The following is a 72,089-nucleotide window of genomic DNA, read 5'->3' as shown; positions in this document are numbered from 1 at the left end:
ACGTAGCCAGCGGTGCATGTGAGCAGAGATGAACATCAGTGGAAGCCAAGTCCGGCCTGTATGGTTGGTGATCAAACACGTCCCATCGAAAACGCTGCAGCAGCATCCTCATTGCTCCTGCAGAGTGCGGCCGAGAATTGTCCCGAAGAAGGAAATGCATGACCGGTACTTTGTATGGGTTGTATGTAATCAGGTGAACTCTGTCACAGGTACTCACACTTGGCGGGAGACAATTTTTTGTAGGCATCTTTACGTGCCCTCTGAGTGCCCAGAACTGGAAACAGCGACGTGACGCGACAGTTGGGCGTACTAGAGAAATCGTCCAACACATCTATGCGAAGTTTTATTGGATTTTCATTGTGTTTTCCATTTCATAATCGATCCAACCTTATTTCCTCAATATCCGTCGTATACCATATTTTAAAATGGAACGTATCAGATTTAAGGATTATATTGACTGCTTAATAATTATCTCCATATAATAAATATGACAATAATGAATAACTCAACAGATAGAGGACAATGTTCTATCTAAGTAACACAAGTATGGTGGGCACATAATCAAAATTTGCGGAAGTGTGGCAGATGTTCTAGAACTGTCTGCACATTGATTTTCAGTCTTGAAAACTAACTTTTACGTTCAAAGTGAAGTTTCTAATGGAAAAACAAATTGCGGCCAACTATTTCTCAACAATGACAGCATAACAACAGCAGGAACATTTATGACAGGTATGGTTTTCTTATGAACAGACGGAGAGTTTCATTTTCCAAAGCGTTTTGACTGTAGAGTAGAGTGGGGTAAGATTGCGCGGCGGGTAAGACTGCGCAAGGCTTGTATCTCAGTTTTAGTAATGCAGCAGTTGGCTATTCTGCAGGGCAGTAAATAGCCTCTGTGGCTGACCCTTTATTGCCGTAGTTTGATTGTTGTCCTGGAGTTAACGGCTGCGCAATGCGGCAAAAACTGTTTTACGTTATTTTCATATAACATTTCATGTTCCGGAAATAAGCTATAACTCAGGCAAAAATGGGATTATCAATTTGAACTTTATTCCATTGTGTACTACGATGCATTGTCAGTCTTGTGGTATATTAACACATCTGTATTCCTACAAAGCGTTTCCATGTGCAGTCAAAAGCTGCAGTGTCGTAGTGCGGGGCAATTTACCCGTTGCAGGTGGGGCAAAACTGCGCAGTGCGTAATCTTACCCCATGCATTATGATTATCAGCTTTTTCATAGACCTAGAAATATTTATGAACGTTGAGGTGGATATTATACATCGACAGTAGTCCTCTAAGAATCCTTTTTTTATATTTTAGCGTCTACAAAAGGAAAACCGAACGGAAACCATGCACTCCAGAATTGCTGAAGCTGCAAAAGTGGGCTTTAAAAATGGCAAGTCTAAACGACAAATAGCGAGGGAGCTTGGAACAAGTGAAGCTGCCCTCATAAATCGCCTTAAAGAGGTACGAGGCTCTTGCAAGTATACTTTTATCTCTATATTTTTTATTTTGGAAACTTTCGCCTACGTAGGGATAAGCTTAAAATCAATACTCCCACCCCCACTTTTTCAAGGTTTTGGGGTAAACAAACTGGGAAGATTAGGAAGAACTTTTAATGAAGAACAGGAACTGGAACTCGCCGAACACTGCAGATCTTTGGACAAATGTTATTACGGTACGACACTGAAAGGTTTCAGAAGATTAGCTCATGACTACTCTGAGAGGAACAACATAAAAACAAAATTTGACAAAAACACTAAGATGGCCGGAAAGGACTGGGCTTATGATTTCCTGCAGAGACGAAATATTAGCCTTCGGATCCCACAGAAAATTAGTCTCAGACGTGTGATGGGTTCAACAAATAGCAAACGAGCATCTTCTTTCATAATCTTCCGTCGCTGATGGAGAGATATAAATTTGAACCTCATCGCATATATAACATGGATGAGCCAGGAATTACAACTGTTCCTAACAAAGTTCCGAAAGTGATTGCAACATGCGGCAAGAAGCACATAGACAAAATAGCATCTGCAGAAAGAGGTCAGCTGATAATGGTTGTATGTTTTGTGGGAGCTGGGGGGGGGGGGGGGGGGGGGAGTTACATCCCTCCAGGAATAATATTTCCTCGGAAAAGGATGAAGGAGAGTTTGAAGAACGGTGCCCCTCCTGGGTCACTAATGATGTGTTCGGACACTGGATACATCAACTCAGATTTGTATCTCAGATGACTACAACATTTTGAAAAACATACACAGCCAGCAGAAGATAATCCAGTCTTGTTAATTTTGGACAATCACTCGTCACATTTGAGTCTGAACGCCGTTCTTTACTGCAGGGACCATAACATTCAGGTGCTTACCATTCCTCCACACACCAGCCACAAAATGCAGCCACTTGATCGCTGCTTTTTCAAGTCACTGAAGGACTTTTATTCACAGCAATGTGATCAGTGGTTCATTAACCACCCTGAATATGTAATTAAGCAAGAATGTATCGCTGACTTGTTTGGAAACGCTTATCAAAGGATGGCCACAATGACGAAGGCAACAAAGGCGTTCAACATACAGTATGTGGCATTTATCCAATCGATCGTCACATATTCACCGAAGAAGATTTCTTGCCTTCGACCGTTACAGACCAAAGTGACAAATTTAATGATGCATCCACAGTTGAAACTGGATCTCTCCAGACCAAAAGTTCAGAGACATCTACAACCACAACCAGGTCCAAGTACCTACGTTTCCCCAAAAGAAATAATTCCTTTGCCAAGAAGAAAAGACTGCCAAAAAAGACAGATGAAAGGGAAGAAGTCAGAAATAGTATCTGGGACCCCATTCAAGAAGCAACTGGAATCCCAATCAACAGAACAAGAAATAAAGAAACCAAAGAGGAAACTGTTTGATTCTGATCAAGCAAACAAAAAGAAAGCAAAGCAAAACTTAAATACGTCTAGGGAAAATTCACAAACTCTTCACTGTCCAGGTTGTACTGGAAAATACAATAATCCACCAACAGAAGACTGGATTCAATGTCTCAAGTGCGAGAAGAGGTGGCACGAATCCTGCTCTTGTTATAAAGGTTCTGGAAACTTCATTTGTGGTTGTTATTGTGCTCTTCAGTCCTGAGACTGGTTTGATGCAGCTCTCCATGCTACCCTATCCTGTGCAAGCTTCTTCATCTCCCAGTACTTGCTGCAACCTACATCCTTTCGAATCTGGTTAGTGCATTCATCTCTTGGTCACCCTCTACGATTTTTACCCTCCACGCTGCCCTCCAATGCTAAATTTGTGATCCCTTAATGCCTCAGAACATGTCCTACTAACCGGTCCTTTCTTTTTGTCAAGTTGTGCCACAAACTCCTCTTCTCCCCAATTCTATTCAATACTTCATCTTTAGTTATGTGATCTACCCATCTAATCTTCAGCATTCTTCTGTAGCACCATATTTCGAAAGCTTCTTATCGTCCATGTTTCAGTTCCTTACATGGCTACACTCCATACAAATACTTACAGAAACGACTTCCTTACACTTAAATCTATACTCGATGTTAACAAATTTCTCTTCTTCAGAAACGCTTTCCTTGCCATTGCCAGTCTACATTTTATATCCTCTCTACTTTGACGATCATCAGTTATTTTGCTCCCCAAATAGGAAAAACTCCTTTACTACTTTCAGTGTCTCATTTCCTAATCTAATTCCCTCAGCATCACCCGACTAAATTCGACTACATTCCATTATCCTCGTTTTGCTTTTGTTGATGTTCATCTTATATCCTTCTTTCAAGACACTGTCCATTCCGTTCAACTGCTTTTCAAAGTCCTTTGCTGTCTCTGATAGAATTACAATGTCATCGGCGAACCTCAAGGTTTTTATTTCTTCTCCATGGATTTTAATACCTACTACGAACTTTTCTTTTGTTTCCTTTACTGCTTGCTCAATACACAGATTGAATAACATCGGAGAGAGGCTACAACCCTGTCTCACTCCCTTCCCAACCACTGCTTCCCTTTCATGTCCCTCTATAACTGCCATCTGGTTTCTGTACAAATTGTAAATAGCCTTTCGCTCCCTGTATTTTAGCCCTGCCACCTTTAGAATTTGAAAGAGAGTATTCCAGTCAACATTGTCAAAAGCTTTCTCTAAGTCTACAAATGATAGAAACGTAGGTTTACCTTTCCTTAATCTTTCTTCTAAGATAAGTCGTAAGGTCAGTATTGCCTCACGTGTTCCAATATTTATACGGAATCCAAACTGATCTTCCCCGAGGTCGGCTTTTACCCGTTTTTCCATTCGTCTGTAAGGAATTCGCGTTAGTATTTTGCAGCTCTGTGATTTATTAAACTCATTGTTCGGTAATATTCAGATCTGTCAACACCTGCTTTGTTTGGGATTGGAATTATTATATTCTTCTTGAAGTCTAAGGGTATTTCGCCTGTCTCATACATCTTGCTCACCAGATGGTAGAGCTTTGTCGGGACTGGCTCTCCCAAGGCCGTCAGTAGTTCTAATGGAATGTTGTCTACTCCTGGGACCTTGTTTCGACACAGGTCTTTCAGTGCTCTCTCAAACTCTTTACGCAGTATCGTATCTCCCATTTCATCTTCATCTACTTCCTCTTCCATTTCCATAATGTTGTCCTCAAGTAGATTGCCCTTGTATAGACCCTCTATATACTCCTTCCACCTTTCTGCTTTCCCTTCTTTGCTTAGAACTGGGTTTCCATCTGAGCTCTTGATATTCATACAAGTAGTTCTCTTTTCTCCAAAGGTCTCTTTAATTTTCCTGTAGGCAGTATCTATCTTACCCCTAGTGAGATAGGCCTCTACATCCTTACATTTGTCCTCTAGCCATCCCTGCTTAGCCATTTTGCACTTCCTGTCGATCTCATTTTTGAGACGTTTGTATTCCTTTTGTCTGTTTCACTTACTGCATTTTTGTATTTTCTCCTTTCATCAATTAAATTCAATATTTCTTCTGTTACCCAAGGATTTCTATTAGCCCTCGTCTTTTTACCTACTTGATCGTCTGCTGCTTTCACTACTTCATCCCTCAGAGCTACCCATTCTTCTTCTACTGTATTTCTTTCCCCCATTCCTGTCAATTGTTCCCTTATGCTCTCCCTGAAACACTGTACAACCTCTGGTTTAGTCAGTTTATCCAGGGCCCATCTCCTTAAATTCCCACCTTTTTGGCGTTTCTTCAGCTTTAATCTACAGTTCATAACCAATAGATTGTGGTCAGAGTCCACATCTGCCCCTGGAAATGTCTTACAATCTAAATCTGGTTCCTAAATCTCTGTCTAACCATTATAGAATCTATCTGATACCTTCTAGTATCTCCAGGATTCTTCCATGTATACAACCTTCTTTCATGATTCTTGAACCAAGTGTTAGCTATGATTAAGTTACGCTCTGTGCAAAACTCTACCAGGCGGCTTCCTCTTTCATTTCTTAGCCCCAATCCATATTCACCTACTATATTTCCTTCTCTCCCTTTTCCTACTCTCGAATTCCACTCACCTATGACTATTAAATTTTCGTCTCCCTTCACTACCTGAATAATTTCTTTTTATCTCATCATACATTTCATCAATTTCTTCATCTGCAGAGCTAGCTGGCATATAAACTTGTACTACTGTAGTAGGCATGGGCTTCGTGTCTATCTTGGCCACAATAATGCGTTCACTATGCTGTTTGTAGTAGCTTACCCGCACTCCTATTTTTTTATTCATTATTAAACCTACTCCTGCATTACCCCTATTTGATTTTGTATTTATAACACTGTATTCACCTGACCAAAAGTCTTGTTCCTACTGCCACCGAACTTCACTAATTCCCACTATATGTAACTTTAACCTATCCATTTCCCTTTTTAAATTTTCTAACCTACCTGCCCGATTAAGGGATTTGACATTCCACGCTCAGATCCGTAGAACGCCAGTTTTCTTTCACCTGATAACGACGTCCTCTTGAGTAGTCCCCGCCCGGAGATCCGAATGGGGGACTATTTTACCTCTGGAATATTTTACCCACGAGGACGCCATCATCATTTAACCATACAGTAAAGCTTCATGCCCTCGGGAAAAATTACAGCTGTAGTTTCCCCTTGCTTTCAGCACTTCGCAGTACAAGCACAGCAAGGCTGTTTTGATTAGTGTTACATGGCCAGATCAGTCAATCATCCAGACTGTTGCCCCTGCAACTACTGAAAAGGCTGCTGCCCCTCTTCAGGAACCACACGTTTGTCTGGCGTCTCAACAGATACCGCTCCGTTGTGGTTGCAGCTACGGTACGGCCATCTGTATCGCTGAGGCACGTAAGCCTCCCCACCAACGCCAAGGTCCATGGTTCATGGGGGGTCATTTGTGGTATCTGTTAAAAATATTTTCGTACGACAGGAATATTTTTGCATGTTTCTGACGACAGGCCCGGATTTGTTCATTAGGTCAAATATTGTATCAACAGTAACTGTTATGTGCTGAGAAACAAGGTATATTACGTTTATGTACGTTATAAATTAAATAAGAGACGAAGAACCAAATGACGCATATGTTTTTCTCATTTGATAATAATGTGCGCATTTACCCCACTAGAAACCCACTCTTACCCCACGTCGGGTAAGACTGCGTATTTGCATTACTTTTTTTACTAAGTGCGAATTACAGTTTAAATTGTTTCTGTGACTTTCGGACTCTGTCATATTGAAAGGGTACAGTACCGCCCAACATTGAGAATAGGTACGAAATTCTTGTCAGAACAACACATTTTGTGTGTAAAAGTAACTCAATTTCAATTAATACAGCGAAGCCGGATACCAGTGTGGGAAAGAATGACAATTTATTTATTTAATTGATCACATGTGCACTACCTCAAAATAAATCCCTACATCCAGTTTGGTGAGATCTGTGAACTGAATGAATGTATGGTCGTCTGCTAACCACAGATAGTGAATCGGAATATATGATCATCTTTGAGTCGATCCTTTGGCTACCTTTGGTGAGATCAAAGAGATGGAAGTTACCAGAGCTTTGGAGCGTCTGAAATGTGGCTGACCAATAAGGTAGCAAGGTGCTTCTCCCACTTCGACAGAGGTGCGAGAGAACCGGAATACGGCCATGTTTCGGCACTCTGGCGCTGGACCTACTGCTGTAATGACCTGTTTTTTTGTTGTGCTCCGTAATGAAAGTGTGGAGGCATGGTATGGATGTGGAATATTTAAGAGTAGTTAGAATTAATAATTTCTCTTTCTCAGGACCTTTTGTGGGGAAAATTACAAAGTGAGGCAGGTAATTTTAAGGGGATTGTAGTAAACCAACGGTCACAAAGAGCCCACGTGTAGTTATAAGTTGAGATACTAGCGTGTGTACAATAAGCTGAAATATTTAAGAATTAATAGCGTATGTACAATAAGCTGAAATATTTAAGAATTAATATCGTGTGTACCATAAGCTGAAATATTTGAGAATTAATAGCGTGTGTACAATAAGCTGAAATATTTAAGAATTGCGTGTGTATCATAAGTTGAAGTATATAGGAAATATCATTCCGTGTGACGCTAAATTTAAACTCTGAGAGAAAATCAAGGTGAGTCGGCCGTTTTTCCAGCAACGCCACTTGGCTTGCATTGCACAGGAAGACGTGCGTTTATCTCCAGAGTTCACAGTAGGAAAGTAAAATTACAAAGTGGGGCAGTGTCGTGTGAAACTGGGATAGATATTGATTGAAGTGGGAAAGCGGAAAGTGATGAAGTTGTAACCGTTCGTTGTGTAATATTTCATATTGTTGTGTTGTGTATGTCTTGTAATTTGGGTATGTGTGTTTTGCATGGGAGTAGCAAGGTAGTTTCGAAAGATTTGTGGGTTATGCTTGTTCCTTCTGTATCGCTCGATCTGGAGGAAAGTTTCGTGAGGATGAATGTGGGAGACGAAGTGTGAGGTATAATAAAAGATCCACCATCCGATCCAGGGAGTGCACTGTTGGGGCAAATAGATTACGAGACCATAGTATAGAGATTCACTAGCGTAAAGCCATGCCCACTGGGCGGAATTTCTCTTGTGATTTTGTTGTAGGTTGTAGAATTTGTGTGTTTAGGAATAAATCAAATAGTGAATAGAAAGAGATTGGTGGCCTTTTTCATTAAATTGTATGTTATCATAATGTCCCGAATTTATATAAAAGCCGTTAAATCAAAGACAAAAAGTAAGTGTGGTATTGCCAGTGCGTAGTGTGCAGTCAGAGTTCTATAAATCACTGATAGTCAGATGCGTGTTTCCGTTGCGTATTATTCATGCAGGAGGATAATTTGTAACTAAATAGTAAGATACGAGAATTCATGTTGCTCAATAAATTAAGGAAGAATCCACTCGCTTGGCAAACCACCCATCTTGCAGGCCTGACTGCTTGATGCCACAGTATGAGAAAGGCAAGTGGGTGCCTCTCAATATAACAGGCAAAATTCAGATGAAATGCCAGTTAAAATACAATTTGCGACGTTTCTTTTAGTTTATCGCTATTTAAACCTTAAGTGCACAAGCTTGCCCCACTTTACTCTATTAGTCAACGCAATATTTTTTTCAAAAAACCTTCATGTTTGTCATTTCACAGTATCTCCACATACGCAGACACGAGTAAGCGTCCGCAGTGTGGCTACTCCGCGGTAGGTAATCCGTCGAGTCATGCCAGTGCCCGTGGTCGACCGCCGCGCTGACCAAAGCAGCTGCTGCAGGGGTGGCGGGTGTTTGACCGTGTCACCGGCCGGTGCGGGGCTAAATGTTTCCCCGGCTGGCCGCAGCGCACACAAAGGGCTGGCGAGCCAGCGCCGCGTCGCTGTTATTACATTACCGCCGCACACAAGCCGGTCTGCCGGCTCCCGCTAATGGGCCAGCCCAGTAGATCCGGCTGCGTCGGGCTGTTGGGCCCCAGCCACATAGGCCGCGCCGGCAGAAGTAAATAAACACCTCAGGACGAGCCTCTCAGCTGCCGTGTAGCTCTGTCCACACGACTGTTGGGCAAACAGTTTAGTTGCTTTTGAGCAGTTCTCCTTTGAGCTCGTAATGCCCCACCAGGTCTCTCTACCTTAATATTTAAGCGTTCAATAACATCCACTCACTTTGACCTTACATTACTAAATCCTCGCAATATGTAGAATTGCTGTAGTGTATGAAACAGGACATTCAGTGCTTAATTTGATATGTAACATACCATTAGACATATAATAACTGTAGCTAACTAGTGGGTAACCTATAAATTACGTCTTCCTCTGAATAAAACTGTATAAAATTAGGAGTAGTAATTTTTACGAAGGCTTGGTAGGAATGTACATTTCACCCACTTTTGTGTCCTAGGGTAAAAAACTAAAGAACAGTAGTGTCTGGAATGAAAACGCTGTACAGGAAAAGTGTATCATCTTTCTTGGCAAACTGACACTTTTATGACACAACGACCTCAAACACTACTAAAATAAGCAGTTCTCTCAGCAGACCAAGTCAGAGTATTAAATATTTGGAAAGTGATTGTTTGGGGAAGGAGGAGGAGATTGGTGTTTAACGTCCCGTCGACAACTAGGTCATTACAGACGGAGGAGAAGCTCCGATTAGGGAAGAATGGGGAAGGAAATCGACCATGCCCTTTAAAAGAACCATCCCGGCATTTGCCTAAAGTGATCTAGGGAAATCACGGAACACACAAATCAGAATGGCCGGACGCAGGTTTGAACCGTGTCCTCCCGAACGCGAGTCCAGTGTGTTAAACACTGATCTAACCTCGCTCGGTGCGACTGCCCAAATTGTACTTATAATCCATGAAAGCTAACAGTACTGAATATTTCATAATCACATTAATGATGACATTATTTTAACCCTAAACTCTACGATACATTCCAACTCTATTCACTACAATGAAAATTTCGCTGTAATTATATGAGGGTTGCATAGTACCTGCTTATGCAGCGCGTAGGATTCTCATTCCTCTCTCTTGCTTTCATTATTTCGCAAACTTTCCATCTGGATAGCTACTGAAATTCGATATCTTCGCATATTTACATATAAATCTGCAGGTAAACGGAAAACTGTTCGTGAGCATAAGAGACTATGAAGACTAAATATGTGGACAAATAGTTATTTAGCTTTTAGAAACAGCTGAGAGAGAGAGAGAGAGAGAGAGAGAGAGAGAGAGAGAGAGAGAGAGAGAGAGAGAGATCACAAAAGATATATAAAACGTAAAATAATAGTTGTATATATATATGGTGGTGCATTGATCGTGACCAGGCCAAATATATCACGAAATAAGCGTAAAACGAAAAAACTACGAAGAACGAAACTTGTCTATCTTGAAGGGGGAAACCAGATGGCGTTATTGTTGGCCCGCTAGATGGCGCTGCCATAGGTCAAACGGATATCAACAGCGTTTTTTTTAAAATAGGAACCCCCATTTTTTATTACATATTCGCGTAGTACGTAAAGAAATATGAACGTTGTAGTTGGACCACTTTTTCGCTTTGTGATAGATGGCGCTGTAATAGTCACAAACAAATGGCTCACAATTTAGACGAACAGTTGGTAACAGGTAGGTTTTTTAAATTAAAATACAGAACGTAGGTACGTTTGAACATTTTATTTCGGTTGTTCCAATGTGATACATGTACCTTTGTGAACTTACCATTTCTGAAAACGCATGTTGTTACAGCGTGATTACCTGTAAATACCGCATTAATGCAATAAATGCTCAAAACGATGTCCGTCAACCTCAATGCATTTGGCAATACGTGTAACGACATTCCTCTTAACAGCGAGTAGTTCGCCTTCCGTAATGTTCGCACATGCATTGACAATGCGCTGACGCATGTTGTCAGGCGTTGTCAGTAAACGGTCCATTTTAACACGGGTAATGTATCACGAAGCAAATACCGTCCGCACTGGCGGAATGTTACGTGATACCACGTACATATACGTTTGTGACGATTACAGCGCCATCTATCACAAAGCGAAAAAGTGGTCCAACTAAAACATTCATATTTCTTTACGTACTACACGAATATGTAATAGAAAATGGGGGTTCCTATTTTTAAAAAACGCAGTTGATATCCGTTTGACCTATGGCAGCGCCATCTAGTGGGCCAACCATAGCGCCATTTGGTTTCCCCCTTGAAACTAGACAAGTTTCGTTCTTTGTAGTTTAACGCTTATTTCGTGAAATATTTGTCCCGGTCTTGATCAATGGACCACCCTGTATATATGGGATCAAGACATAACGCAGTACGTTTTCACTGATGAAGAGTGGTACCACGTATATCGAAATAGAGACTTTCTAAGTATCTGGCGCTTAGGAGACAGTATTGTAATGGATATATGACGTGACAATATATTATTCTTTTTTTCAGACATCTGCCTTCTGACTGATTTGATGTGGTCTGCCACTGAGAAGACATTCTGATTCCGATCTCTCTTCGAAGAGTAACGATAGCATGTACGATGTCGAACCATTTGGAGAATCCACACAAAATCCTATTGTAATGAAAGATCCAGCACATGTAGAGAGCACGCCCGCGTCATCAGTGATGCAGTACAAACACCTCCTGCTGACAAAAAATTCTAAGTCACCAAAGCAGCGTTACTCCACCAGCTCGTCAAGATAACCAGAGCAAGAGAACCTCAAGTACTTTACAATGAAAGATGAACTAGACTCCATCTCAGCTTTGATGATGTTTTCATACATTAAGCAATTTGACTTTAATGGCGGGACAACGCGCTATGGACTCTATGGTTCATCAAAGTAACTCAGATACAGTCGGCACGGATCTCACAAGGAAATTAATCAGAGGTACGCATTTTAGTTCTGGTTGACAGACCTTCTGCTATTCTACAGCATCGGCAATACATACAGGTACCGGACAAGAATAATCTCTATCAGTACATTCCGGAAGTACGACATTGCCCATACCCTTGAGCAGCCCACGCAATCCGAGCGGTTCCGTACACTCACGGGAATAACGTCACTATACCCCACCGCGCGGGCGGCGACCTTCGGCTGACCACGACAGTCATACCCCCAGCAGACAAAATATTTTGCTAACAGGGAAGCCGACACGACTCTGGCTATGTTAGTACCACACTCGCTTCAGCGGCAAAGCACAAAATTGCTCCAGGCATGCAATCTCTCAAACACAAATCGCAGTCTATAATAGCGTTCTGCATTACTGCACTCAACTCTTGGGCCAACCTAGTTTCGTCCAAGTTCTGAATGACAGTGTTGGAATCTATAGGTTACACATTCAACAAGTCAATACTTCCTGATCGGGAGCAACTGGGCAATGAGCGTCATTCCCAGGGAGACTTCACCAATTTAGTTTACCACAGAGGCCGTTCAACTACGCACTGCTAACGATTCTCATATCAGACTTTATGGAACTGTCACACACTGTGGACCTTGGTCTGCATGAGAAGTTCCAATGGCAGTTTATAGTGGCAGATGTTCGAGAAACAATCTTCAGTGCGGATTTTCTCTGTTGCTTTCATCTCTTCCCTAATCTGACACGCAGAATCCTTAGCAAACCAGTAGTGGAGAATCGGTACTCAGCATCACCGGAAGTATGCCACACCATAATGTCTACAGCCCGCCTCGGTTGAGATTAGTTTGCGAGTGTCTCCACCATGTTCAATATAAGAAAACCATCTGCAACTGCTCAGTGACTGTCGGACACTGAAACAGGAAATTCAGGACGTCACAAGGAATTATGGAGAGGTGAGGAAAGAGAAACTCAGGCTACGCAAAGAGAATCGCGAGTTACAACGTAAAATTTTTTTTTTAATATTTTTGAGTCATCAATCTTCTGACTGATTTTATCCCACCCACCACCAATTCCTCCCCTGTGCCGACTATTTCATCATAGAGTAGCACTTTGCATCCTTTGTCCTCAATTATTTGTTGGATGTATCCCAATCTCTGTCTTCCTCTACAGTTTTCACCCTCTCACAGTTCCCTCTAGAACTATGGAAGTTATTCGATGACATCTTAACAGATGTCCTACCATCCTTTCCCTTCTCCTCGTCAGTGTTTTTCATATATTCTTTTCCTCGCCAATTCCTCGGAGAACTTCCTCAATCTTTATCTAAAAAAAATGGTTGAAATGGCTCTGAGCTTTATGGGACTTAACTTCTGAGGTCATCAGTCCCCTAGAACTTAGAATAATTTAAACCTAACTAACCTAAGGACATCACACACATCCATGCCCAAGGCAGGATTCGAACCTGCGACCGCAGCGGTCGCGCGGCTCCAGACTGTAGCGCCTAGAACCGCTCGGCCATTCCGGCCGACCTTTACCTCATCAGACCATCTTATTTTCAACATTATTCTGTGGGTCCACATCTCCAACGCTTCTGTTCTCTTCTGTTCCTGTTTTCCTCCCAGTCCATGTCTCACTGCCATACAGTTCCGTGCTTCCAAACGTTCTTTCTCAGAAACTTCTTCCTCATATTAAGACCTACGTTTGATACTAATGAGTTTCTCTTGGCCAGGAATGACTTTTTCTAGTGCTAGTCTGCTTTTTATGCCCTCCTTGCTTCGTCAGTCATGAGTTACTTTCCTACATAAGAAGCAGAATTCCCTAACATCATCTACTTCATGATCACCAATTGTGATGTTAAGTTCCTCGCTATTCTCATTTCTTTTACTTCTCATCACCTTCTTCTTTCTTCGAATTACTCTCTGGCCATATTTTATACTTATTAGGCTGTTCATTCCGTTCCATAGATTTTGTAACTCTTCTGCACTTTCACCGAGGATAGCAAAGCCATTGGCGAATCTTATAATTGATATCCTTTCACCCTTAATTTTAATCCCATACTTACATTTCTTTTATTTACGTCTTTGCGTCTTCGGCATACATATTGAACTGCACTGGCGAAAGACTACATCCCTGTCTTACACCATTTTTAATATGTGCATTTAGTTCGTGGTCTTCCACTCTTATATTCCCTCTTGATTCTTGTACATTTTATATATTACCCGCCTTTCCCTACAGCTTACCCAATTTTTCTCAGAATTTCGAATATCTTTGACCATTTTACGTTATCGAACTCTGTTTCGAGGCCGACAGATATTACGAACATATTTTGATTTTTCTTCAGCCTTGCTTCCATCATCAACCTCAACCTCAGAAATGCCTCTCTCGTGCCTTTACCTTTCGTAAAGCCAAACTGATCGTCATGTAACAGATCCTCAATTCTTTTCCATTCTTCTGTGTATCATTCTTGTCAGTAACTTGGATAGATGAGCTGTTAGGCTGATTGTGCGATAATTCTCGCACTTGTCAAGTCTTGCAATCTTGGGAATTGTGTAGATGATGTTTCTTCCGAAAGTCTGATGGTAAATCCCCAGGCTCATACATTCTAGACACCAACATGAATAATCGTGTTGATGCTACTTCCACAAATGATTTCAGTAATTCCGACGGAATGTTATCTATCCCTTCTGCTTTATTTGATTTAAAGTCTTCCTAAACTAGACTAAATTCTGATTCTAATACTGGATCTGCTATCTTTTCCCTTCTATCACGTAAGCCCTCCTCCTCTTAGAGGCCCTCAATGTACTTTCCATTTCTGGATTCTCTCCTCTGCGCTTAACTATGGAATTCTCATTTCAGTGTTACTGTTACTGCCCTTGCTTTTAATTTCACCGAAGATTGTTTTGACTTTTGTGTATACTGAGTCAGTCTTTCCTACCATCATTTCTTTTTCGATTTCTTCACTTTTTCATGTTACCATTTCGCCTTACTTTCCCTGCGCGTTCTGTTTGCTTCATTCCTAAGTCAATTGCATTTCTGCATTCCTGAATTTCCGTGAACATTTTTGAACTTCCTTCCTTCAACAATCAACTCTATCTCTCGGCCTTTTCCAGGTATACGTCCTCCTCTTGTGATTCTCGAAAAGAGTATTCGTTATTACATCGTTCAACCCCGTCACCTGTGGCCGGTGGTACACAACAGGCGCCTCGGCGCAGGTTTAGTATTACGTCATTTTGCCATACACGGAATACTTTATCACGGCGGCACGCGACCAGTTTACAAGCATAGCTTCGGAAATACGTACACCCTTGGCTCGAAAGCCAATGATAATGCTCTTTTGGTTGTCACATAAATCGCTCCGCTTCCGCTTTACGACGACTGTAGTATTGTTTTTCACGTATCCCCGACACGCTTTGTATACCATCCACTGCTAGTGCTGCCACATGTCATCTATGAGAAGTTATTGCAGATTGACGTCGAAAGTAGGTGGTTGTCACATTGACGTGATTGGACAGCGTACTACAGCTCTTAAGTGATTTGCATTAAACATGTACTTCAAAATGTATTGTTTTCATTTTGCTAAGGCAATATACTGATGACGATACGTTATTATTTCTATTATTATTGCTATTATTATCATTGGTATTCCCAATTTTAAACATGGCTGATAGCGGCAACCAGATGGCTGTATACTTCATTTACTGGAAAAATAATATTATTATCATTATCATTTCCACCCGGAAAGAATTCAACACCGACTGAACGTTCAAGGTTATGCTTTCCTTAGCTTTATCAGCCACCATTCTGCTTTTTTCGACAGTTTTGATAAATGTGTCTTTAATTAAATAGCAGCTTTAAATTGAGTTTTAACAGAATCTAATTTTTTGTTTTATTCCCCTGTTATGAAAATAACTTTTTTACTTTTACTTTTTTATACGCATGCCTGAAAAGAAAGCACGTTTTGGCACCAGATTCTCATATACTTCCGAATAAAGATATTCTAAGCTGATTAGCTGCTCTGAAGAGCACACATAATATGAAATTCTGCTGAAATACAGAGCGTTAATTTGCCTCACGTTTAGCTTTAGGCATGTAACCTCTGGCATCTCCCTGACTGGTAACTGAGTTACTTTGGGCTCGTTTTACGTTGCGTATTGCTGGAAGCAAGGTAAAATAAACCTTCCTTCCGTAAAATACTGGCACTCTCTGAATTACACCGAAATCAAGCACGACTAGGTTTTAGGTTTCGAAAGTTCGCTCTCGACGTCATAATTACTAAATTAGCCCACTTGCGAATGAGCCTGGTAACAGCTCATGCGTAAAAACTTTTAGGGTCGTATTTCGCCAGAGCAGGGAGTCATACAAAACTGGTTTTCATCCAACTTCGCAAATATCTGCAGCTTATGAGACAAAAAATAAATGATGAAGCTTGTAATTAGTGTCACCCACCAGTAGTGTCGTCTTTAATCAGTAGTTTGAATAAAGTGATACAATCCAGTAAAAATAGCATTATGCCTTCATGAATTAAGCCAAAATTAATTTTTTAAATTTTTTGTCAGAATTAACTGAAAAATAATTACAGCTATTTGGGAAGGCAGGTTTTCTCGGAGAAAAATGATGTTTAAAACTTCTTGTGCTATCAGTCGTGAGACATTGTTCTCATGGTGCTGAAAGTTTCGTACACATTGTGAACTGCTCTGAGACGTTATGTGAACAAAATGATCTGAGATTCAAATTTGAAATCATGTTCCTATTCACAATGGTGCCGCTACAAGGCTCTATCACACTGAGAGGCTCATTTCGGCAAAGTCAAAGTTAAAGTGCTTTGATAAGCATTAACCTCCATTATTCTTCTTGTGAGATAGCAAGTTCTACAGACACACAATGCGCTCGCCCTAGCCTCCTACAGTCGCAATTTTAAACATGGCTGACAGCAGCAACCGTATATATATATATTTTCAATACATGAAGTTTACACCCAACCAGTTGCGTAAGTTTAACGTAAAGACCTTAACCAGTTTTCGATGCCACTAAGGGTATCTTCTTCAGAAAGATGTCACATAAATTACACAACGCTAATAATGTAAACATACACCATCAGCTAAGGACTTCAAGTCAAAGAGCAGAAAATATGAAATAAAATCCTCCATGCGAACAGTAAAAATTTGTTAAAAGACCATGTACTATGCCACATACAATTATTTCGTTAGAGACATCTAAATACGTATCATACAACAAAGCTTCCCCCCCCCCCCCTTTGAACCATGGACCTTGCCGTTGGTGGGGAGGCTTGCGTGCCTCAACGACACAGATAGCCGTACCGTAGGTGCAACCACAGCGGAGGGGTATCTGTTGAGAGGCCAAACAAACGTGTGGTTCCTGAAGAGGGGCAGCAGCCTTTTAGGCCGGTTCCCACTAGAGCGCGGCAGCGCGGCGTGCGGCAACGGCAGCGGCAAGCGTTTTCCGCGTTGACGCGGCGGCTCGCGGAATTGGCGTTCCCACCTGGAAGCGGCAGACGCTAGCGGTAGCCAATGACGGACAGCCACTGAGGTACGGGCTGGGTCCCACCGAAACGACCGGTGTGTTTGAATAACTATATTTTACACCTACATGAAGGAAAGACGAAGTTGGGTGAAGACATACCAATTTTTCATTTTCTGTACAATGTACTCTTTCACGTATTTCATTATTCATGTTTTCTCATTTCAACATAAACAGATTTCATGACTACCGTTCATGATTGTTCACTATCCCCTAACACATTGAAACAATGTACGATAAAAGAGATTATTCAGACAGTTAAGCGAGACAAAAATTTAAAATGTGATACGGTAGCAGGTACACGAAAACAGTAAGAACACAAAGGCTAGGTGGAAGAGATGAAAGTGGAAGCCACCTGATAGAATTTCCCACAGAGCATAATGTAATCATCGCCAGCACCTTGCTTAAGAATCACGAAAGAATAATATAAATTTGGAACAGAGTTTTCGAAACCAGATTTTAAATTGTATGGTATTTCCTGGTGCAGACGCAAACCTGACTGAAGACTGTCGATAGCAAGAAAAGCGTTCTGAAAAAGAAAATTTGTTCACATCGAATATAAATTCTAATGGTTGGATACTATTTTACAAAGGTATTTGTGTTGAGTGCAGCCTTGTATGTAAGTGAAATGTGGACGATGAACAGTTCTGTCAAGAAGACAATGGACGCTTTCAAAACGTGGTGATCAATAAGAATGCTGAAGATTAGATACGAGGATCGTGTGACTAAAGAAGAAGTACGGAATTAAATAGAGGAGGAAGAGGAAATTACGGCACAACATTGACAACAATAGGGGTTAGTTGACAGGACGTATTATGGGGCGTCAAAGAGTGAGGACAAAGGGGTTGGGTGATAGTATTCTGATAATAATCATCTGTTGAAATGCTATTCTACTATTTTATCTATTACTGTAAGCAGTGAATTTACTCTTCCATGCACTCCTCCACAAAACATTTAAACCAAAACTGAAATCAGCTGAACACCAAATCTTTCAACCACTGTCTGACAACTACTGGATTTACTTTCAACTTTCTATAATTATCACTGGCTAGCCACACATACATACAGATATAAAGGGAACAAAAATAAACACATTAGTTTTCAGCATATAATTCTGCAGATTGGCAACATGTACATAAACAAACCAGACAGGAAGGGACATGAGGTGAACATACTGTAGTTACGACTTCAAATCAGAGTTTTCGGTAAAACGTCTACAGCTAGTGACAGAAGAAAAAAGAGCGAACATGAAAATGTGCTTATGTTCCATAATCTAAGTTTTAGTTCAGCCTCCAGCATGTGACCAGGTGAGGCGAAACGTATATGTCCACCAAAAACTCGATTCACTGTAAGTAATCAGTCATTCACGTAAAAAAAGATGTGAACTGTTTTATAATCTGCAAGTATCACATATCAAAACAAAACTGAATCATTCTAGATTCCACCGAAGATGCCTTAAAGTAAAAGGCGAAACGCGTGTTGAATCAGTAAAGTTCACTGGATAAAGAAAAAAAAGTGTTACTTACCAAAGGAAATAATCAATAGCTGTAGATATTTAGTAAATTACATTTTATGACATACCAGCAAATTAGTTTCGGTTTAACTTCTCATTCCACATGCTATTAAATGCTGTTTAAAACAATTCCTCTATCCCTTCTGAAAAACTGTTTTACTTTCATATCTCGGTAGATAAACAGATTAAGATATTTATCATGCGACGAAATACATGACTTTTCACAAGTTATCGTTTGCAAAAAAAAACACGTTTCGATTTCTTGAACCGTTTACGAAATTTGCGGTTGATACAACCACACGGTTTACTACGAGCAGGACGAAGTACCGGTCGCGCCGCGTGCAACCCGCGCGCGGTCACGGCATAGCCCGTCCGCCGACATGTCATGCAATATCTCGAGAACGGTGATAGCTATCGATCTGCTCTCACCTTTAAAAACAATTTCGATATGTTGACTAAATTTCATACGCAATAATGTATTACCTAAAATGAACTGTACGCAAAGTCCACGCAATGCGTTTTTACCTCTGCACACTCATTCAAATTTCGTGTAAAGGTTTACGTAAATGCGATACAGCAAGTAACCACGACGAATAACGAAAAGAAATTCGGCCCTTTATCGAGAGAAGATATCAGGCTGTAACATGCCCAAGAATCAAATTTTTCTACCGAATAGTTTCCTTGGAATCGGATGATAAGTATTTCATAGCTGCCGCCGCGTCCGCGCCAGCGGTTCGGCGAAAGTTCTTGTGGCTCGGGGTTGCGTACCTGACGTCACGCTCAGCGCGTTCTGTGATTGGCGGCGCGCACCTGGAGCGCGTCACGCGGCAGCGGAAGCGGTTCGACATGGGCAAACCGCGACGCAGAGCCCGCCGCGCCTTGCCGCTGACGCCGTTTCCATGGCAACCACGCCGCTGACGCGCGGTTTTGACGCGCGGCAGCCCTAGTGGGAACCGGCCTTTTCAGTAGTTGCAGGGGCAACAGTCTGGATGATTGACTGATCTGGCCCTGTAACATTAACCAAAACGGCCTTGCTGTTGTGGTACTGCGAACGGCTGAAAGCAAGGGGAAACTACAGCCGTAATTTTTCCCGAGGACATGCAACTTTACTGTATGATTAAATGATAACGGCGTCCACTTGGGTAAAATATTCCGGAGGTAAAATAGTCACCCATTCGCATCTCCGGGCGGGGACTAATCAGGAGGACGTCGTTATCAGAAGAAATAAAACTGGCGTTCTACGGATCGAAGCGTGGAATGTCAGATACCTTAATCGGGCAGGTAGGTTAGAAAATTTAAAAAAGGGAAATGGATAGGTTAAAGTTATATATAGTGGGAATTAGTGAAGTTCGGTGGCAGTAGGAACAAGACTTTTGGTCAGGTGAATACAGTGTTATAAATACAAAATCAAATAGGGGTAATGCAGGAGTAGGTTTAATAATGAATAAAAAAATAGGAGTGCGGGTAAGCTACTACAAACAGCATAGTGAACGCATTATTGTGGCCAAGATAGACACGAAGCCCACACCTACTACAGTATTACAAGTTTATATGCCAACTAGCTCTGCAGATGGTGAAGAAATTGATGAAATGTATGATGAGATAAAAGAAATTATTCAAGTAGTGAAGGAAGAGAAGGAAACGTACTAGGTGAATATGAAATGGGAGTAAGGAATGAAAGAGGAAGCCGCCTGGTAGAATCTTGCACAGAGCATAACTTAATCATAGCTAACACTTGGTTTAAGGATCATGAAAGAAGTTTGCATACGTGGAAGAATCCTGGAGATACTAGAAGGTTTCAGATAGATTCTATAATGGTTAGACAGAGATTTAGGAACCAGGTTTTAAATTGTAAGACATTTCCAGGGGCAGATGTGGGCTCTGACCACAATCTATTGGTTATGAACTGTAGATTAAAACTGAAGAAACTGCAAAAAGGTAGGAATTTAAGGAGCTGAGACCTGGATAAACTGAAAGAACCAGAGGTTGTACAGAGTTTCACGGAGAGCATAAGGGAACTATTGACAGGAATGGGGGAAAGAAATACAGTAGAAGAAGAATGGGTAGCTTTGAGGAATGAAATAGTGAAGAGAGCAGAGGATCAAGTAGGTAAAAAGACAAGGGCTAGTAGAAATCCTCGGGTAACAGAAGAGCTACTGAATTTAACTGATGAAAGGAGAAAATACAAAAATGCAGTAAGTGAAACGGGCAAAAAGGAATACAAACGTCTCAAAAATGAGATCGACAGGAAGTGCAAAATGGCTAAGCAGGGATGGCTAGAGGACAAATGTAAGGATGTAGAGGCTTATCTCACTAGGGTTAAGATAGATACTGCCTACAGGATAATTAAAGAGACCTTTGGAGAAAAGAGAACTACTTGCATGAATATCAAGATCTCAGATGGAACCCAGTTCAAAGCAAAGAAGGGAAATCAGAAAGGTTGAAGGCGTATATAGAGGGTCTATACAGGGGCGATGTTCTTGTGGACAGATTAGATTAGATTAGATTAATACTTGTTCCATAGATCATGAATAAGACACTTTGTAATGATGTGGAACGTGTCAGGTTAATAAAAGATGTCTGTACAAGATATTACATTACACAAAATATTGCATGACACTAATGTTTAAGTTTTTTTTCCCTTAATTTATATCTAAAAATTCAGCCAATAAGTAGAAGGAGTTGTCATCTAGAAATTCTTTTAATTTATTTTTAAATGTTAGTTGGCTGTCAGGCTTTTGATGCTGTTTGGTAGGTGACCAAAGACTTTTGTGGCCGCATAATTTACCCCTTTCTGTGCCAAAGTCAGATTTAACCCTGCGTAGTGAAGATCATCCTTTCTCCTGATCTTGTAGCTATGCACACTTCTATTACTTTTGAACTGGGTTGGATTATTAACAACAAATTTCATAAGTGAATATATATACTGTGAGGTTACTGTGAGGATCCCTAGATCCTTAAATAGATGTCTGCAGGATGACCGTGGGTGGGCTCCAGCAATTATTCTGACTACACGTTTTTGAGCAATGAATACTTTTCTACTCAACGATGAATTACCCCAGAATATGATACCATACGAAAGCAGTGATTGAAAGTAGGCATAGTAAGCTAATTTACTGAGATTCTTATCACCAAAATTTGCAATAATCCTAATAGCATACGTAGCTGAACTCAGACGTTTCAGCAGACCATCAATGTGTTGCTTCCAGTTTAACCTCTCATCAATGAACACACCTAAAAATTTTGAAAATTCTACCTTAGCTACAGACTTCTGTTCAAAGTCTATATTTATTACTGGAGTTGTGCCATTTATTGTACAGACCTGTATACACTGTGTTTTATCAAAATTTAAAGAGTCCGTTTGCTGAGAACCACTTAATAATTTTGTGAAAAACATCATTTACAATTACATCACTTAGTTCTTGGTTTTTGGATGTTATTATTATACTTGTATCATCAGCAAAAAGAACTTAGCATCTTCATCAATGTGGAATAGTAAGTCATTAATGTATATCAAGGACAGTAAAGGACCAAGACCGAACCCTGTGGGACGCCGTACTTGATAGCCCCACAGTTGAGGAATCAGCTGTTTTAACATTACATGAACCATTTATTTCAAATTTCTGCATTCTTCCAGTTAAGTACGAATTAAACCATTTGTGCACTGCCCCACTCAAACCATAATGATTTAGCTTATCTAAAAGAATTCCATGATTTATACAATCAAAGGCCTTTGAGAAATCACAAAATATACCTATGGATGATGTCTGGTTATTCAGAGAATTTAATATTTCATCAGTGAAAGCATATATAGCATTTTCTGTTGAAAAGCCTTTCTGAAAACCAAACTGACATTTTGTTAGTACTTTATTTTTACAAATATGGGTGGCTACTCTTGAATACATTACTTTCTCATAAATTTTTGATAAAGCTGTCAGAAGAGAGACTGGGCGGTAGTTGTTGACATCTGACGTATCCCCCGTTTTATGCAATGGTTTTACAATGGCATATTTCAGTCTATCGGGGAAAACACCCTTCTCCAAAGAGCTATTACACACGTGGCTGAGAATCCCACTTATCTGTGGGGAACAAGCTTTAAGTACCTTGCTGGAAATGCCATCAATTCCGTAAGAGCTTGTAAGACGTATGCTTTGCTGGCGATGGGCGAGGCATGACAGAATCTCTGACCAGAGAGTAGTTTATCGTTAGTTGTTGCTTGTCGCGAGTCTGCGCTTGACTGCGCGAGTGGACAGTAGTAGTCGGTCGGCTTTAGTAGCGAGTGGACATTAGTAGTCTGGTGGAGTCGGCATGCGTCGGCGGTGTGCTCTGCTCGCGACTTTGGTCAGGATTCTGGAGGATGAGTATTGTTGTAGAAGGTAAAGAAGCAGCCTTGCGCATAATTAATAATGTATGTTAATTGTAATTTAATTTGTTCAAAAAATGCCCCAATAATAATTTTTGTAATATAAAGCAACTATTTTAAAGAAAAGCATTCATTTCAATTTAAAGAATTTCTAATGCATTATCATTGCATCCAAGAATTAAAAAAAATATACGCTAGCATTGCACGAAGCTGTTTCGAAAAATGGCTAATTAAGAGCAGATACAATTGCAGTTTTATTGAGGTAAGAATTTTTGCTTGTTTTATTCAGAATACAGGGCCGAAGGTCAGCGCTGCTGTCATAAATTTAACAGGTTACAAAACTTTTTTTATATTTTTGGTGTTTAGGAATTTTTCTGTTTCGAACTTGACATTAAATGAGGATAGAATTTTTGATGGTAACATTAAATGTGAATGCATTTCTGCGCACAGACTATAAATCAGAGCCAATTTCGTTCAGATGTTACAATATTAGAAAAATTCATTTAATTATTATTTTTTGTGGCGAGGCTACGCCTGGCTCATTTCCATTTTTATTTAACATTTTCTGTTGGGAGGTTACATTTCGTTCATGGTTCATTATCTAATTAATATTATTGTGTGGTTTATGGTCAATTATCAGTCATTAATTTTTGTGGGGAGGTTACACTTGGCTCCATTTACATTTCCATTTATCAATATTTCTGCAGGGAGGTTACACTTGGCGACATCCGGCCAGGATCGTATTTCTTTGTGAATCTTCTGACAAGTAGTCATATATCTGCTCTTATTTACTTAAATGTAGTTTGCATCTGGCGCAATGCATTTACTAATTTGTCACTCTTTCTTTCACAGATCATCGGCAATTTGTTGCTCTTTCTTGTAATTGTGTTTGTTGCTTTTTGCATTGTCCTTGTTTCATTTGTGAATAATTTTGATTTGTGAAAAATGCCGCGAAAAACTGTTAACAGTACATCGCGATGTGTAATGAGTGAAATAGCCGACTTAAATAACTTGACTGATAGTACTTGCGACACGCAGTGTAATGATGACAATCCTCCATTTACAGACAATCAGTGCGTACCGACCGCTAATAATGATTTTTATCCTAATGATGAACAAACGAAATCAATTGTGTCCTTTGTTAATTTAACGACAATTGATGACGCGGGACGTTCTGTTACAATGAACGCTGCCCAGCTTGACACACCCGGTTTGCAAAATTTAAGTAATGAACAGACAAATTTTTCTAATGAAAATGAACAGTGTAATCAGAGTACGACAAATTTATTTAATTCCGGTGTAGTGACCAACAGTGCACATCCGATTGGCAAACCTTTTCAAAAATTACAGAATGACCAAATGGTTACAGAAAACATGACAATTGCAGATACACCATCAAACAGCACAGAGAATAGAGTAGGTAATGTTACTTTGGATCAAATTATGGCATTTTTACTACAAATGAATGAACATAATAAAAAACAAGACGAAAATTTCAAACAACTTAATGAAAGTTTCAGACAGCGGAATGAAATGCTAGATAACCATTACAAACAACTTAATGAAAGTTTCGACAACCATTTCAAACGACTTAATGAATCGTACAAACAACGGAATGAAAGTTTTGACAACCTTTTCAAACAGTCAAATGAAAAACACCACAACCTTAACGAACAGAACAAACAACTTAGTGAACGGATTACAGCCGTTACCGTGCAACAAATGATACTAAAGAACAATTACGTGACGAAATTAAGGATTGTGCTAGTAACAGTAGTGAAGAAACTGGATCTGTTGCACACAAATTAGGTAATAGACATGCAGGCACAACAGAATCTCTTAGAGATGAAAGTAATGCAGTCACTGAACAATGTTCAGAAAACGCAACACAGATACGCGACGAGTTTAATTTAAAGTCACCAGAACTTCCACACACTCTGGATACGGAAGTCGATAAGAAATGTGAACAACAGAACAAGCAAATTGACGAACGTATTAAAGCGACAGAAATGAAAAATGTTTCAGTCACTAACACGTCACAGCATACGGCACATTCCGATCATTTGTCACACTTACACAGCAAGTATAACTTAAGTAATTTACAGAGACAACGCGACTTAAAATCTGAAAAGACACAGACAAACAGATTCTTATGCAATTCTGAACCTGTTCACACATTCAGTGACGATAACGTTGATTACGAGCAATTTTCATCCGTAAGAAAATCTAAGGGATTTGAAAATGACAGAGCACAGGTACACGCTTTGAACCGTATACAACAATTTGTTTTTGTATTTTCAATAGCATTGCCTGTAATGCAGAAACTACAATTAGCATGGATACAGCAATTTGTTTTTGAATTTTCACCGGCATTGCCTGTAATGCAGAAGCTAAAATTTATTTGCAGCGCGTAATTGACCTCAGGGGATTCATTACGCTTTAATGAATATGTGCCGTAGCGTGCACAGGGCCCCGAGCTGTAGTAGTGCTGTTTCATCTTTAGTTTTCTGCACTGCTGCCTTCTCTTCTACTATCCTTTATATCTATCAAAACAGCTCTTCAACTATTGCTCTATCTAGGATTAAGAATGACTAAAGAAAACCCGATAAGACAAGTTTTACCGAAAGTGACAGTTATCATTAGAGGCCCCAGAAATGACAACCACGATAATCTTAATAACAGAAAAAATTTTAATTATCAGTATCGTCAAAATTATTAGCAACAGGAACCACATTTTAGTAACAATAGAGGTTTGTCTCCGCAATAGCAACAAAACCAGCCGGTTAACATACCTAACCAACAATGTAATGCACAATTTGCCTTATGATATCTCAACATCGTGACTACTTTCCTTTTTTTTGCTGCTACATTGTGGTACACTGTGTGCATTTTTGCTTCTGAACACTGTTGATGTTTTTGACATATTACGTTTTCTGTCATGCTATGATGTATGCTCAATTATGTTACTATAAACCAGTTTTTATTTAATGGGTATATGAATTAAATGCAAGACATTAATCTTTGTTCATCATTTTCAGAAAGAAATAACGTGTAAACGAAATAAATTAAACAGAATTGGGAATTTCACCTTCGGAATGAACGAAAGAAGATGCAATACTTCGTGACGAAGAGTAAATGGATCGGAATTAACAAGCATTAACAAGAATATACTATACACATCGTATGATAGCAGTCTTAACTAATTTTTTCTTTCAGAATACGAGGCGATTGATGCAGGCTGTCAGACAGAACTACACATCTTACTTTTAGTGATGAAATATGCTAGAAATAAGGAATAGTTGTATAATGAATAATGAAGTGACTTTTTTGCAGATGATAATGAATGATGATGAATAATGATGAAGAATATGCTACTATGGATAATGAAGTTTTTCTTTACAGGTGATGATAATAATGGAGTTATGATAATATGGATAATGAAGTTTTTTTTCCTTTGCAGATGAGGATAATGTTGAAGTTTATGTATTTATGCTATGTAGTTATTTAAGTATTTGTTGCAGTTCGCTTTGACAGTATGTCTTATATCGCATGTTATGATGACTGAAGGTTTTGGAAAGGACAGCTAGAGAACATATATTTCTTACACACATTTCACTACCTGTTAATTCGAAGTTCATTACTTTTCAGCATAATATGCGTTTCTTCTTTCAGTTTAATAATCAATTTTGTATATTTTGCAGGAGACATTATTCATGAAATTAATGTGCTATATGCAGTTGTTCATTAAACCTATGTCATTTATGAATGTGATTACATATACTCTACTTGTTTCATAACCTTGCTACAGCTGACTCATGACGAATGACGTTACACATCTTCATTTGCAGCAATAACTCAAAAGCAAATATTGTTATCCCCCAGTAATCAATTATCGATCCCAATGCAATGCCTTGCTAGCACAAAAAAAAAAAAATGCTTTGTAACTGGCCAATGAATGCCACTGATTATTGTAATGAGATGACCTATGATGCCAATGATTACTATAATTAGATTAATTATGTATAAATGCTATGCCAATAATTAACTCATTTTGAATGATGACTTCTGAATAATGCATAAAACAATGCTTTGTATCTGGTCAATGAGTGCCAATAATTACTATATTCAGATAATTTATGAACATTATTCTGTAATACTACATACATGGTACAGAAATGTTCAGTAACTGGGCGATGAGTGCCACCAATTACTTAAATCAGTTGTTAGACTAGTGTAATTCTCAATGAAGGCTACTATGTGACTTAATGTCCTTCACCTTCTGACCTAATTACCAGAAATTACTGCAATATCCGTTTGTCCTGTCTATCCTCATGATCATGGAGCACTATATTTGGTTTTTGCACTAATTCTACGTTGGTGTACTTTACAAGAACATGGTGTTGACACGACATGCTGTCCACCACCTTGAGCGACGGAGATGTTATTATGGTCCCACTGTTTGGTGTACCTAGTGTACTACCAAAATGATAGCATTGAATATTATTACGACATTTCAGTGTCTTGGCTACACTGATTAATACTTCAAGGAAAAGAGCTTCAGATTGTCTCACTTGGTGTTGTGCTTCTATAGAAAGATATGGACTTTCAGTGCAACTGTGTGCAACCTAAAGTGCTACAACCATGACGCAATCCTTCCCATTCCTTTCCTAATTCTTGTAAAAATGCTAAATGCTTATACAGTGCGTGTGCACTTTATTTCACTCCTTGATATGTTTATTTGTTGTAAAAATGTTAGTGAGTTTTACAGTGCGTGTGCACTTTATGCCATTTGTACTCATTACGTATACATTTTATGATTCCCAGATATGTTCTGTTTTACAATGCGTGTGCAATTTCGTCATTTTGTTAACATGATTTGTATTCATTGCATATACATTTTTGTGATTTGCTGATATGTTCTGAACTACAGTGCATGTGCACTTTTGTCATTTGTCAATATGATTTGTACTCATTATGTTTATTTGTTGTAAAAAAATGCTCAAGAGTTTTACAGGGCGTGTGCACTTTTGCCATTTGTTAATATGTTTTGTCGTCATTGTATATATTTTGTCATTGCCTGATATGTTCTGTACGCAGTGCATGTGCACTACGTTTTATTTCATGTTCTGCACCTATATATATGTATATATTCTGTAATTGTAAAATTAGTTAATTAAGAAAAATTTGTTGCTCATGGCAAGTCCAATTGACTCACTATAGCTGCCAAAAGTTTTGCCTCCCCCTCCCCCCCCCCCCCCCAGTGGAGGGTTATGTAAGACGTATGCTTTGCCGGCGATGGGCGAGGCATGACAGAATCTCTGACCAGAGAGTAGTTTATCGTTAGTTGTTGCTTGTCGCGAGTCTGCGCTTGACTGCGCGAGTGGACAGTAGTAGTCGGTCGGCTTTAGTAGCGAGTGGACATTAGTAGTCTGGTGGAGTCGGCATGTGTCGGCGGTGTGCTCTGCTCGCGACTTTGGTCAGGATTCTGGAGGATGAGTATTGTTGTAGAAGGTAAAAAAACAACCTTGCACATAATTAATAATGTATGTTAATTGTAATTTAATTTGTTCAAAAAATGCCCCAATAATAATTTTTATAATATAAAGCAACTCTTTTAAAGAAAAGCATTCATTTCAATTTAAAGAATTTTTAATGCATTATCATAGCATCCAAGAATAAAAAAAAAAATATACGCCAGCATTGCACGAAGCTGTTTCGAAAAATGACTAATTAAGAGCAGATACAATTGCAGTTTTATTGAGGTAAGAATTTTTGCTTGTTTTATTCAGAATACAGGGCCGAAGGTCATCGCTGCCGTCCTTATAAATTTAACAGGTTACAAAAGTTTTTTTATATTTTTGGTGTTTAGGAATTTTTCTGTTTCGAATTTGACATTAAATGAGAATAGAATTTTTGATGGTAACATTAAATATGAATGCATTTCTGCGCACAGACTATAAATCAGAGCCAATTTTGTTCAGATGTTACAATATTAGAAAAATTCATTTAATTATTATTTTTTGTGGCGAGGCTACGCTTGGCTCATTTCCATTTTTATTTAACATTTTCTGTTGGGAGGTTACATTTCGTTCATGGTTCATTATTTAATTAATATTATTGTGTGGTTTATGGTCAGTTATCATTCATTAATTTCTGCGGGGAGGTTACAAGCGTTTAGTTTTCAGTGAGTTTATTATTTTACTGATTTCAGAGGGAGAGGTTGGTGGAATTACAGTTGTTTCAAACTGCACAGGTATGGCCTCTTCTATTAGTAGCCTTGCCTCTTATAGTGAAGATCTAGATCCTATTTTCTCCACAATATTTAAAAAGTGATTATCGAAAATATTTTCAATTTCTGATTGTTTGTTAGTACACTTGTCATTCAGTTTTATGGCACTAAAGTCTTCCTGTTCTCTTGGTTGCCCTGTTTCCCTTTCAATAATAATCCAAATTGATTTAATTTTATTATCAGAGTTACTGATCTCAGATATGATACACATGCTTCTGGACTTTTTAATAACTTTTTTTAGTACCACACAATAGTTTTTATAATATTGAACAATTTCGGGGTCAGTACTCCCTCTTGCTATTAGATACAGTTCTCTTTTATGGTTGCAAGATATTCTTATTCCTTTAGTTAGTCAAGGTTTTTTATATGTTTTCTTGGAGTTATGTTTAACTAATTTCTTGGGAAAACAATTTTAAAATACCTTTAAAAATGTATCGTGAAATAAGTTATATTTCAAGTTTGCGCCAGGTTCCTTATACACTGCTGTAGGCTTTCCCTAAGGTTTGAAATATTTATATTGTTAATCGAATGCACAGCTTTGAAAGTCTGATTTGATATACTGCATGGAGCTATGTCATGTACTGTAACTAGCTGTGCACCATGATCTGAAAGACAATTCTCAACAGGATAAGCATTTATGTCCTTAAACTTATCTTGGTCTATAAAAAAGTTATCTATCAATGTACTGCTGTTCTTTGTTATCCGAGTAGGAAAATCAATGACGGAGCTCAAATTGAAAGAACTGAGTAATACTACAAGGTCATTCTTACTATTACACTCTTTCAGGGAATCAACATTGAAATCTCCACAAATGATAATTTGCTTCCCCCAGTCTGACAGATAACACAACAAAGCATCCAAGTTTTCTAGAAATAGCTGGAAATTCCCTGAGGGGGACCTATACACTGTTACAATTATGAAAGTGCCATCATTTAGTTTAAGTTCAGTGGCACATGCTTCCATATGTTGCTCTGCACAAAATTTTTTAGTTTCTAAATTTTTTACACTCTGGAAGCTTTTGACAAATATGGCAAGTCCTCCTCTCATCATATTATCTCTACTTACATGTGCAATATTATGGAACTGGAAGACGATGTAGATGAAGATGAAATGGGAGATATGATACTGCGTGAAGAGTTTGACAGAGCACTGAAAGACCTAAGTCGAAACAAGGCCCCGGGAGTAGAAAACATTCCATTAGAACTGCTGACAGCCTTGGGAGAGCCAGTCCTGACAAAACTCTACCATCTGGTGAGAAAGATGTATGAGACAGGCGAAATTCCCTCAGACTTCAAGAAGAATATAATAATTCCAATCCCAAAGAAAGCAGACAGATGTGACAATTACCAAACTATCAGTTTTATGTCACAGCTGCAAAATACTAACGCGAATTCTTTTCAAACGAATGGAAAAACTGGTGGAAGCCGACCTCGGGGAAGATCAGTTTGGATTCCGTAGAAATGTTGGAACACGTGAGGCAATACTGACCCTACTACTTATCTTAGACGATAGATTAAGGAAAGGCAAACCTACGTTTCTAGCATTTGTAGACTTAGAGAAAGCTTTTGACAATGTTGACTGGAATACTCTCTTTCAAATTCTAAAGATGGCAGGGGTAAAATACAGGGAGCGAAAGGTTATTTACAATTTGTACAGAAAGCAGATGGCAGTTGTAAGAGTTGAGGGGCATGAAATGGAAGTAGTGGTTGGGAAGGGAGTGAGACAGGGTTGTAGCCTCTCCCTGATGCTATCCAATCTGTATATTGAGCAAGCAGTAAAGGAAACAAAAGAAAAGTTCGGAGTAGGTATTAAAATCCATGGAGAAGAAATAAAAACTTTGAGGTTCGCCGATGACATTGTAATTCTGTCAGAGACAGCAAAGGACTTGGAAGAGCAGTTGAACGGAATGGACAGTGTCTTGAAAGGAGGATATAAGATGAACATCAACAAAAGCAAAACGAGGATAATGGAATGTAGTCGAATTAAGTCGGGTGATGCTGAGGGAATTAGAGTAGGAAATGAGACAAAGTAGTAAAGGAGTTTTGCTATTTGGGGACCAAAATAAGTGATGATGGTCGAGGTAGAGAGGATATAAAATGTAGACTGGCAATGGCAAGGAAAGTGTTTCTGAAGAAGAGAAATTTGTTAACATCGAGTATTGATTTAAGTGTCAGGAAGTCGTTTCTCAATGTATTTGTATGGAGTGTAGCCACGTATGGAAGTAAAACATGGACGATAAATAGTTTGGACAAGAAGAGAATAGAAGCTTTCGAAATGTGGTGCTACAGAAGAATGCTGAAGATTATATGGGTAGATCACGTAATTAATGAGGAGGTACTGAATAGGATTGGGGAGAAGAGGAATTTGTGGCACAACTTGACTAGAAGAAGGGATCGGTTGGTAGGACATGTTCTGAGGCATCAAGGGATCACAAATTTAGTACTGGAGGGCAGCATGAAGGGTAAAAATCGTAGAGGGAGACCAAGAGATGAATACACTAAGCAGATTCAGAAGGATGTAGGCTGCAGTAGGTACTGGGAGATGAAGAAGCTTGCACAGGATAGAGTAGCATGGAGAGCTGCATCAAACCAGTCTCAGGACTGAAGACCACAACAACAACAACAACAACAACAAAGTCACTCTAATGTCTGCTCTTTCAACAAGCTGAACCTATTGTAACATTGTTTACTCTTCCCATGGAGGATTTTATTTCATACTTTTTTCTGTTTTACTTCATCTCCTTAGCTCATTTATACTCACATTTTTATCGTTCCGCATTGTATATGCCTTACTTCGGAAGAAGATACCCTCAGTGGTATCGAAACCTGATTAAGGTTTTCACACTAAACTTATGGAACCGGTTGGCTGCAATCTTAGTGTATTGAAGACTCCTGGAATCAGTCCAAAACGTGTGAAATATTTTGAAAAAAAAAAAATCTTTCGAAATCGTTTTCCCAAGTAGAATCTTTCTTTGCGTATTTATACAACGGTTTAGTTACCGAGGGCGGTAGCGCACTGATTAGCACACTGGCCTCGCATTTTGGAGGACGACGGTTCAAACCCGCGTCCGGCCATTCTGATTTAGGTTTTCGGTGTTTTCCGTAAATCGCTTAAGGCAAATGCTGGGATGGTTCCTTCGAAAGGACACTGTCACTTTTCTTCTCCATCCTTCCCTAATCTGAGCTTGTGCTCCGTTTCTAATGATCCAGTTGTCGACGGACGTTAAACACTAATTTCCTCCTCCACGTCCACAGTTTAGTTGTTTCCACATTGTAGAAAATTTTATGCAATTCATGGTATAGTTAAACAACTTCAACACATAACTGGAAGTAAATGAATGTCTAGCGTAGATGGACATTTTGATGAAGAATCGTCCCTATTAGACAGTGGGTCATTCAGTCTAAAGACTAACTCACTAACACACATGATCCTTCACTCAAATTGCTGGAGTTGCTAACCTAGCATGGAGTAAATTTATTTCCTTAGCAGTAATTTATTGGATTGAACTTTTAAATCGAGACGAAGGTCCATATCTACATGTACCACGCTCCATGTTTCACATGAAGTGCTATCTGTCACGCTCTTTGAAGGGACTGAAAGAGTATACATATAGATTTCTTGGTATTGGCTGACAACTTACGGCGATTTATATTGAAATTATAGGTAACACATGTTATGGGAAGTGTGAAGCTCAAATGTTTTCCGTTAAGATTTCTTTGCGGTTGCACGCAATTACGTATGCCAAATTGTCATGACCACTCTAATTTGGGCTTAAATGAGACACTAAAACCGCAGTTAATGCTGATTCCTGTGATGTCGTTGAGCGAAAGTATGAAAACTGAATACACTCTAAGAAAAAAAAAAAAAAAAAAAAAAAAAAAAACGAAGTACCAGGAAAGGGTTATCCGAATTAAACGAAATCGATAGATGTTATGTAAATGTACACACTAACGAATGGTTACTGTTTCAGAAAAAAACAGGATGATTTACTCAAGAAAAATCTATTCAAAGGCAAATATCTGCTTGCTTAATGGCCAGAGTTGGACAAACGCCACTTTGCAGTTTGTGAAACTCTTTCTCTTGAGTAAATCATCCGATTTTTCTGAAACGGAAATTAGAATTAGAGTTATTTGTCTGAGCCACATAAACAGTGGGGGGGGGGGGGGGAAACTGTAGTGTGACTTTCACAGAAGGCCGGCCGGTGTGACCGAGCGGTTCTAGGCGCTATAGTCTGGAACCGCGCAACCGCCGCGGTCGCAGATTCGAATCCTGCCTCGGGCATGGATATGTGTGACGTCCTTAGGTTAGTTAGGTTTGAGTAGTTCTGAGTTCTATGGGACTGAAGACCTCAGAAGTTAAGTCCCATAGTGCTCAGAGCCATTTGAACCATTTTTTTTTTCACAGAAGGAATGCCGAAAACATCAATAATGACAAGTATTCAATTGAGACTGCACACGCGACTGCAAGATTATGTTCGGTAAAGTGGAAAAGTCCCTCAAAAAATGCGTAGAGTGCTGTACTCTTCAACAATTTATGGGAATGCAGACGAGAAAGAATTTTCGAAACCTTAATTTGCAGATGAGAAGCCAGCAATATCCTATAATGTACGGAGGATCTTACATAATTTAGTAACGCAGAAAAATCTAGATCTGAATAACGAATACCCAATGAAAGTGGACAAAGGTACTGAAACATATTTGGATTTAAATGAAGAAGCAGTTGTTTGCATATCACAGGGACATTTATGTAATTGTGCCCACCACCGACCGTGAGAATGAATGGAAACTGGTGACGTTAGGGACACGTGATGCGGTCAGGAAAGTGTACATGTACAGACGACTGGATAATAATTCTAGCGACGATAAGCGCCACAAATGGGAGATCCACTGACATAAGCCACTTTGACAGAGGGCAGATTGTTATGGGTCGGTACCCGGGAATGAGCATCTCGGAATCGGGGAAGCGGGTGAGCTGGTCACCCTCTAGTTGCGTAATTATCTGAAATCTGCGTCCCAGTTCTGGATCGGAATCGATGAGCGTAAGCGCAATGCTCATAATAAAATGAATTTTTTATCAGACAAGTTGAGCGAGTGTGGTGTTCGGTTTTATCTCTGATTTTTTAATACAACTGATCGTTGAACTTGGCCACTGTGCACAGTGATAACGCCATCACATGAGAACAACAAGCTTAGATGTGTACCAGGTTGTATTTATTATTAGTGGATCGCCTAACCATGGAAAAGGCGTAGGACAATGTAAAAGAACGAAGTCCACACAGAGAGTGCTCTAATGACCGACAAGAATCACAATAAAAATTAACAGAGAAAAACGTTCTCTAAAACTGAAGTCAAATTACAAAATGACGCAAACACCATGTGGAAGTACCAAAAAAGTTTGGAAGACGATATGGAGAGAGCGCGGTAAGGTATAGTCATTTAGGCAGTTCGCAAAATCAAAGTTAGTGATACAACCAGATGCCGTATATTAGAAGCAAATAATGCAATACAATTTGCGTGGCAAAGTAAATTCACTATCTCAGAAGTATCACGCTACTGCAGTTGCGACTCTTAGATTTCCCCAAAAACAGTAAACTGTGCAACAAACAGCAGCCGGGAGACGAGTGACTCTGATAGCGCATAGCTACTGGATGACCACAAAACAAAGATCTCTTTCCATAACTATCTACATTTAAAAAAAAATGAACTCTATACGAAGGTTGCAACTCAGAGCAGTTGCCAATGTGACGGACAATAATAGTGCTTATTTAATTAAAAAATAACAGGGGAACACTTCATAAACGTCCCACTCTTGGCATACAAGAGCCAAGCACAGTAGCAAGATGACAATTCAACTGTATACACCATAATTTAAAGTGAAAGCAACGGACTTCCCCTTGGTCGTCGGGCACCACCTCGGTGTCTTGTCCATTGACGATCGAACAGAAAAGACAAAACTGAAATGTTCACTTATTCTTTGCGTCTGGCAGCAGTAGCAAGGCGGCTTCCGCTCAGAGCTAGGAGAGGCTCTGGCTCTGCTGCCAAAAGCACGAAGCAGGCTGAAGCACCACTTTCGTGGAAACAGACCAGCTCTCGAGAAACCTTCAGCCTTCCTAACGAAATTCACTCCCACTTCCTGCCGCCAAAGACGACCAAGGGACCTCACCAGTGTACACCTTCCCAGTGAGCAAAACGCGAAGCTTTCCTCCTAGCAAATGTGCCCAGTACAATCTAAAAAGAAATTAAACACAAAATGGTGGCAACAGTGAATCAGTATCACGTAGATATGTGACAATAATATTATGGAAAGTTGTTGGAAGACGATAAACTCATGAGCAGGTGACAGGGCGTTGAATGTCCATGTCACATCACAGAATGTGGACGTCGTAAGGTTGCCCACACTGCAGAGCAGGATAGGTTCTGATATGTGGCAGACCTGAAAACAGAGTATCAGCGTGGTGCGGCACACTTTGTTGTACATCAGTCTGTACAACAGTTGACCCAACAACATCGCCAATTACGAGTGCAGTAGGCAAGGGATCACCGAGAAATACATCTCCTGGTCTGAAGGATCACGTTCCTTGTTATTCCAAGTTTCGATGGTAGTGTACGCATACGCCATTATCCTGTAAATGGCTGCTCGAAACATGCACTGCGTCACGGACTCAGCTGGTATGGTCAATATAATGTTGCGGGGGACTTTCGCCTTGCTATTCGTGGAACCTATGGCAGTAATGGAAGGTGCCATGACATCTCACCTGTAGACTACGTAAATATTATTGCGAGCCATCTGCATCCCTCCATGCTTGACGTCTTCAAAGAAGGTGATAGCATCTTCCAGTAAGATAACTGCCCAACTCATGAGGCCAGAATCGTGGTACAGTAATTTTAGTAGCACAATAGTGAATTGATGTCTTGGCCACCTGACCGAGCGAGGTGGCGCAGTGGTTAGCACACTGGACTCGCATTCGGGAAGACGACGGTTCACTCCCGCGTCCGACCATCCTGATTTAGGTTTTCCGTGATTTCGCTAGATCACTTCAGGCGAATGCTGGGATGGTTACTTTGAAAGGGCACGGCCGATTTCCTTCCCCATCCTTCCCTAATCCGAGCTTGTACTCCGTTTATAATGACCTCGTTGTCGATGGGACGTTGAACACTAATCTCCGCTGCCTCCTCTAGGCCACCTATCTCGGCTGATAAGAATCCAATGGAACACATTTGGGATGCAATGGGGCGGCAGTTTCCCATCCATAAATCATTGGTCTATAATTTACAGGAACTGTGTGACCATGTGTAGACATCTGGTACCAAATACCTGTGGATAGCGACCAAGAACTTCTCTAATCAATATGTTAGAGAATCATAACTGTATTGAATTCCAGAGGTACACCAACACGCTACGCAACAGGTGGTTACAGTGTTTTAGCCCCTCAGCGTGAGTAGTTATATAAGAAAGATCATTGTGAAGAAATTTTGATGATACAAAAATACTTCATATGAACAAAGAAAGAACGAAATATAAAAGTATTTAGGAAAGTAAGAGAATTCAGTAATATAAGTTAGAAATGAATTCAATGGGAAGTGCAAGGAAGCTACAGCAGAATAGTTACAGGGAAAATATGAAGAAATCGAGGATAAATTCGTTATCTGGAGGATGTAGAAAAGTAAAAACGGCTTTAGGAGAATTTAAAGGCAAAGGCATCAGCATTATGAGTGAAAAGAAAACCCACTGCTAAACTTAGAGGAGAAAGAAATATGGTAGAAATAGTGGTCTCGAAGAGGGGAAAAAGCTGCCAGCTAAGGTAGAAGAACAAACAGTCACTGGTTTTGAGGATACAGTCTGGGAAATCTTTAGAAGATTTCTGGTCAAACAAAGAAAAAGGGCTAGATAATATTCCTTCAGAATTTCAAAAACCATTTGAGAAAGTGGCAATGAAATAAGTACGCAAGTTGGTGTCTATTATGTGTGAGGCTGGTGATTTTCCACACAATATCATCTACACAGTACCACAGCAGCAAGGGAAAAGTCAATTCTAGAAGTAGAGTACAAGCAGCTTGACAGGTCATGAACCTAAGGTCCTGAGCAAAGTAACCTAATCCTATACATAACGCAGTGTATGTATGTCACTGGACCGACTTCAAACAAATGGGTGCACATACTGCTTGCCGCATGTGGAGGTTAGAAACTCTCATCTCCCATAGGAGGGGTGATAAGATGAAAATGGCTTTTCAATCTCTTACATATAGCCTGAGCAGAGAGAGGAAGGGAGGAGATGTATAATGAGATAGACAGGAGGGTCAAGTGGACAGAGAAGGGAGCAGGAGGAGATAGACAGACATAGATGGGGAGGCAGAAAAAGACACAGAGGGAGGGGAGGACGTGATGGACAGAGAATGATGGTGTAGATGGCATGGATAGAGAAAAAGTGGAGGATGATTTGGAGAGAGTGGGGAGGATTTGGATAAAGAGAGAGAGAAGAGGAGGAAACAGACAATGTGGAGCAGGATGAGATGGACGAAAAGAAGCACAAGAGATGGAAAAAGAAAGGGATGAGGAGGGGATGGACAGAGAGAAGCGGCGGAGGAATTGGTTAGAGATAGGGGGAGTAGGAGATGGACAGAGAGAGAGAGAGGGAAGGATCAGACTGACATATAATGGGGAGGAAGAGATGGGCAGATGGAGCTGGGAGGATGGGGCGGACAGAAAGAGATAGGGCAGGGAAAATGGACAGGCAGAGATGGGTGGTCAGCAAAGGGGAGGATATGGTGGAAAGATAGAGAAGGGATAGGAGCAGGAGGAGGTGCAGTTACTGAGTACAAATCTGCTGATACTGTGGTAGACACTGATGCCGCTGCTTATTTTCCAATGGATTTCCTAAGCTCGCTTGGTCTGCTGCCGCACTGCCTTTTACCTAAAATGAGAGCGTCAATTACTTTACTTCGAAACCTGGACCACTGAACCTTTAAAAATGGAACACGGCTATGTGTTACGAGAACACTGACCAATGTGACTGAGGCTGCCATCTTGACAGGTAACGGAGAGGGTGAAATAATGCATATCACAAGAATAGTACTTATTCTAACAGATCTTCCCTGCACTTCCTAGGGACTGCAATTTCCTGTGGGCTTGCATTTTCGATTACTATAAATAAGGCAAAGGGGCAATCTAGTACATTCTGTGGCGTAGACTTGTCATTTCCGTGTTTCTCCCACGGCTTTCTCTAGGGTGGGTTCTCCACAGAATTTATGTCCCAGGACCTGGAGGTGCATTACGCACTGACAGCAGTATGAGAGTTGAACAGTAAAATTTTTGTACATCCCACAGCCCAGTATTGCTTCATCTTTGTGATATGTCAACACAAGCCAGCCACAAGGCGTAAATATTTCGACAAAGTTAGTCGTCCACCAAGAGTGTTACGCTGACAATTCTGTGTGTGAGTGTGAGTGAGCTAAGAAGAAAAGTTTACGACAATCGCACGCCGAGCTGCTTCTGTTGCTCTAGTAACATTGAGTAATCGAACTAGATACGATGCAACAACACCTATTACGAACCTGATGGAGCTGTTACAGTACTGAAACAAATCAGCTGACCAAATGTAGCAGACCCAGAGACCACTGACCAATCATTAAAAGCGGGACCAATTCAGTCATTATGAATGACCTATCACAGCAGAGCCTCTCCTCAGTTAAATATAAATACCCCAACCAGCTTGCTTAGAAGCAGTCGATCAGAAGGACTGATGGAGTTGAAGTCCTTTGTACTCGGTTCTCTGATTATTATATTGTAAAGCCTTGAATAAGATTGTTCCAGTATTGTCACATTGTATCAGACATACTATAGCTGCCTGGTGCAATGGCAGCAGTTCCTTAACCACGGATAACTGACGCCAAATCTCGGGGTGTAGCTACCACTAATTAGTCGTCAATGGGTCCACCATCGCCGTTTCGGTACAGGGCACGAGCTGCCCTGATACTTCAGATTCGTACAGATCAGAGAACCAACCCAATCCTAGAGTGAGGATCAGCGTACATCACAACATCATACTTCATGGTATCTGACGCTGTGGTCCAAAAATGCTACAAATGGCTCTGAGCACTATGGGACTTAACATCTGAGATCATCAGTCCCCTAGACTTAGAACTACTCAAACCTAACTAACCTAAGGACATCACACACAGCCATGCCCTAGGCAGGATTCGAACCTGCGACCGTAGCAGCAGCGCGGTTCCCGACTGAAGCGCCTAGAACCGCTCGGCCACAGCGGCCGGCGCTGTGGTCCGTCTGATAGGACAACGTGAGTGGTGACCAGAGGGAGACCATGCACTCTCAGGGCAGCGTGTTTTGAAAGTACCTATGGATCGTCATACATGCAACCCGCCATACCGCGAATCGCCCGCCGATGCTTCTGCTGACATGATGATCTCCAACAGCCCTGAATCTGCCACTCATGACAAGCAGATTCCGCTACAGTCTACATAGCAACGGGCAGTCGCTGAGGCCACAGCTATGAGATGTATATTGCACAGAAAAATGTGTACTAATTAATATTTTTTTTTTGTCGTCTGACAATGTCCCACGGGTCCTCAGTCCAAGTGTCCCGATAAAACAGTAAGAATTACAGCCCAGGAGTGGAGAACTCCAACAGCTGTAACAAAAATAATTGTACTCAATCCGGTCTTGAGTTAAATATTATAGTCAATTGCGTATATTGCACACTACTTTCTTTAATGTGGATGGTGCACTTACAGATGTGCTCTTCAATTTGCATAATTCCCTCTGTGAATAGTTCGTAATTTCTACGCTGTGGTTTCAATTACATGTGAATTACATTGTTTAGATTTGGCACTGCAAAGGCAGTTCACATTATTTCACTGAAAATAGTTATAAGCTGGAATGGATAACGTCCTACAGACAGATGGTGGGAGAGGACGAGGTGGGCGTAGAGTGCGGGAGGAGAAGATGGGTGAATTATATGTGGTAGAGGAGTACAAGAGCAAAACTGTGGGGAAAAGATTAGCTCTAAATAAAAAGGAAGATCAGCTAGATGACGATCAATATTTTCTTAGAAAAGAGAAATGTTCTGGAACTGCAGTTATGACAAAGGTCTTGAGAAGGGAGGTAACATTTAACAACAATCAAGGCACCTTGATGTCTTCACACAGTAAAACATTGTCTGTAGTGTGTACTGGTGCAAAATGTATGACATACAAGAAAAAACAAATAGTTGCCATAGGGAAGCCGAATAGTTTACTATATATATACGAATCCAGAGAGAAAAATAAGACCAAGTGAGACAATGAAGAAAACAAAACAATTAGAGCAGAGGTTGAACGAATCAGCCAACCAGTTGCGAATGAAGGTTTACTGGAACCCTTGACGTAGGTTTCGACAATTTTAGAATTGCCAGTTTCAGAAGATATAATGAACCCTAAAAGTTACATTGGTTGTTACCAAACATATTTGTAACAAAACAATGAAATAAGATATGTAGAAAAAAAATTGTTGGGTAAGCGTAATCACTTGTTACATGACATACCGATAAAGTACATTTAATTAAGCCACATGGCTGTTGTCACATAAACCATTCATCTGACGAACACAAATCACAAGCTGTGACTTAAGACGGCAGCAACACGCAATGTCAGATTTGAAGATTAAATGCCAAATGTAGTGGACGATACCATAAAGCTCTCGTAGAGGTGAAAGGATGTAAGGGTGTCCCATTTCTCTTGACCACCCTAAATAACTGTTTGTCCAGATGCAAATTACAAAATGTTTCAAGTAAATGTTCTTTAGCCGTAAGTGGGACATCAATCAGCATGATTGCCTTCGTTGTAGCTTAGTTTTTACAAAAATATTAACAGTGGCATGACTTTTTTAAATGGCACCCTGTATTTTTTATTCGGTAATTCATTTCGTCTCCTAAAGACCCATTCAAAAATGTATCACAGTGTATCATTCACTGAAACACAACGTTATTAATTACGTAACACAACATTGACGTTGACGCTCGCAGCGCTTATTGCAGGTACTCGGGGTAATGGAACACATTCACGTGCTGACGTTGACAGAGGACAAATGCAAACCTAAGTAGAATGCACACCCGTCATTCCGTCAACCATCGTCAGTTGAAGAGTTGTGTGAGTAGAATGTACACCAATGAAGAGAAGGTAGAAATACTACTCATCTATGGGGAATGTAATCAGCAGAACAATAATTGCAGTACTGTTTCCTTATGTTCGGGATAGTTTACTACAGTAGTTTAGTCCTTTTAAATACAGTTGTGTAGAGTAGGCATACAGTAAAGGCTTTCCTTCCTAAAAACTGCATCGACATAACGTTTCTTTTATTGTTGTTGTTGAAGGTAGGCGAAATGCCAAGCATACAGCACAACTGTACAGCCGTCCGGAGTGGCCGTGCGGTTCTAGGCGCTACAGTCTGGAGCCGAGTGACCACTAGGGTCGCAGGTTCGAATCCTGCCTCGGGCATGGATGTATGCGATGTACTTAGGTTAGTTAGGTTTCATTAGTTCTAAGTTCTAGGCGACTGATGACCTCAGAAGTTGAGTCGCATAGTGCTCATAGCCATTTGAACCAACAACTGTACAGAGAGCGATTTCCTGGCAAGAAACCACCTTCCCGACGGATGTTTTCTAGTCTTGTTGCGATGCTTCAGGAAAGTGAATGTTTCAACCCACCACAACACAATCGTCGTAGCACTCGCACAGACGAAGCTGCCGAAGTTACTATTCTCGCTTCCGTTGCTATGGATCCACATGTGAGCACACGACAGCTTGAACACGAGATTAGCATTCCTAAAACCAGTTTACATCGTATTCCTGCACGTCACCGATTCCATCCTTACCATGTACACCTAAATCACGAATTGCACGGGAACAATTTCCAGAATCGTGTACAGTTCTGTCAGTGGGCACAGCAGTAAATCCTCGCCAACCCGAACTACTTCTTCTTCTTCTTCTTCTTCTTCTTCTTCTTCTTCTTCTTCAATGTTCTATTTAGTGATGAATGTTCCTTCTCAAACAAAGGACACGTAAATACAAGGAACATGCATTATTGGTCCAGTGACAACCCACAATGGCTGAGACAGGGGAAACATCAGCGTCAATGGAGAGTCTTGTCTGTGATGCTTGGTACTACAATTATTGGCCGTTATTTCATCAATGGTAGTCTAAACGGCATAGCGTATGCCAACTTCCTCAGTCTAATTCTTCCTCCTCTTCTGGAGGAAGTGCCACTAAGAACCAGAATTCTTGAGTGGTATCAACACGATGGATGTCCAGCACATAATACCTTGCGTGCACGTTGTGTTCTGAACCGAAGGTATCCTGCCAAACGGATGGGTCGAGGAGGAACAGTTACTTGGCCTGCTAGGTCTCCTGATTTAAATCCTCTGAACTTTTTTCTTTGATGATGCATTAAAGACATTGTCTATGGCAATATTCCAACAACTCCAGAGGACATGCAGGAACGTATCGTGCTTGTTTGTAATTCTCTTCAGCAGGCAACTCTGGAAACACTAAATAATTCTTTCATTCAACGAGTGCAACAGTGAATCGGTATCCACGGTCACCACTTTGAGCACTTTTGAATGTACTACTCCTGGGCATTGGTACAGGAAAGTAAAAGTCAATTTTGTGATACGTTTTTACTTGGTTTTCATTTGTTTTCTGACAACTCCAGAAAGTGGACGAGTTTGTGCTCCCGGGCTCAAAGTCAATGTTGTGTTATGCGATTAATAACGTTGTGTTTGAGTGAATGGTACACTGTGATACATTTTTGAATAGGTCTTTCGGAGACGAAATGAATTACCGAATAAAAAATACAGGGTGTCATTTAAAAAGTCATACCACTGTTCATATCTTTGTAAAAAACTAAGCTATAACGGAGGCAATCATGCTGATTGATGTCCCCCTCACGGCTAAAGAACATTTGCATGGAATATTTTGTAATTTACATCTGGACAAACCGTTATTTAGAGAGGTCAAGATAAATGGGACACCCTATATAGTTGGGGTCTTCCGTCCAAAGACTGGTTTGATGCATCTCTCCATGCTACTCTATCCTGTGCAAGCGTCTTCATCTCTCAGTACCTATTGCAACCTACATCCTTCTGAATCTGCTTAGTGTATTCAACTCTTGGTCTCCCTCTACGATTTTTACCCTCCACGCTGCCCTCCAATACTAAACTGGTGATCCCTTGATGCCTCAGAACATGTCCTACCAACCGATCCCTTCTTCTAGCCAAGTTGTGCCACAAATTGCTCTTCTCCCCAATTCTATTCAATACCTCCTCATTAATTATGTGATCTACCCATCTAATCTTCAGCATTCTTCTGTAGCACCACATGGTGAAAGCTTCTATTCTCTTCTTGTCTAAACTATTTATCGTCCACGTTTCACTTCCATACATGGCTACACTCCATACAAATACTTTCAGAAACGACTTCCTGACACTTAATCTATACTCGATGTTGACAAATTTCTCTTCTTCAGAAACGCTTTCCTTGCCATTGCCAGTCTACATTTTATGTCCTCTACTCCGACCATCATCAGTTATTTTGGTCACCAAACAGCAAAACTCATTTACTACTTTAAGGGGATACGGAATCACCTATCCCCGCAATGTTAATATATGCCTACTATAGGGAACATTTTCTCACAAACTACTGGAGACAGAGAGGTAAAAATTTTACTGTATGTGCATTCATATGTTACAACAATACTGAAACAACAGTTTATTGTCAAAGTATTTTCTTACAGAGATATTGTACATTTATTTTTAAGTAAATTTTTTCCATCGCTTTTTACTAGACTATCACCCCTAAGTCTTTTGTAAATCAAGTAATTAAAAAATCGTTGTTTCAGTATGTAATAGGGACCTATGTCACTACGTCATAAAAATTTCAGACTTCTAGGTTGACCAGTACCTGAGATAATGTTCCTAGATGAAGTAAAAAGTAAACTTACGGGAAACGGAGAAAGAAGATTAAAACATTCCTGATCCGTAGCTAATACCCCCTTCACAGTCTTCATAATCATCTTCAAGTCTTCTTTTGGCACCCCTCTGCACCTGTCTTGCTTTTTTCACTAATGTCTTGATTATATTATCAGCATGCCTTAGTCTGTGCTGATCTAAAAAGAACATAGCACGTACCGTACGGGAACCAACACACATACCCAACTTTTGAAGGACCTGGCATTTAGTTATATTTCCAAGATTGAAGGTTGCCACAGCATCATACACACCAAAATGTAGTGTATTAATTCCGACAAACACTGTTTTTGGGAGACGATGCCATATCACACTATTCAAGCACTCGTTGGGGTTCTGCGTTTTTCCGTGAAGACATTTCATCAGAAGACTTCTGTCAGCCAGATCTCTGAAAATGGGCTTTATTTCTGCCATGATGGCTGATGGTAGACTGTGGTGGTGAATGTATTTCTCTCCTGTTGTTAGTCCCCTATTGTATTTACACCAGCTGTTTTCACCTTTGGGGCACAAACCATGTTGTGGATGCTCATCCGTGGATGCGGTGTGGAAATATAAAGCCCATATAGCTCTCCTCATTTCTTCAAGATTGCCTGTATTTTGCCTGATTGCAAGGCCATAGCAGTTCTGAATGTGGTCTATTATGGAATCAGTCAATCTTCCTCTGCCATCCAAGGTTTTCCCATCATCTAGTTTTTTCCCTTTCATAACTGATTTTAACCTTCTCAGCCTGGCACCCATTCTCTTCTGCACATGTCCTATACATTCAAGTTTGCTTATATTTACACTGTTCCCATATGGTTTGCTTTCCAAAACTTCTTTGAATGCTTTAGAGTCACCATCTCCCAGATATTTGACATAGCGAACATTATACCACTGTGAAGAGCGATGAAAAATTTTCTTCACCCCAGCAACCACTACTACCATAATAATTAGCAATACAGTCATCACTGTGTTCATTTTTCAGCCTGCCTGTGCACCTACAGTATTTAGACATTATTGCAACATCAATAACCTTGCCAGTATCAACACTAGTTGCTGTTACAACACCATTGTTGGAGGTGTGGCCCCTTTTCTGCCACGTGCCATCAAACGCCACTGTGAGGTCACGACTGCCGTCATTTTCTTCCACTGCTTCTTCCACAGCAACCTGCATTGACTTCTGTGCTACATCTTCAACTGCAGATCCTAGTACATAATTGTAAGCTTCAAACTTTGAAGGTGCACTTGGAAGATTTAGAACACCACATAGCATATCACCAGCTGCTTTGCCCTTACCAATTGCTCGCAATCCATAAACTAACCTAATATTTACACTATAAAGTTCAGTTTTCCTGTATCCATTATTTACAGTTACTGAAACCGAACTTGGAAACTTACAGCTGTATTTACAAACACTGCATATTAAATTAAACTGGGCAGCCAGGCCAACATGGGATTCTACTTTCAGAGAAACGTTTCCATGACATTTTTTGCAGCACAAACTGTTTTCAAGAGCTTCACACAATATATTCGTATCAATGAGTTCAAAAACTTCATTCCCTCTATCAAGTAAATTATATTTCTCTTCCAAATCTCTTAGTTTTTTATGAGAAGCACTGTTTTCATTTGGTGTAAGTTCGTTCGGCAAATCAGTAATAAGTGGATTCACATTTTCCAACAGTGATGATGATGAACTGCTTTGCTTTGCTAATGAATCATTATTTCTTTTCTTTTGCCAGTTCACACGCTTTTTAAATACTTTTGCTTTAGCTCTAGGCATTTTCACTGCGAAAAATGAAGCACTAAATACGAAATAACTCAACAACAACTACTTTCTTATATCACACTGTTTACAAAACAGTCCCGCCACAAAGTCAAAGAGTAACTTGAGGAAACCAGAGAGAAACATTTTCGGGCAACTAGTGTATAAATAGTCGCTGGAAACCGGGATATTTGAATTCATGTCACTTTAAAGGTACTGCCAAAAAGTTCATGGTCAGCCACGAGAGACGTGTATAACTAAAGCGCAATACCCGATCTCACAAATATATAAAAATAAAATAGTTATAATTGTAGTAGAGCTATGTATGATACGTCATTTTAAAGAGGAAACATGGCAGAATATAATACGCCCATAAAAAAAAATTCGATTTTTTAACCCAAAATCCGATTCCGTATCCCCTTAAGCTTGTCATTTCCTAATCTGATTCCCTCAGCATCTACCGATTTAATTCGACTACATTCCATTATTCTCGTTTTTGTTTTGTTGACGTTCATCTTATACCCTCCTTTCGAGACACTGTCCATTCCGTTAAACTGCTCTTCCAGGTCCTTTGTTGCCTCTTACAGATTTACAATGTCATCTGCAAAACTCAAAGATTTTATTTCTTCTCCATGGATTTTAATTCCTATTCCGAATTTTTCTTTTGTTTCCATTACTGCTTGTTCAATATACAGATTGAATAACATCGGGGAGAGGCTACAACCCTGCCTCACTCCCTTCCCAATCCTTCTTCCCTTTCAAGCCCCTGGACTCTTATAACTGCCATATATTTTCTGTACAAATTCCAAATAGCCTTTCGCTCCCTGTATTTTACCCCTGCCATCTTCAGAATTTGAAAGAGAGTATTCCAGTCAACATTGTCAAAAGCTTTCTTTAAGTCTACAAATGCTAGAAACGTAGGTTTGCCTTTCCTTACCTATCTTCTAAGGTAAGTTGTAGAGTCAGTATTGCCTCACGTGTTCCAACATTTCTACGGAATCCAAACTGATCTTCCCCGAGGTCGGCTTCTACCAGTTTTTCCATTCGTCGATAAACAATTCGTGTTAGTATTTTGCAGCCGTGACTTATTAAACTGGTAGTTCGGTAATTTGCACATCTGTTAACATCTGATTTCTTTGGGATTGGAATTATTATATTCTTCTTGAAGTCTGAGGGTATTTCGCCTGTCTCATACATCTTGCTCACCAGATGGTAGAGCTTCGTCAGGAATGGCTCTCCCAAGGCTGTCATAGTTCTAAGGGAATGTTGTCTACTCCCGGGGCTTGTTTCCACATGTCTTTCAGTGCTCTGTCAAACTCTTCACGCAGTACCATATGTCCCATTTCATCTTCATCTACATCCTCTTCGATTTCGATAATATTGTGCTCAAGTACATCGCCCATGTATAGACCCTCTATATACTCCTTCCACCTTTCTGCCTTTCCTCCTTTGCTTAGAACTAGTCTTCCATCTGAGCTCTTGATATTCATTCAAGTGGTTCTCTTTTCTCCAAAAGTCTCTTTAATTTTCCTGTAGGCAGTATCTATCTCACCCCTTGTGATATGTGTCTCTACATCCTTACACTTGTCCTTTAGCCATCCCTGCTTAACCATTTTGCACTTCCTGTCGATTTCATTTTTGAGACGTTTGTATTCCTTTTTGCCTATTTCATTTACTGCATTCTTATATTTCTTTTATATATTTCTTTCCCCTACTCTTGTCAATCGTTCCCCAATGCTCTCACTGAACCTCTCTACAACCTCTGGTTCTGTCAGTTTATCCAAGTCCCATTTCCTTAAATTTCCTCCCTTTTTCCGTTTCTTCAGTTTTAATCTACAATTTATAACCAATAGATTGTGGTCAGAATCCACATCTGCCCCTGGAAATGTCTTACAATTTAAAACCTGGTTCTTGAATCTCTGTCTTACCATTATATAATCTATCTGAAATCTTCCAGTGTCTCTAAGAATATTCCATGTATACAACCTTCTTACATGATTCTTGAACAAAGTGTTAGCTATGATTAAGTTATGCTCAGTGCAAAATTTTACCAGACGGCTTCCTCTTTTATTCCTTACCCCCATTCCATATTTATCTGCTACGTTTCCTTCTCTTCCTTTTCCTACTATCGAATTCCAGACACCCATGATTATTAAAGTTTCGCCTCCCTTCACTACCTGAATATTTTCTTTTATCTCGTCATACATTTCATCGATCTCTTCGTCCTCTGCGGAGCTGGTTGACATATAAACTTGTACTACTGTGGTAGGCGTGGGTTTCGTTTCTATCTTGGCCACAATAACGCGTTCACTATGCTGTTTGTAGTAGCTTACCCTATGAGACCCTTAGAAAAATTTATGAATGATTGTGCTGATAAACCCCTTACGTTATTTTATTTTCAAACAGCTGAGGAGAACTGAACGTACTCAGACATTTCGCTCTTTACTTATTCTGATCAACACTAAACTGACAAACAATATTTTTAGCCCAACGGAATCTGACTTTCAGTAGTCCCTACAAAAGAATGGCCCTGACTAATAATAACCTATACCTTTCATGAATCACTCGCTTCGCAAAAATCTACGTTACTCGAACTACAGCAATAAAGCGAGAGCCAATACTGCCAGCTAAATAAAAGATTCTAACTACTGAAGTCACTAACTACTGATAGGCATAGTTAGCGAATGAAAGATTTTGATAGAGAACAAACAATGTATTTACCTTAATAGTGTTCAAAAGTCATTATATATATATATATATATATATATCAGTTCATGACATCTAGTCTTACAAATTTACTGTCTCTGATAGACACACGTCCAGATCATCCGCTCTCAGAACTCCGCCATCTCTCTCCCCACATCCACCACTGCTAACGGCTCACCTCCAACTGCGCAACACTACGCGCTGTTCACATCCAACTGCCCAACACTACAATAGCGAATATTACAACAATGCCAACCAGCCACAGATTGCACACAGCACAGCCAGTGATTTTCATACAGAGCGCTACGTGGCGTTACCAATATAAAAACCTAAACAGCCTACTTACAAACCGCATTCCTATTTTTTTATTCGTTATTAAACCTATTCCTGCATTACCCCTATTTGATTTTGTATTTATAACCCCGTATTCACCTGACCAAAAGTCTTGTTCCTCCTGCCACCAAACTTCACTAATTCCCATTATACACAACTTTAACCTATCATTTCCCTTTTTAAATTTTCTAACCTGTCTGCCCCTTTAAGGGGTCTGAGATTCCACACTCCGATCCGTAGAACGCCAGTTTTCTTTCTCCTGATAACTACGTCCTCCTGAGTAGTCCCCGCCCGGAGTTCTGAATGGGGGACTATTTTACCTCCGGATATTTTACCCAAGATGACGCCATCATGAGTTAACCGTACAGTAAAGCTGAATGTCCTCGGGAATAATTACGGCTGTATTTTCCCCTTGCTTTCAGCCATTCGCAGTACCAGCACAGCAGGCCGTTTTGGTTAGTGTTACAAGGCCAGATCATTCAATCATCCAGACTGTTGCCTCTGCAACTACTGAGAAGGCTGCTGCCCCTCCTCAGGAGCCACACGTTTGTCTGGCCTCTCAACAGATACCCCTCCGTTGTGGTTGCACCTACGGTGCGGCCATCTGTATTGCTGAGGCACGCAAGCCTCCCCACCAACGGCAAGGTCCATGGTTCACGGGGGGAATATACGAGGGCCGTTCAGAAAGTAACCTCCGGTTGATTTAAAAAAATACACCAAGTTAAATAAAAATATTTTAATATATACATCTTACAACTACATCTTTGCACTATTTTTCTGCATAGTCTCCATAGCGATTGAGGCACTTATCGTATCTCTTCACAAGCTTTGAAATTCCTTCTGCATAAAAATCACCCGCTTGTGCCTGGAGCCAGCCTGTGACCGCATCTTTGAGCTCTTCGTCGTCATCAAACCGTACAAGAGAGTCTTAGAAATCTGTGGAAAACCAGTAGACAACACCGACATTGAGAAACGTCGATTTTCACGAACTTTTGCATCAACTGTCTGAACGAGTTCGTCAGTCACCAATGATGGTCTACCACTCCTCTCTTCATCATGAACGTTTTCTCGTCCACTTTTAAATAAACGTACCCATTCACGGACAACTCCTTCACTCATAACTCTTGGTCCGTACACGGCACAAAGCTCATGATGAATAGCTGCTGCAGAATATCCTTTGGCTGTAAAAAACCTTATGACAGCACGCACTTCACATTTGGCGGGGTTTTCTATTGCAGCACACATTTCAAACTGCCACAAAAACTAAACTAGCGCAGGTACGACGTTCACTCGACCACGGCTTGATGCCGACTGACCTGTTGAGTGCGTGAACGCACAGATGGCGTCGCTACTCCCCCCACAACCCGCACTGTGACCAATCGGAGGTTACTTTCTGAACCGCCCTCGTATATATATATATATATATATATATATATATATATATATATATATATATAAAACACAATGCAATGATGGCATCTGGATTATAAAGATATGCATATGCTTATGGCAAATAGCAAAAGTCAACTGCCCAAATGAACAGGCTCTAACACTAAGGAAAGAGGCCGCTAAACATGTGTGCTTAAGAAACGCGCTGAGACTGCATGAAATAAAATTTATTATAACCTTATAGCTAAAATGGAGAAGCTTCCGCTTAGCACTAAAAAGTTTACGAACAATGTTTGTGAGAGAGTAACACAGCAACGACATTTCGCTGCGCATGTACTACGTCGTTCTATTAAAATGAAACAAACGCTTTGAGGAAGAGGGGGGGGGGGGCGGGGGAAGGGTAATACGAACTAGAAGTTGTTAAAAGCTAATTGCTCAAACGGAGAAACTTTCGCTTAGCGTTAGAGAAGTGTACGAACATCAACTGAGGCAGAACAGGCTACAAATTACAAAATTCAGATTAGGTTCAAAACATTACAAGGATGTGCCGAAATGCTAAGAATAGACTATTTACGTGTAAATATTGCTATATCAATGGAAAACGGTTTTAAATTAATATACAGAGAAAGTGTTTTGAGGATAACGACATGCTCACCAAAATAAGGGGAGAGCGGTGAACTCACGCTATACAATGACCAGCGGCTTAAAGCCGTCAAGAAAGCTCTTACTTGCCGTTTGGCTTTATTCAATGTACTGTATTAGCATGTGATGTAACAAGATCAATTATATCTTCTGAAGAAGACAATTTTAAAACTGACGAAGCCTAAGTCAATAAATTTACGTTTGCAACTGATTGCCTGATTCTTTCAACATCTCCAAGTTTATGGATGAATAATTACCCTGTTTACTATTTTTAAGCAGTATGACATAAATGACACTATGCACTCAATCGTAGATTGTCAACAGCTTCCTCATTGTTCTCATCAAAGAGGTAAAAAAGTATGTGTGTATGAGAGCATCTAAGCCTGTTGCAGCTGATTTTTTTAACGTAAAATGGACGAAACTTCCTATGCGTCATTCTTAATTTACTGAATTTACATTGAGGTGACAAAAGTCGGTGATACCTAATATCACATCAGACCTCTTTCGCCAGGAGTAGTGGCATGACTCAACAACTCGTTGGAAATTCCCCGCAGGCATACTGAAGCATGCTGCTCCTACGTATAGCCGTCCATAATTGCGAAAGTGTTGCTGGTGCAGATTTTCTACACGAACTAACCTCTCGATTATGTCTAATAAATGTTCGATGGTATTCATGCTGGGCGATCTGGGTGGCCAAACCACTCGTTCAAACTGTCCAGAATGTTCTTCAAACCAATCGTGAACAACTGTGGCCCTATGATTTGGCGCACTGTTATCAATAAAAATTCCATCGTTGTTTGGGAACATGAGGTTTATGAATGGCTCCATATGTTCTCCTAGTATCCGAACACAACTATTTTCAATCAATGATCTGTTCAGTTGAACCAGAGAACCAAATCTATGCCATATAAACACAGCCCACTCCGTTATGAAGCCACCACAAAGTTTCACAGTGCACTGTTAACAAGCTGGGTCAGGACTTGTTGAGGTATCTATGCCACACTCGAAACCTACCATCAGTTCTTTCCAAATCAAATTGGGACTCATCTAACACGACCACGGCTTTCTAGTCGTCTACGGTCCCACCGATATGGTCACGATCCCGCGAATGGCGCTGCAGCTGATGCCGTGCCGTTAGCAGGCCCGGAGCAGGGGGGGGGGGGGGGGGGGGGAGTGGCTGGGTAGCAGAGTGGGGTATCTGCCCTGGGCGGCCATTTCAGTGGGCGCCAAATTCATATTCTCAAAGAAAGCGCCTAGCATCCAGCGCACGTTGATCTATCAATTGTTCATAGGGTTTTTAAACGCATCCCTGTCGGTTTTTGAACATTTTTAACACATTCTAAGTTGATTTCTGAGCGAATCATACGTTGATTTTTGAATGCATGCATAGCTACGGGATGTCTGCCAGGGGAATCCCTGTCGCATCTAGAAATAAAAAAAAGTTTCCCGCAGGCAAAAGTGGACAGCCCTATACGACCTGAGCTGAATTAACCCGATCGGATGAATACCAATTGCTGTTTGTTTATGTGATATTGAGTGTGCGGATGATAAGCGTTGTTCTAATTATTAGCGAAATATAGATTCACACTCCTAGAGTGTAAGTAAACGACCAACAAGAATAACAAGTAGGAAAGATCACATTATCTTCTCGTTGTACCCAAGAAAATGCAATTTTGATAGAAAATTTTTGCAACGTCGCTACTCTGCTAAGGACCGGTTGTACAGTCCCCGGTTAGCAGCCGCTTAAATCTATTGGGAATAGCGCGGAAAACGCGTTACAAGAACACGTAATAACGCCTAACTGGCGAATAAAGGCGGTATAACTTATAACTGAACCGGTGAATCTGGTAGTGTTAGTGAAGTTGACCGGAAAGTAAGTGTTGACAATGGCAGGAATAGTTACAGATTGTTTGTTAGAACGAGGAAGGATAAGAAACGGGGACACCACACAAATTACACAGAGGAATATGACGATCTAAGTATATATAAAAATTTCGTAACAAATACCACTTTTAGATCTCATGCTTGAGAAACGGGAGCGTATAAATGAAATGTAAAGCTATTCGTAACATAAAACTTTTAGCTTGTAGTTGGTATAATAGGCATTTGATATTCGTGCTTCATGAATTATGTTCTGTCGTGTTATTTCTGTAAATGAGGTAGATAAAAATGACTATTTGTGCCAAATCAGTAGCGCTTATTTAGCATGTGTTACAACTGCTGCAATATTAGAAATGCCTATTCCTTTTTATCTAGCAGACAGTGACAAAACAGATGTGATCAAAACGAGAAACCATACCAGCCTTGATTGCTATTCGTATTACCTTCTTTTCCAGTATTAGGCATCGACATTTTGACTTTTCATGCAGCAAAATGTTTGACGAACTTCGATGAGATAATAGATTCTTTCACAGAAAGGAAAGCACGCTGTGTAAAGCTGTAGCAAGATTAGAGAGGAAAAAATGCTGGCACCTAACGACTGAAAAAATGTGTACCGTCTTGCTCATCTTTTGCCTTTACTGGTTTTGTGTTTCCTATATTTCATTTTATGTCATACAAAAGAGAAAGTTATTAGCTGACTGGCAATAGAGAGTGCAAATTTTCTTATTCTTCCTGTCACAAATAATCCCACCCAGAATAAATTGTGGGCTTTTTTGTAAGGGGGCTAGGATGTCAAACCGGCCTACTGGTTGTAGGAGAGGCAGTGCAGGACATTTTAATTTCCACTGTCCTGAATAAAGGCTTGATGGCTTGCATTAAAAAATATACACATTTTAATTCCACAGAGCAGAATACAGTGACGTGCGATAGAAGAATGTTGCGTGAAGAGGCGTGGCACTGGACTTTGGCACTCTTACGACCAAGTAACATGCCTTACATTTCCTCGAACATAAGTGTTTTATATATCAAACTCTTCAGAAAGATGTGTGCTACAAAATGAGCATATTTTTGATTTTTTTTTAATTTTTGAAGTCCTATCTCAATCGCTCGAGGGGGAGAGGGGGAGCGGGCGCCAGTATCAAGTTTTTGCCTCGGTTCGGAAATATCGTAGATCCGGGTTTGGCTGCTAGCAATGGTAATCACGTCGATTGTGCTGCCCATTACCGCCGAATTTCGCCACACTGTCTTAACGTATACGTTCATCGTACGTCCCACATTGATTCTGCGGTTATTTCACGCAGTGTTGCTTCTCTGGTAGGACTGAAAACTCGACGCAAACGCAACTGCCCTCGGTCGTTAAGTGAAGGCCATCGGCCACTGCGTTTTCCGTGGTAAGAGAAATGAATGAAATTCGGTATTCTAGGTACACTCTTGACACTGTAGACTGCGGAATATTGAATTCCCTAACGATTTCCGAAATGGTATGTCCCATGAGTCTAGCTCCAACTATAAGTACGCGTTCACAGTCTGTTAATTCCCGTCGTGCAGTCATAATCACATCGGAAACCGTTTCAGGAGTACAAAAGACAACTCCGCCAATTCACTGCCTTTTTACCCCTTGTGTAAGCGATACTACCGCCACCATATATGTGCATTTTGCTATCCCATGACTTTTGTCACCTCAGAGTAATCTAAGATTTTATAAAATCTAGCTATTTCCAGTCAATCGAATCTCTCCAGACATAAGAAAGGACCGGATTTAACGCCGAAAGTTGTATATAAACGTCCCATGACGCTCTCGAAACTAGGGCAAGTGTGGGGAAACGAGGATGTATGGCAGCCCTACACACACCCACATTACTGTCCCTTAATGAGTGTATGTATACTTTTGACTGGATAAAATATCTTCATACTCATTCCTTGTGGCTGGTGCACTTACTCACATTTTCTGTATTTAATACGTGTAATCCTTTTCATACTCGCATTTCAGTCAGTTAACTGGCTCAAAAGCAGTGATCAGTCTATAAGAATATCACTGTTTTCGAAGAGTATTTCACTTGACTGAAATGTTCCTTCTGCCAAGTACGTGGCATGACTGATGAACGAAGCTCGAAGCAACCGTCTCTTGTCGCACCGGCTGGTTTTTCCACTTGCTCATTAAAAGAGTGAGACCGTCTTAATAGCTCGTGTACGCAGGACGGAAGTACGACTCAGTTCGTTAGGTTCTCCCAGAAAGCCTGCACTGCAGTAGCGACACGAAAATATCTTCGACAATCACCAACGTAAGTACACGACCAATTTCTTTACACTAAAAAATTGTGCTATCGTGAAGTACTTATTAATGACCTGATAATCTGTACTGTATATGAAGGAGGCCTGTACGTTCCACGGAACATGTGTTAGGACGTCGTCACGTTGAAATATGAAACACGGGGTGCTCTGATGCAGCTTCGCAGTCATGGCTTCCGCAGTTTCTATGTGCCAATTTATTTTTGAACGTGCTTCTGTGAAAGCAAAGATAATATTTTGCCTATTCATTTCCAAGAATAAAACGTAGATACCGCCAGCAAGGAACGAGGAAATAGTACATCGCTTTTTAATAGAAACAAGAATTACAGCATAATGCAACATACAAAATTAATGAAGCAATGCTACTGCAGATGGCATTGTCTTATCGTTAAGGTCGATATTGACGGAAAACATTGTCCACTCACAGCTAGGAGCCAATAGGTCAAGGAAAACTGGTTCCATTATAGGACAGCCCTTCTTGTAACAATGTAACTAAATTATAAATGCACTTGGACTTATTTTGATTTAATTTATGATGAAATATTATTTTATACCATAAAAGTCATTAATACATTGTGCATCAAGTTGGATATGAGAAAATATTTTATGTGAGTTTAAATGAGTGCGAATAGTTGTGTTAAAAGCAATTATAAAAACTGCACAATGCTTTGGAAGAATGTATGATGAGACAATATAAAGATTCTGTGGCCGCAAGAGAAACGTAATAAGAGGAGTGAATCCCTCCTAATATATCTACCTTAGGAACAAGCCATTAAAGCGCTTAAAGTATAATTACAAGAAGCAGTAGCAACACCTGTTAAAAACATGATATAAAGAAATATTGCGCAACGGTCGTTTCTATGACAAACATGATCACTACAGGAGATAACGCAATCATTTGTCATATACATTTCGTATGACCCAACACTTCATTATATTTCGTTCCTGAAACAGAAATACATGTACCTACAGGTTAAAAAGTGTATGAAATGGTTATTGCCCACCTCCTGGGACTTCTCATTGTTTTTTCCGTACGAATGTGATTGGTGTTTCTCAGTAAAACATTTGTTTTTAAAAATCTGATTAACTTTTTAATATCAAATTAAAAGTAAAAGGAAGCACCTGAAAATCTCCAGAGCACGACACTAAGTGGCACTGTATCAAATTACTATTCTACTACTCAAAAAAACGCACAATACCATGAAAATTACAATAGATAGAGTTTCGTCATAAATATTTTCGCAATAAGAGAGATTCATTTCACAGGCGACTACCACAACAAGATACATGTTCCCTGTTATCTATAGGTTGTAACAACACTTCTCTGATTTATAATAAAAAAACTTCTCTATGTCCTTCAGCGAGAAGTATTACTATAACGACGAGACGTTGAAACAAAACAAAAGAGCCAGGTGGCCGAGCGGTTCTAGGCGCTACAGTCTGGAACCGCGCGACCGCTACGGTCGCAGGTTAGAATCCTGTCTCGGGCATGGATGTTTGTGATGTCCTTAGGTTGGTTAGGTTTAAGTAGTTCTAAGTTCTGGGGGACTGATGACCTCAGAAGCTAAGTCCCATAGTGCTCAGAGCCATTTGAACCATTTTTGAAAACAAAAGTAAATGGTCGGCGTAGCTGGTTTTGGTGGAGAGTCATTAATAATGTGATGCTACAGAATGTATCAGTAACAAAGGTTTGAATCGCCAATGCTGAGGTGCATAAAAATGCATTCAAAAAATCGTAATCGGACTTCGTTAATCATGAAAAGGTAATGAAGAGAGGTTCTTTGATTAATCACGAAAGTTTGAACATATGCGGCAGTAAGGGCGGTCGATCAATCGCATCACCAAATCAAGACTTGCACGTTGTCTCGTCTCATGCTAAAGCTGAAACAGATTAGAAATGGATTAGGATAAGATAGTTACAAACGTATGTATAGTCCTAAAATGTACAGACAAGAATAAAATACCGCAACTTCTAATCAAAGCGTGCGTCTACCACAACACAGAAGAAACGAGAGAGTGTGGAGGAGACGAGGTCACTCGCTAAGAGAGCTAGTCTCATTTGTTTCAACGGTTATGTTCACGTTTTACAACGTTGCGTCGTTCTCTATTCGGAATGGTCGGTAGAGCAATTAATTTTTGACAAGAGGAATCATTAGGCGTATTTAACTTCTATGGTGGGAGCTGAAGAGAAGTGCCAATAGGTGTGAGTGGTGCCGTGCTTTAACGTTGATCGAACAGCTCTATTAGTTTACATCAACGCTCCGGAAATCTTTGGCTTTCCTAGAAATTTCGATTGCTCCGCTATCTAGTGACTTCTGCTGGTACTATTTCCACGACTTATCCTAGTTTATTAACGTGCTATGGGTTTTAATGATAAAAACTGTGAAAGACAGGCTGCAATATCTTCTACGTACAGATCATGTGTAAAAACAGGAACAGATAAATAAACAATACTTTTATTGGGTGCAATTAATTTCCTTTCTTGTTTGATTTTAATGTTACCATCTCTTTTCCAAACTGATAACGTTTCTACATGCTATTTTTGTTGTGACCTACGTCAGAAAACCTGTCGCATAGTCTATCCTAAAGCTACATGGTATATACACTCCTGGAAATTGAAATAAGAACACCGTGAATTCATTGTCCCAGGAATGGGAAACTTTATTGACACATTCCTGGGGTCAGATACATCACATGATCACACTGACAGAACCACAGGCGCATAGACACAGGCAACAGAGCAAGCACAATGTCGGCACTAGTACAGTGTATATCCACCTTTCGCAGCAATGCAGGCTGCTATTCTCCCATGGAGACGATCGTAGAGATGCTGGATGTAGTCCTGTGGAACGGCTTGCCATGCCATTTCCACCTGGCGCCTCAGTTGGACCAGCGTTCGTGCTGGACGTGCAGACCGCGTGAGACGACGCTTCATCCAGTCCCAAACATGCTCAATGGGGGACAGATCCGGAGATCTTGCTGGCCAGGGTAGTTGACGTACACCTTCTAGAGCACGTTGGGTGGCACGGGATACATGCGGACGTGCATTGTCCTGTTGGAACAGCAAGTTCCCTTGCCGGTCTAGGAATGGTAGAACGATGGGTTCGATGACGGTTTGGATGTACCGTGCACTATTCAGTGTCCCCTCGACGATCACCAGTGGTGTACGGCCAGTGTAGGAGATCGCTCCCCACACCATGATGCCGGGTGTTGGCCCTGTGTGCCTCGGTCGTATGCAGTCCTGATTGTGGCGCTCACCTGCACGGCGCCAAACACGCATACGACCATCATTGGCACCAAGGCAGAAGCGACTCTCATCGCTGAAGACGACACGTCTCCATTCGTCCCTCCATTCACGCCTGTCGCGACACCACTGGAGGCGGGCTGCACGATGTTGGGGCGTGAGCGGAAGACGGCCTAACGGTGTGCGGGACCGTAGCCCAGCTTCATGGAGACGGTTGCGAATGGTCCTCGCCGATACCCCAGGAGCAACAGTGCCCCTAATTTGCTGGAAAGTGGCGGTGCGGTCCCCTACGGCACTGCGTAGGATCCTACGGTCTTGGCGTGCATCCGTGCGTCGCTGCGGTCCGGGCCCAGGTCGACGGGCACGTGCACCTTCCGCCGACCACTGGCGACAACATCGATGTACTGTGGAGACCTCACGCCCCACGTGTTGAGCAATTCGGCGGTACGTCCACCCGGCCTCCCACATGCCCACTATACGCCCTCGCTCAAAGTCCGTCAACTGCACATACGGTTAACGTCCACGCTGTCGCGGCATGCTACCAGTGTTAAAGACTGCGATGGAGCTCCGTATGCCACGGCAAACTGGCTGACACTGACGGCGGCGGTGCACAAATGCTGCGCAGCTAGCGCCATTCGACGGCCAACACCGCGGTTCCTGGTGTGTCCGCTGTGCCGTGCGTGTGATCATTGCTTGTGCAGCCCTCTCGCAGTGTCCGGAGCAAGTATGGTGGGTCTGACACACCGGTGTCAATGTGTTCTTTTTTCCATTTCCAGGAGTGTACATACATTAGGCGTAGCTAGTACCACAATATTCCGGTGGTTCGCCACTCATGTTATGAACGACGGGGAACTAGGTTGCATGCCAATTGACACGTGCAGCGACTACTGCGAAGAAGTGATATCATTCCATGGTAGTGGCCAATAGTGCAGAAATGTGATAACAAAATGGCTCTGAGCACTATGTGACTTAACATCTGAGGTCATTAGTCCCCTAGAACTTAGAACTACTTAAAACTAACTAACCTAAGGACATCACACACATCCATGCCTGTGGCAGGATTCTAACCTGCGACCGTAGAGGTTGCGCGGTTCCAGACTGAAGCGCCTAGAACCGCTCGGCCACTTCGGCCGGCCAATGTGATAACATTCTACGTTATTTCGTAAAGGCCGCCCTGCACCTTATTTAGCAGTTCAGAAGCTGTTAGAAGTTGTTCTGGAGTTGTTCCGGATTTCAGGAGTTATTTCAGTGTTCAAGGCTTCACCGGATGTGCTATCCAGCACAGCCTTCCGGTGTGTCCGCAACTGTAGTCCTTACAGCTCCAGTCTTATCGCAAATTAGACCAAAGAGGCAGTGACAGTGTCAGACTGCGATTGCAACAGGGCAAAGATTTTATTCTGAGATTGGACTTAGTATCTGACAGAACTTTTATGAACTAGCACTGTACTGGACTTGAAGTGGAGTATTTATAATAAATCGTGTTCTGGGGACACTGAAATGTAATCATTTTGGAAGTCATGCTTTTCGAAGGCATGCCTGATGTGAAGTTAGGAGTAGCGCCCCAATGACACTGACATCAGCGGCACATATAGAAGAAGTAGACACTACAGTTTTAATATGCGAGCAGCGATCTAAATGTCCATTTGAGTAGCATTTGTTAAATTACTATAGTCTCTAATAACCAGAAAAAGTACTACTACACTGTGTAGTGGGATAGGAATCAAGTAATATTTTTAAGGACAAGTTTTTCGCCTTTGGCTGTTAGCTTTATAAAAATCCCCATTAATGTTTATGTGTCCATAGATAATACTTGAAAACTTTTACTGCTAATTTGTTGGATTACAGCAAAAGTTTGTATGGTGGTAGGACTTAACGCTGTTTCCTCCTGTGTTGCACGCAATTGTGATATTTCAAGCAGAGTTATAACTTGTTAGTTTGTAGTGAATTGGGTGTCGCCTGTACTCGCGCCGCACCAGTAAAATGTCACGTGGCTGCTGTTCGAGCTCGACTATCGTTTCCCCAGCCGTAGTTGTCAGGATACCAATAGTAATGCTGCGTATGTACTTTCACTTCTAAGGCTTCAACCAAATGTCAAGCATCGCAACGTAGAATATACTTTAGACATGCTAAGTAGGACTGAGGCAGGTTCTCAGTGTGTTCCAAAGAAGAATCATTCTTTTATGTTTATGAAGAAATCTGTACACGTAACGGCAACTTTTAGAGGTCAATAAATCTGTTGTATATGCGAAAATGCAACGAGATAACTATAGGGAAGCATGGAACACTGTTTGATTAATCGTAAATGTTTTACAAAATGCAAGAAAATTTGCAGCACTTCCGTCATTTTTAAACTGTAGCTCATAAACCAGTTAATAACGATTTGTATAATCCGTCTAGTAAAATTACATCTACAGCTTCAACTGAATTTAACGTGCTTTACTTTGTCGTTTAGTACTACACATCTTTAAATAAAAATCAGTCATGTACTGAGAACCATTTTATGAACGAACTCGTTCTAGCATTCGAAATGGATTATTATCAAGTCTGTCTGTGGTTACGAAGCCATGCAGAATTTCCCGGTAGCCACCAGCCACTCAAGCTTCGTACGTCGTCACAAAATTAAAAGAAAACCTTCTTTCGGGCCGGCCTTCTCGTGAGCGACTAACAAGTTTCCAACAAGAGTTTTCCATTACCTCACAGTGTTCCTGGCTAACAGACTATCATTTTTTCTGGGGGGGCAACATGACCGTAACACTAGACCGTAATTAGCGTCATACTGTTTCAAAATAAACCATTCCATACTTTCCGTGTTCTGGAAATTCAACGCATTCGCTCCCTTCTCAGCCTGCTCTCTGACCCTCATTAAAATTTTTCCTTCCTCAAAACGACTTATTAACTGTGAAATGTGGCTCTTGTCTACCATGCGGCTCTTGTCTATCGTAGCACTGTCGTGTTCACGGGAAAGTACGATTTATTTCTCTTCCAGTTGTTATTCGCTATTCTTTTCTTTCCACCACTAGTCTACATCCACACTTCAAATAGCTTACGGGAATGCAGCTGCGTAACGATCTCGACGTTTCAACATGTAAACACCACGGAATTTTCGAGGACCTAATGAAACGAGAAACAGCTATGGCAGCAACCTAAAATGAAAGTGTACAATACAGTCTGAATCTTTCTACTGCGAAGCTAACCTGATTTCCGCAAGAGACGATACATTTACACCATGGACAGCACGTTACCCGGCTGCATCACCATAAGTTAACATAAGAGAAGTTCACGTTTCACAAGCTGCATCTACATTTACACACACTCTCAAAGACCCCAGGTAGTATATGCTATTCCCTTCCCTATTTCGTTTCTCAATTAATGACGAGGAAAATTACTGTTTGTATGTCTACGTTTATGCCTTAATCTCTTATCTTATTCCTGTCCGTAGCAAAATACAGTGATTGGACAAAAAAATGGAATCACGGCGACAAATGCATGCTCGAACATAAATGCGGATGCTAGCCAAACCTGTAGATTGCACTGTTTTATAAATCCCAAAAAAGCATGAAAGTGCATATGTTTCGATTTCCCAAATGTGTGAAGTTGAGAAATCGCTGGATTGCAGCTATTCCCAGACAGGAATTTGTGTCTACGCATCATCCAAGGGTAAGTAAATGACAAAAAAATTATAGCGTGTTATTTGTTTCCATTGCACCACATTTGCCAATTGTTTTTAAAAGCAGTTACGATCATGTACCAGTATAATTTGTTTCTTAATTCTGGACCATTGCTGCGAGGTTAATACGAAGCTGGCTGTGAAATGTCTCATTTTTGCAACTATTGTCACACAGAATAGTTATATTAATTAGTGTGGCTCGAAAATGTTTAGTATTCCTTATCGTTCCTGCCAGATTATTAAGTTTCCAGTAGTTTTATTTGGAAGAGCTACAGAGTGATTTTGTTCAGTTTTACATATACAGCTATTCGGAAATAATTTCAATTTGAGTAAACTACCTAAGAAACTTGCTTTAAAGAATTCAGTGTTCGACAATTAAGCAGTATAGAAAGCAGAATTTCGAGGTAAGTGCATTGTGATTAAATTAACAGCACTCTGTGACACGAATTTCAGTCAAGGATATAGGAGAAACAATCTTTTCGTGTTTAAGGTTCTAAAGAGAAATAAAATATTTTGTGGGATTTTTGATTTATTAAACATTATGTCAGGAGGTGCTCCATTTCGTCGAATGATTTGAGTTTCGTGTGAGGTCAGCAAATTTTCAAGTGGAGAGGAAAATTTACGAAAATAACCGGGGAAACAAATTCTTACATTCAGTAGGAGCTCCAGCTACTTTATTTAAAACCGAAAACGTCTGCTTGCTGTTGCATATTACCGATTTTTTACTGCAAGAAAACGTAGCTCCTGAGGTAAAAGACAGAATTTAAAATTACAGTTTGTATTCAAGCCTAGAAACGCGTATTTAAGGGAAATCGTCAAAATAATTTTACATCTTGAAATATCATAGGGCAGTTTTGTTCAGTTACTTTACGCAATGATATAAATTTCCATACTTTCATTGCAAGGACATGTAGAAGGGGAGAGCACGAGAATCCCTATGTGGTCTCAGCTCTAAAACTCATGAAGTTCGTATAGCTGCAGAGTTCTTAACAGGAGCGTTCCGATACATACCCGGCCATCAGTATGTGACGTCATAAGTGTGCGCGCAGGCCTGTAGTCTAGGTGGTGTTGCTCCTGCGCGGTGTCCTCAATACGTTGCAAGAGTCAGTCGCGGCCGGAATGGTGTAATGTGTAGTTGTGATTCTCTGATAAATGACATCTAACGAGGCCAAATTGTTCGAGCTCATATGATGGATCATTCTGTAGCCGAGTCAGGCGAAATGTTTGAATGGACACCAGTATCAAAGATTTACATCGCATACATGGAAAGCGGAAAATCATCATCCGATAAGTCACAACGCGGGCGAAAGTATGTGGTGAGCGACTGTGACAGACGATCGCTGACGAAAATTGGAGGAAAAATAAAAGGGTTACAGCTGCAAATTCACTGCAGAACTCAACGTGGCACTCGCGAACCCTGTCAGCTCCGAAACAACATCAAGGGAGGCGCTAGGAATTGCAAGGCGGACTGGAATACCAAAACCAAACATCAGTCATACAAATGCCCGTACCAGGGAAACGTGGTGCCGAAACCGTACAACCTGGGGTGTGGAGCATACGAAGAAAGCCATTTGGTTGGACCAGTCTTCTTTCACACTGCTTCCGGCTTATGGTCCAGTTCACGTCCCAAGAGTCAAACATGGCGAGGGTTCGGTAGTGGTTTGGGCAGCCATATAACGGTTCTCCATGGGCCCTGTGGTTAATCTGAGAGGTCGCATTACTGCCAAAGACTGTGCGACCATTTTGGCTCATCAGGTCCATCCCTTGGTATAATGTTCGTTCTTCAATGGTGATGCTGTGTTCCAATACGACATTGTCCCTGTACACACAGTTCGCAGATTCCAGGACTGGTTATGAGAGCACAAGGATCAGTTTTCACATCTCCCGTGGCTACCAGTCACCAGATCTCAGAATTATTGAATCTTGATGGTCTACTTTGGAGAGAAAGGTGCATGATCGCAATCCACCTTCACCATCCTTACTGGAATTGCCACTATTTCGCTGGAAAAATGATTCAAGATTCCCTTGAAAATCACACGGGACCCGTATTTACCCATTCTGATACGACTGGAAACGATTTTGAATGCCAATGGTTTTTCTATACCATGTTACGCTAAATATCACTTGAACATGCTCAAAATGTCACAGACAACTGAACAGAATTTTATGAAGATAGTAACTGTTCCGAAAGAACAGATACGAATGATGACCATGCAGCTTCTCTAGAAAGAAATGATAATTAAACGAAATCCTAAGCTGCCAACAGGTGTTGATATACCTCAATGGGGACAGCTGAAAATGTGTGCCCCGACCGGGACCTCCTGCTTACATGGCAGACACGCTATCCATCTCACTCACCGATGGCACAGAGGATAGTGCGACTGCAGGGACTTATCCCTTGCACGCTTCCCGTAAGACCCATATTCGCAACTGTTCACAACCAACATTCATAATGTGCGAATGCACACACCTTGCCCGAACTCTTACGGGAATCGTCACCTTGGTTTGCGCGAGTAATGAGTGAATGGGCAAATATCCTTTAGTAACATTATGAATGTAGGTTGTGAACAGTTGGGAATGTGGGTCTTACGGGAAGCGTGGAAGGGATAAGTCCCTGTATTCGCGCTATCCTCAGATGAATAGAGCGTCTGCCATGTAAGCAGGAGATCCAGGGTTCGAGGCCCGGTCGGAGCACACATTTTCAGCTGTCCCCATTGAGGTATATCAACATCACCTGTTGCCAGCTGAGGGTTTCGTTTAACTATTATTTCTTTGAACAAAATTTCATTTTTAACGATAAAACTGCGTACTTTTCTTACTGGTAGCATTAGCTGCAGAGTTATCTTTGTACAAGCTATTTACCTGCTGTTACTACTTTACTTATTCAGCCCAGTCTTGTACCATAGAGTAAAAAATGTAAAAACTGTAGTTTGTTTACGCCTAATTAAAAAATTGTAAATACAACATATAAATTATGTAGTAAAATATATTGAAAATTCTTTGTAATACAACACATAACTTCATCATACATGACACCAGACATACTAGTACTAGAAGTTTCAGATTATTCTTGTATGACACCACTGTAGTGAAGCAATGGTTTTTTTTTTTTTTTTTTTTTTGTGGGTGGGTGGGGGGGGGGGGGTTTAAGGGCGCTCAACTACTGAGGTCATTAGCGCCCAGTCACAATTGTTAGAGCACATAGAATCTAGTAAAACTCAAGGGGGGGGGGGGGGGACACCAGAAAGTTCTTACAAAGATGCAGATAAAATAAGTGAAAGAGTTAGATGTCTTTGGATAAGCCAGTCAAAGTAATAAAACGAAGAACACGAGCGGCTGCTCGAGCGTCATCAGCTAAAATATCCTGTAAAGTAGATGGCAGAGAGAGGACAACACGAGATTAACTAAAACGGGGACACGACAATAAAACATGGCGCACTGTTAATACATGACCACAAGGGCACTGCGGGGCTGGGTCACCGGAGAGCAGGTAGCGGTGGCTAAACCGGCAATGCCCAATCCGCAACCTGGTCAGAAGGACCTCTTCTCGCCGAGATGGTCGGGAGGAGGTTGTCCAAGCAGTTGGGAACGGTTTTACTGCCCGGAGCTTGTTTCCTTGAAGTGAGGACCAAGCATCCCACCACAACGACACAAGCCTCTTATAAACAACCCCACTAACATCAGATGACGGGACACAATGGGAGGCTGGCCGAGGCAGGAGGACTGCAGCCTTAGCTGCAGCATCAGCAGCCTCATTCCCAGGCACTCCTACATGGCCGGGAACCCACAGAAAGCTGACAGGAGAGCCACCATCAGCAAAAGAATGGAGGGACTGCTGGATCCGTTGCACCAAGGGATGGACCGGATATGGAGCTCCAAGGCTCTGAAGAGCACTGAGTGAATCAGAGCAGAGTACATACAATGAATGGCGGTGGCGGCGGGAATACTGAACGACCTGATGGAGAGCAAAAAGCTCGGCCGTAAACCTGGAACATTTGTCGAGGAGCCGGTATTTAAAGGTGACGGCTCCGACGACAAAGGTACAGCCAACACCATCGTCAGTTTTGGAACCATCAGTCTAAATAAAGGTGTGACTGGCAAGTCGCGCACGAAGTTCGACAAACCGTGAACAATACACTGCAGCCGGAGTACTCTCCTTCGGGAGCGAGCTGAGGTCGAGATAAATAGGAACCGGAGCCTGGAGCCAAGGTGGAGTCGGGCTCTCACCCTCTCTGAAGGTGGTAGGGAGGGCAAAATCCAATTGTCGAAGCAGGCGACGAAAGCGGACTCCAGGGGGCAGCAGGGCAGACACATACAACCCATACTGACGGTCGAGAGAATCGGCGAAGAAGGACTGATAAGAGGGGTGGTCGGGCATTGACAACAGCCGGCAGGCATACCGACAAAGCAGTACGTCGCGCCGGTAGGTCAATGGTAATTCAGCAGCTTCAGCATAAAGACTCTCGACGGGACTAGCGTAGAAGGCTCCGGTCGCAAGACATAACCCCCCAATGGTGGATGGAGTTGAGACGGCGTAAGAGGGATGGACGAGCAGACGAGTAGACGAGGCTTCCATAATCCAGCTTCGATCGGACTATGGACTGATACAAGCGAAGCATGACAGTGCGATCCGCTCCCCAAGATGAACCACTAAGAACTCTGAGGACATTAAGGGAACGTGTACAACGGGCAGCCAAGTAAGAGACGTGTGGAGACCAACAAAGTTTCCTGTCCAGTGTGAGCCCTAGAAACTTAGTTTTTTCCATGAATGGGAGAACAACGGGACCGAGATGTAAGGATGGCGGAAGGAACGCTTTATATCGCCAAACGTTGATGCAAACCGTCTTCTCTTCAGAGAACCGGAAGCCATTTGCCACACTCCATGAGTATAGGCTGTCTAGACAACGCTGAAGGCAGCGCTCCAGGAGGTATGTTCTCTGGGTACTGCAGTAGATCGCGAAGTCACCGACAAAAAGAGAGCCTGAGACATTAGGTGGAATGCAATCCATAATAGGATTGATCGCTATGGAAAAAAGACGGAGCCCTGAGGCACTCCGTTCTCCTGGAGGAAGACGTCGGACAAGGCGGAACCCACACGTACCCTAAACTTTCGGTCTGTTAAAAAGGAATCAATAAAAAGGGGCAGGCGACCGCGTAGACCCCACCTGTGCATAGTGCGGAGGATACCTCCTCTCCAACAGGTATCATAAACCTTCTCCAAATCGAAGAACACGGCTACCGTTTGGCGCTTTCGCAAAAAGTTGTTCATGATGAATGTCGACAAGGTCACAAGGTGGTCAACAGCGGAGCGGCGGCGACGAAAGCCGCATTGAACGTTGGTAAGTAGCCGTCGAGATTCAAGAATCCAAACTAACCGAGCGTTAACCATGCGCTCCATCACCTTACAGACACAGCTTGTAAGAGAAATGGGGCGGTAACTAGAAGGAAGGTGTCTATCCTTCCCGGGTTTGGGTATAGGAACAACGACGGCGTCACGCCAACGCATGGGGACTTTACCTTCAGTCCAGACGCAGTTGTAGGTACGAAGAAGGAAGCTTTTGCCTGCCGGAGAAAGGTATGCCAGCATCTGAACGTGAATGGCATATGGCATCTGGCCCCGGAGCAGAGGACTGGGACAGTGCAAGTGCACGTTCGAGTTCCCGCATAGTAAAGGGGGCATTATAATGTTCCAGATTCTGCGAGTGGAAGGAAGGTCGCCGAGCCTCTTCTGCCTCTTTCCTGGGAAGGAAGGCAGGGTGGTAATGGGTGGAGCTTGAAATCTCTGCGAAAAATCGGCCGAAGGCGTTGGAGACATCCACAGGATCAACAAGGACCTTATTACCTGAAGTCAGGCCAGGTACCGAGGAGTGGGCCTTAATGCCCGACAGCCAGTGCAGGCCACCCCAGACGACAGAAGAGGGAGTAAAACTGTTAAAGGAGCTGGTGAAAGAGGCCCAACAAGCTTTTTTGCTGTCTTTGATGACTCTACGGCACTGCGCTCGGAGTCGTTTGTATCCAATACAATTCGCCAACGTAGGATGGCGGCGAAAGGTGCGTAAAGCACGTCGTCGAGCACGGATAGCGTCTCTACAAGCCTCATTGCACCAGGGGACAGAAAAGCGACGTGAAGAAGAGGTCGTACGAGGAATGGAACGTTCGGCAGCATTGATGATAACAGCCGTGAAGTATTCGCCCTGACTGTCACAACTGAGAAAATCGTGGTCCGGAAAGGTCGCCAGGGAGGAGTAAAGTCCCCAGTCAGCTTTCAGTATGTTCCAGCTCGAAGGATGTGGGGATGGGGTGTGGTGTAGGAGACGAACGACACAGGGGAAGTGGTCGCTCGAATAGGTGTCAGAAAGGACATACCACTCGAACCGACGGGCAAGAGTGGTAGAACAGATCGAGAGGTATTAGTGGAGTCCGAGAGGAAAGTCGGGGCGCCAGTATTGAGGCAGACAAGATTGAGATAGTTGAAGACATCTGCCAAGAGGGAGCCTCTCTGACAGGATGCAGGAGAGCCCCAAAGGGGAAGATGGGCATTGAAGTCGCCAAACAATAAAAACGGCGGAGGAAGCTGAACAATCAGGTGCATCATGTCAGCCCAACTAACTGCGGATGACGATGGAGTGTAAACGGTACAAACAGAAAAAGTAAAGGCAGAAAGAGTAATATGGACAGCTATTGCTTGGAGTGGGGTGGTCAATGGGATGGGATGGTAATAGACATCGTCCTGAATGAGCAACATGACCCCACCATGAGCTGGAATACCGTCCGCAGGGGTGAGGTCAGACCGCTCCGAGGTATAGTGGGTAAAAGCAATACGGTCAGTTGGGCGCAACTTGGTTTCCTGGAGACCAAGGACGAGCGGACAGTGCAGGCAGAGGAGCAGTTGTAATTCCTCCCGATTAGATCGAATACCTCTGATGTTCCAATGTAACAAAGCCATCGCTAGTCAGAAAAAAGGGGGGAACGAAACGAGTGAAGAGCTGGTCACCTCGACGGCCGCAGAGGGCCAGGTTGCGAGGGGACAACGCTACAACCGGCGGGAGGCGGATCCTGTTCCATCGAGTCGTCGCCAGCTGCGGCCGCTTTCCCGGGTTGCGTAGTAGGGGCAGCATCATTCGCCGACGAGAGGCCAGCTGAGCGCCTGGCAGCAGAGCGTCCTGGCGAAACTGAGGACGGCCAGGAGTAGTGACTCGCGGATGGAGCGTCAGACGAAACGCGCCGGGGTGGAGAGGGGGATAAAGATTTCTTCTTGGAGGCCTTCTTGGAAGTCCAATGAGGCACGGGGATGGTGGGCTGGACCCGAAGAAGGTCCTCACGAGCGGGGTCCGTTTTGGAACGCCGGACCTCGGAAGCCGGGGTCTGGAACGTTTCCCCAATGGATGCCTGAGAAGAGGATCGCTTCTCAGGCGGCGGAGGGGGAGGAGGAGGAAGGGTGGCCCCTGGGGCAGAGCGGGCAGGGGCCGCGAGGGAGGAGGATTTGGAAGGGAGGGATTTGGGAGGCAGAGGCATAGACCTCGGATGGGGTGAGGAGGTGGAGGGTGGACAGGATAGGGGTGAGGATACTGTGGAAGGAGTGGACATGACTGAGGCAAACGAAGTTGTCAACGTCACAGGATGGAGGCGGTCATACTTCTTCCTGGCCTCAGAATAAGAGAGCCGATCCAAAGTTTTGAATTCTTGAATCATCTTCTCCTTCTGATACGCGGGGCAGTCTAAAGATCTAGGCGAGTGGATGCCAGGACAATTGACGCACCGAGGTGGTGGGGTGCATGTATGTTCCTCACGAAGAGGACGTCCACAATCGCCACAAAGGGGCTCAGCCTCACACCGTGACGACATGTGCCCAAAGCGCAAACACCGAAAGCAGCGCATAAGAGGTGGGACGTAAGGTCACACGTCGCACCGGTAGCACATCACCTTTACCTTCTCCGGGAGAACGTCCCCCTCAAAGGCGAGGATAAAGGCTCCGGTGTCGATGTGATGGTCTTTGGGGTCGCGCTGAACTCGCCAGACGAAATGCACACCTCGGCGCTCCAGGTTGGCCTTGGGCTCCTCATCAGATTGCAGTAGGAGGTCCCGATGAAAAATAACCCCCTGCATCCTATTCAGTGCCAGATGCAGGACAATGGACACTGGGATGTACCCTAGTCGGTCGCACGCCTGGAGCGCCGCCGACTGTGTGGCGGAGGCGGTCTTTATAAGAACGGACCCCGAACGCATTTTACTGAGAGCCTCGATTTCCCCGAAGATGTCCTCGATGTGCTGGACAAAGAACATGGGCTTGGAGGTGGCGAACGTCCCCCCATCGGTCCGAGAACAGACTAAATAGTGGGGGAAGTACTTCGCCCCAAGTGGGCGGGCCTGTCCTTCCACCCAGGGAGTGGCCAAGGGGGAAAGGGCAGGAGAACCAGAACCAGAGACAGTATCTTTCTTTTTAAAAGACTCTGCCGCAGAGCGACCTGATACATGTTGACGTTTCATCTGCGAAACCGATACCACCCACTCCGACCAGGGGCTCTCCCCACGGGCGCCACCCTGCCTCAGCAAGGGCCACCTGGCAGGATGACCGTTGCCGGGAGTCCTGATGCCCCAAGGAGACGGGCATCTACTCCTTGGCCGGCGTGGGGGGGGGGGGGGGGTGCAGCTCAGGTATCGGCAGTACGATCCCTGTGTTGTCAGGGGGCTACAACCTAGAGGGTACATGACGACCCCAACACAACGGGCTGGCTACCGTGCTGGATTTTGGGTGCCATGGAAAGTCCATCATGAGCGTAGGTGCAGATGGGGACGCACTATGGGCGGAACATGTGCAACGCATCAGGCGTTTAGGCCCAATTGGAGGAATAGTGGGTGTGGTTACAACGCCGTTACAATGCTGAGTGCCAAGGTCTTAGTGCACTGAGGACCAATGATACACCACGTAAGGCGTCCTTCCCCAAAAGGCTCGTACTTCTGTAGAATTTTGACAAAAAGGAGGTCAAACCCCAAGGGGGACCATCACATGGAATGCCGAAACGGTTGAAACTCCTTTTAGTCGCCTCTTAAGACAGGCAGGAATACCTCGGGCCTATTCTTCCCCCGGACCCGCAGGGGGAGGTGCAGCAATGTAAACACGGCACGCTTTATTTGCATTTCTGAAGCCTCTTGTGCAATTCAGTCCCCTACTCATGATGTCACAAGCCATATCCCCGTATCTATGATATAATCATGATCTGATAAGGTACAGGGTGATAGTTACTCAACTATATGAAATAAAATAGTCAAATTCTGAACGGTTTGTGTTATGACATTCAAAGCGCACGATTGGCCGCAAGACATGATGGGAATTTGTATGGTTAGTATGGTTTGGTTAAGCTACGAAGCCCACTTTGATTTGGATGCGTTCGTCAATAACCAAAATTGGTGTATTTGGGAGACAGAGAATCAGCATTTCGCTATCGAGAAGTCTCTTCACCCTCAACGGGTGACTGTGTGGTATGCAATGTCCAGTCATGGAATAATCGGTGCGATATTCCTTGATGGCACAGTGACTACCGAACGGTACGTGAAGATTTTGTTAGATGATTTCATTCCCATTATCTTAAGTGATCTTTATTTGAAAAGATATGGTTCATGTAAGACGGAGCTCGACGCCATCGAAATAGGAGGGCGTTTGATATCCTGGGGGAGCACTCTGGGGACCGCATTGGGTGTT

Source organism: Schistocerca nitens, chromosome 8 (genome assembly GCF_023898315.1).
Source record: "Schistocerca nitens isolate TAMUIC-IGC-003100 chromosome 8, iqSchNite1.1, whole genome shotgun sequence".
NCBI lineage: Eukaryota > Metazoa > Arthropoda > Insecta > Orthoptera > Acrididae > Schistocerca > Schistocerca nitens.
Note: the sequence above shows the minus strand (reverse complement) of the source record.